General features: G+C 45.2%; 1 protein-coding gene and 2 long non-coding RNA genes across 4 annotated transcripts; 1 reads left to right on the forward strand and 2 right to left on the reverse strand.

Annotated features, from left to right (window-relative positions):
- The first annotated feature begins 295 nt into the window (after positions 1-295).
- On the forward strand, positions 296-30524 carry LOC144932627 (H(+)/Cl(-) exchange transporter 4-like). 2 transcript variants are annotated; one of them, XM_078856876.1, is made up of 15 exons: positions 296-471; positions 3650-3915; positions 7307-7473; positions 11472-11571; positions 12393-12580; positions 13662-13784; positions 14705-14911; positions 16539-16619; positions 17253-17525; positions 18551-18895; positions 19896-20082; positions 24169-24434; positions 25533-25665; positions 26189-26441; positions 28237-30524. In XM_078856876.1, the coding sequence occupies exons 2-15, from the start codon at positions 3657-3659 to the stop codon at positions 28325-28327; spliced, it is 2673 nt and encodes an 890-aa protein (XP_078713002.1). In that variant the 5' UTR covers positions 296-471; positions 3650-3656; the 3' UTR covers positions 28328-30524. The 2 variants fall into 2 exon arrangements, with proteins under 2 accessions (XP_078713002.1, XP_078713003.1); XM_078856877.1 differs by lacking the exons at positions 296-471; positions 3650-3915; positions 7307-7473 and adding an exon at positions 10587-10682.
- Positions 30525-34607: 4083 nt separating this feature from the next.
- LOC144932255 (uncharacterized) lies at positions 34608-36392 on the reverse strand. The gene is made up of 3 exons (XR_013636881.1): positions 36329-36392; positions 35386-35427; positions 34608-34804 (listed from the first exon to the last, which is right to left on the reverse strand). It is a non-coding gene; the product is annotated as an uncharacterized LOC144932255 (long non-coding RNA).
- Positions 36393-39308: 2916 nt separating this feature from the next.
- LOC144932256 (uncharacterized) lies at positions 39309-42148 on the reverse strand. The gene is made up of 3 exons (XR_013636882.1): positions 42103-42148; positions 40145-40168; positions 39309-39365 (listed from the first exon to the last, which is right to left on the reverse strand). It is a non-coding gene; the product is annotated as an uncharacterized LOC144932256 (long non-coding RNA).
- Positions 42149-68831: the final 26683 nt, after the last annotated feature.

Consider the following 68831-nt stretch of genomic DNA (forward strand, 5'->3'; position numbering starts at 1 on the left):
AGTGATTACGTAATTTTCACTTAGAAATCGTGGCCTCTCTGTGTGTGCCTTGTGAACAAAGCCCATTTTCATGTACTGTCTCCTCTTATCACGACTGTTACGGTTTTGTGTGTGTGTCGTCATTCATGGTCGTTGCACCACTAGCAAAGCAGCAGCAAATAGGCTCTCAAAAAAAATCATAATTAAAATAAGATCCCCCGAACACAATCTTACGTGATTCTTTGCGTGATGACGTAGCATTAATAGACGCCGTGCCACGCGGTGACGTCATGCGGTCGGCCGTGCTACGCGGTGACGTCACCGCCCTCATCCCTCCGCTCAGACGGTGGCGTGGTGCCGTCGGCTCTGCAGATTCCGTGCTGTTGCTGATGGTGATGGAGACGGAGGAGATGATCTAGGCGATTTTATATAGCACGGACGACGTCGCCCGATCCGTGCATTGATCTCACCCCATCGCTCACCCACGGACAGGTGAGAAACACCGGCGGAAATTGACCGACGTTTCATCAATACTGATATTTAAACCCGATAGGTGACCGCCCATATGGAGATTTCGTTGTGTCGGTTAAATGCCCTTTATCTGTTACCGCCAGGTGTCAACCTCGTTGACGCGCAGTTAAATGGGTGATGGGCAATTGAAATTCGTTAACTTGATTGAAACGACCTTAATTTAACCTCGGAGCGAGTTGTCCATTGATAATAGCTAAAATTCGTCCTTTGACCCTAATAAGATGGCATCGGTTGAGATTTTTGGTTCAATAAAACGTGGTACAGTATACCACAAGGTGGCAACCCATTGAGATTAGTGATCTGAATAAAATGTCCTTTACTTAACCACGCCACTAGCGGAACGTTGACTGGCAATGGGATTCCAGCCAAATAAAGGAACACGCCCAAGAGGTTGACCATTTTGATGATGGGAAATTGGGTTTAGTTCATGTTCAGGGGCGAGATGTCAGGAGGCTCTCATCCAGCAGTGGATAGATGAAGTCAGTTGATAGGTACAAATGAGAGTTTAAAACTTGTGGGCTTGGTGACCTGTTATTTAACCATGTTATCTACAGTGTCCTCCAGATGTCTTGGTGACCCCCATTGAATTATCTAAAGCTTCATATTTTTCAAGTAAGGTTTATTTAAAACAAAAATGAATATGCAAAGGAAAACATATATTAGGGTTAATTTAATTGAGGGTCAGGGGTTGTCCATAAATGACGTCACGCACTTAGGGGGGGGGGGTCAGATTTTTGTGACGATGTGTGACGAGGGGGGGGGGGGGGTGAGAAATGTGACGTCACATCAAAATGCGCAACTTTAAATAAATATAGAATTGTTATAACAACACTAATTGTTATAGCAACACTCCTAAAACATCAGAGTGCAGCGCCACATTAAATACGCACTACAATGACAATAGTTTAAAGCGATTTGAAGCATGTTTTATTTTCAAAATGAAAAAAAAAAATTTGGGGGGGGGGGCAGAGCTTTGTGACGTCATATTTGAAGGGGGGAGGATCCTGACTTTTTGTGACGCCGTGTGACGATGGGGGGGGGGGTCAAAAATCGTCCAAAATCGCGTGACGTCATTTATGGACGGCCCCTCACATCTGGACCACCTTGTATATCCATTTTGTAATTTCAAGGCTGGATGCAAGCCTCCCGATAATACGTTGGTCAATGCTGCTTGGTGGAGGTGGGGAAGCATAGAGGAGACAGTACATCAATAGATTTAGCTGCACTGATCCCCAAGGTGTGTTCTGCACACATAAATCCCATGTCCAACCTTGTAATGTACCTTTACAGAGACCTCCACCGTATCGCCTTAATAGAATTGGGGCAAGTGTTCTTTATTTAACCTCGTAGCGAGTTGGCCGAGGGTGTGGGGGTGGCCAGCACAACGCCTGGCCACCTTTGTCTCCTTACACATCGCACTCGGTACTTATTTGAGGCTGAGTCGATCTAGGGGAGACCCAGGACTGGTTCAGATAGCTCCACTACCGTTCCCCCCACTTTATCTTGGGTCTTTACCACACATACTTTGGAAGGCTACTCTTGAAACATACAATACTGGGCAGTGCTTGTCATGTGATAATCCGCTTTTACAAACTACAGTATAGTGCGGCCCTGTCTGACCTATTTTTCCACTTATCCACTCAATCAGCTGCACCCAGAGTCACGCTCAAAACAGTCCATTGTTCGATTTATATTGCACCCAGTAATGTTTGTAAGGTTTCACGATATTATTATAATCCATGCCAGAGTATACGGCTTTGTCTTGAAATTCCCAAGAGATGTCGGACATTGGGCATCAGTGGCGCAGTTGTGAGTGCAATGCGCTTCAATTCCCGGTCATGGTTAATTTTAGTGGCGAGTGATATCTGAACTGTGGCTTGCCCCTTTTCATAAGCCAGCGTGGTGAAGCATGGTCAAACAACGCCCATGACCGATACATTGTGGACATGCCGTTATCCAGTGGCGTATTAGCAAAGAGCTGTACATTATTATTGTATTGTAAAGTGAACTCTGAATGTTCTGTGTTTATATTTATACTGGTATGAACCTCCTGGTTCCACCAGCCCACAGGGGATTATTGTGTCGGTCCGTCGTGCATCAAAAAATGGGAGGGGTGGGGCTGGGTGGAGAGGGGAGGGTGGGGAGGGGCTGGGTGGGGATGGGAGGGGTGGGGCTGGGTGGGGAGGGGCTGGATGGGGGGTGGGAGGGGGGGGGTGCTGGGTGGGGGGTAGGAGGGGTGGGCCTGGGTGGGGAGGGGCTGGGTGGGGAGGGGCTGGGTGGGGCTGGGTGGGGGGTAGGAGGGGTGGGCCTGGGTGGGGTGGGGCTGGGTGGGGAGGGGCTGGTCACCCCGTGGTGCCCTTATAAAACTCAACGTTTAACCTACTCACGCCGGCTTGTGCCCGCCCTCACAGTCGGCCATATTTGCGGAATACACCACGCCGCCGTTGACCCTGGCCATTGACCGAGCAACCCAACGTTCCTACCAGCACCCTCCACAGGAATGTGTTATTATTCCGAATTGCAAATGACTGTGTGGATTGATCAAGAGCAATTTTAGTTGGTTCATAGTTTAGCTTTGTGAATTATACACAGCCATTTCCCCGGACTGCCAGCAAGTCCTGCACTTCACACCAACGCCCTTCATCTGTGGTGACATTTTGTCCAATATACTCTTGCGAGACCCTGCAAGTATGATTTACTTTCAGAGAAGTAGATATAAGCATTGGATGTTGCATTTATATGAATACATAATTTCATATCCATATTAACCATTCATGTCAAACTAGTGTATAATTCCGGTGGGATTTCATACCGGCCGTATTGGTTTCTTACCTTATCTCATCGGTGTTTCCTCAGAGAGCGATGTAGAGAGAGCGAGTAAGCCTACGAGCGAGTGGGCGAGTAAGTGACTATAAAAGCGTGAGTCTGTGGGCAAGTGAGTCTGTGAGTTCACCAATACTATATTTGGCTGGAAGCGCAGTCATATACGTCATCAGCAGGTTTATGGTCACACGAAATCTGTGTCCGAAATACACATTTGGATTTGTCGAGTCCTAAAAAAAAATGGCCAAAACTGCACTGAATCAGAATCCAGATTCGAATTTGTCCCATTCCTAATTCCTACCATACGTCCACCCAGGGCCAGCATGGAGTCAGATCTGCTGCGAGCACAAGGCCACAACTCGGGTTCTTACAACAGCTTCGGGAGCCCGAGCGACGAGGACCCGGACGAGGTGGCTTCCGACTTTGTTCCCTTGAGCTCCGACCACTCCTCAGGCCCTGACCTTCCCCAAGACCCCACAGCCGGCCTCAGGCAACTGACACGCGAGCGTCCATCTTGCATCAACACAGCGGCGGCGTCTTGGAGGACAGCAGAGCAGCCTGCGGCGACTGAGGGGGTCATTGGTGAGATGATGATGAGATGATGAGCTTGTGTTTGTTTTTGGGAGTGATGGTAGTTTTGCACTGTGCTATGACCAGGGTTTGCATTCCTAGCATTGATGAACATTGCCATCACTGAGGGGATCATTGGTGAGATGATGAGCTTGTGTTTGTTTTGGGGAGTGATGGTAGTTTTGCATTGTGCTATGACCAGGGTTTGAATTCCTAGCATTGATGAACATTGCCATCACCAGTGGATACTTGCATCTATACTATAACCTGTTAGAGAGCTTCCTCTGTTTCACCGAAACAGCCTGGGTCTGTCCATTGCTGTTGTTCTACCCCCACAGTGTCTGGGACTGTCCAATACCAATGACTTTCCCACGACTAAGCTTGTTCTCCGTGGGCCATTCTTGTAAATCAGCTTAGGGCTGAATGTTTCTTACCTGCCTAACAAAACACAATCTTTGCGTTTGTTCCACGAAGTTCTGAAAGTAATGTGATAATGAATTGATTCTTCAATTAAAATGAGTTAATACACTCACAATACATGTATTCATCACATGTACACGTATGGCCCTTTTGTAATTACACGCAGGTAGTGGAATTTATTTTGTAGTGTAGTAGAGTACACCAATATATTGATAAACTGCCCTCTGCTGACAATATATCCCCAGAATGTACCCTATGTTGTCAGATCTGGATGGGTGATCGCCATGCATTAAACTTTTGTTGTATAGTGCTGTGGGTCTGCGTATTCATCACAGTGGCAAAACAAATTATGCTTGAATTTAATTGTGACTGAATCGTGGGAATTCATCTGAATGCTGGATAGATGGGACAAAATAAGCATTAATTGAGCAAGAGAGGAGATGGGCCAATGACATGATGCAGGATTTTAACCTAATATGGTCTGTGACCTCCCAGCGAACCTTCGACACTTTACCTGCTCTCAATGTGCGCCTGACCTCGCACAAGCGCTGTGGTTGACATCAATAATATTTAACATTTGTAAGGTGCATTTCATCCATAGATCCCAATTCACCCATGTATGGAATGCAGGAAATAAACAACCAGGGTGACCCGCCAGAACTAGGGGTTAAAGGCCAATTTAAAGAGGTGAGTTTGCAAGACAGACTTAAATATATCTAATGAGTCTGATTGTCTTGTTAGCAAAGGCAAAGCATTCCAAAGCCTAGGAGCTGCACTGGAAAAAGCCTAATCACCCCAGGAATTTAGCCTTGACTTCGGAGTACTTAGAAGAAGGCGATCCGAAGATATCAGGGACCTCTTTGGAGTGTATTCATTTATCAGTTCTTGCAAATATTGTTAGGCTAACCTAGATACATGTGCCTCAAAGGACAGAGACTGGTCAAACTGAACACCAAGATTTTTAACGACCTGTGGTGGGCAGACATCAAGACCATCTATTGACAAACATGGCGAACCAATTTGAGATAACTGTAGAGGGGAGCCAATGAAGATGGCCTCAGTTTTGTCGGCATTTAGTCCAAAAAATGTTGCTGCAACTAAGATTTACCTAATGTTAATGATACAGGCATTGCAGAAACAGCCATCGCAGAGTCAGAGTCTAACTGGATGTGAATGTGCGTGCATCTCATCAGCATAACAGTGACAAGATAAACACAAATGTAGTAACAATGCCTAACGGTGCCATGTAGGCATGGAATAGTTGGGGACCAGGTACAAATCCTTGCAGGACACCGCAATGAACTGGTCTGATTGGAGATTTAAGGTCACCCATTGTGACTTAGTGCATGTGCTTCTCTAAATAAGAGCGAAATTCCCATTAAGTGTTCTGATCGTGAAAGAAGGACCCCATGCTCAATGTTGAAAACACGGTCCTGAGATCAAGCAGGATGAGGATACAAGCTTGACCCTTATCCGCGAACAGCAATAAATCCCTGATCACCCTCACGAGAGTTGTCTCAGTACTGTGCACGGCCCTGAAACCTGATTGAAAGGGGTCAGATATGTTATTGTAGGCCAGATGCTGGTGGTGGAAACGAGAGGTCATTGCACGTTCCAGGATATTGCATAAGTAAGGGAGGTTGGAGACAGGATGTGAGTTGTTTGGAAGTTTTGGATCAAGACCCAGCTGTTTGAAGAGTGAGTTTGACTGCAGCCATCTTAAAAATTGTGAGACTGTAGCAGTGTCAAGAATCTTGTTGAAGAGGCCAAGGACAAGGGGCCCCAATGCAGAAAGTCATCTCGTAAAATGCTACAGGGGAAGGGATCCAATAGAGAGCCTTACTACAGCTTCGATTAGAGGTTCGGAGAGCTGTGCAGCCCCGCAAGGATGAGTGGTGGTCGCGAGTTGCTGAGAAAATTTAATCTGACTTAGTAGCCCATCATCACAAATCACTCATTAATTCCATTAAAAAGTAGCTTGCAGTGCCACACCTATCACAATCCTTAGGATAAAGAAGGGTGATCTGATCTCGGACCCGAGGAACAGGTTTGTAAGTTTGCTGAGCATTTCTGTGAGGTCTTGGGGAAGAGGAAATCCCTCAGCCCAGATAACATCATGAGACAAGGTGGGGATGATCCTGCTGGAGCTGCGGTTCCTCAAATATTGGAAGAAGTGGTCACCCCCTGTGAGTGGCTGGCTGAAGTATCATTTATTCATTAAGTACGGAAGGTGAGCCAGAGTCTAAAATGATGAAATGTTCTGGGCAGAAATAATCTCCCTAGCAAGCTGCTGAGAAAGGGTGATATTTGTGTGCAGATTGCCCTATATGACATCATTATAACAGTCTGGACTACTGGACGGTTTCTGCAGGATTGGAAGGATCCCCTCATGGTCCTCCATAAGAAGCGGGACCGCCAGATTGTAAGAACTAATGGGTATTTCCCTCCTCAGTGTGCCGGGTAAGGTCCTGGAAAGGATTATTCAACATTGCCTTGCCAGGCATGCTGAGGAGAGGCTTGAGGAGCCCGAATGTGGTTTCAGGCCAGGGCAGTCCTGCACACACCATATTCTCTGTCAGTCTGCTACAAACCAGAGCTGGTCATAGGCACAATCCCCAGGTATGGAAACCTCTCCACTCTTTCCACCAACTCTTCATGAGTGATGGGGCATTTGTATAAGGAGAGTAGAGGTTTCCATACCTGGGCATTGTGCTAATAACCAGCTCTGTCTTGGAAGCAGAGCTCTCACTCCATAGCATTGAGGCGGCATTATTTTTTAATCTGTTGCGTAACGTGTGGAAGCTACCTGGCCTTTTTCTCCACAATAAGTTTTGGGTCTTTTCGGCCACATTCACACAAAAGCAGTTCCAAAAGAATGAGTTTTGATTTAGAGTGTTATGTTTATGGTGTCCGTGTATGTTGTTTGTGTGTTATGTGTGTGGTGCGTGTATGTACGGTATACGTTTTTGTGGTGGGCTTGCAGGCAGCACAGTGGTGGTGAGCGATGCTGGCGGAGGTGCTGGTGTATCGGGGTTGTCTCAGCTGCTGGAGATCTTGGAGGAGCCCATCCCGGGCGTGGGAACCTACGATGACTTCCACACCATTGACTGGCTCCGGGAGAAATCGCGTGACAGAGAGAGGCACCGCACAGTACGATGTGGCACCCACATGAAGGAATGTTTAATCATGCCAGCACCTCAGAGTATCAGAATTGTCTCAGTCTGGTCACTTAGCTGAACCAAAAATCATTACATTTTGGTTTTCAGTTGATTTGGCTAGATACCAGCTCTGAGTTGTAAAAATAAAAATTTTACTGTTAGATTACAAATATTTATTGTTGTAGTAGTACCTGTGAGAAATATGGCCCATAGGGAGCAAAATAAAAAGGATCACTTCAAGTGATGTCAGACGAAGTTCTGTGAATTCTGCATCCATAGGCTGGTGTCTAAATATATGGAATGCAAGCCTTTCTCATCTATTGCATCACTACCCCACAGGCTATTGACAGCCTATTGCATGCAACTGGTTCCCATACAGTCGCACTACATCGCAGCTAATAGAGTTTGGTTCTAATTTCTGTAATCGAGCACAATTGCAATCAAAAACGTATTCCAATCAACGAGCAGGTCACGTGACCAATGCATAGCATGTATTTGAGTGTGTACATGAAAAGATTCCTGGTTGAGGTTAAATATGTATGTATATATGAGTGTGTATATATATGCATGTGTGTGAGTGTGTCTGAGATTGTGTCAATGTATGTGTATATGTGCATGCATGTTTTGTGTATGTGTATGGCGGTTGCATAATTGTAACAACTACTGGCCCATTCCCTCAGTGTACCAAGAAAGGTCCTGGCAAGGATTATTCTACATCACCTTGCCAGGCATGCGAAGGAGAGGCCCAATGTGGTTTTTGGCTGGGGTGGTTCTTCACTTATGCCATTTTCTCTGTCCGTCTACTACAGCAGAGGTGTACGCAATTTCAACGGGACCTAAATATCTTCTTAATTGACCTGGTTAAGGTCTATGATACCATAAATAGGCGAGGGCTCTGAGTTGTTTTTCGTGCTTTCGGGGTCCCTTACTCTGTGCGAGATCATTAAGGACTTTCATGATGGTGGACAGGCCTGGGTAAAGCTGCGTGGCTGGGAGTCAGAGCTATTCCCTGTTTACCTTGGGGTTTGACAGCGATGTCCTCTGGCTTCAACATTATTTTACATATTTTTTGACGACGTAGTTATAGAAGTTTTCCATGGTTGTACCAAATACATTTCTATCTACTACAGATACAATGGAAGGCTGATCGATGCCTGGACATGGTCAAGGGATGGCTCCTTATTGGTCAACCATGTTATGCATGCTGATGATCTGGTAATTGCTGCTCACTCTGAGAAGGAGTTGGGGGTTCTGCTGCTAAACTTGGAGCATGCCTCTAAAAGGTGGGGCCTTACCATCAGCCCTACGAAAACTAAGCACCTACCTGGGTATTTTGTGTCATCAGACAATCCACCCTCGCAACTTCCCATGAGTGATTGGGCAGTTGTGGAGAGAGTGGAAAAGCTTCCATACCTGGATAGTGTGCTTATGACCAGCTCTGGTTTGGCAGCGGAGGTTTCACTCTGAATCAGTCGAGTGGCATCTTTTCATCAGCTGCTCAGCGCTGTTTGGAAGATACCTAGTCTTTCGCTGCACACAAAGCTTTATGTCTTCTCAGCCACTGTTATTCCCTCCCTTTATCTATGCTTGCGAAACATGGACCCCTCTGAAAGAAACATTCAGGCTGGCCTGCCTACGATCCATCCTAGGTTTAACCAGGGCTGGATTATGTGAGGAGTTCACAAATCCTTGAAAGATCTGGACAGTTTCCCATCAGTGAGTTCCACAGGCAGGAGAGGCTGCATTGTTTGGGTTATGTAGCCCGCATGCTCAACCAACGTATATCCAAACAGCTATTGTTTGGCCAGATAGAGGAGGCTAAATGGGTGCAGCACGGGCTAGAAAGGAGATGGACTGATCTACAGAAGGATGTAGAACTGATTTGACTTGTCGATGACTTGTATCAGCGGTGTCAAGATCGGCCTCTGTGGGGGAGGCTCGTGAAGAATGCTATTCGGCAGTTTGATGCAGTTGCCCTCCAACAACAGCAGAGGGCAGAGGAGTAACACTTACAACAATGAGCAAAGTGCCAGGCGGCTAAAATGAAGCAAGCTGGTACAGTGGCGAACACAGTTGGTACATCTACCGGTTATCTCAGTCACTCAACCCATGGCACCTGGATCTGTTCCGTGACCTCTTGTCTCTTGCCAGCCACTTCACGTGGCCTAAAAGTGCACCTACCCTGGCAACAAGCGTCGTGGTGACATCACCGCCACTTTGTCGCAAATGGCAGTCGTTGTTGGGGAGCGGTAGTGTAGTAGTTAGTGTGCTGCGCTAAGAACCTGGTGACCCGAGTTTTATTCTCACGTCCAACACCAGTGATGATTATCTGAACTGGTCCTGGGCCTCCCCTAGGCTGGCTTAGCCTCAAATGAGTACCTAGTGTGGTGTATAAACATTGCCACTATAGAGACAAAGGCACCCGGGCGTGGTGCTGGCCACCCACCCCCCTCATGTGCCATGCCAGCCTTCATAGGTCCTCTATAACAGCACTTGCCCCAAAAGTCTGTTCAGGCTATATGGGGGATCTTTTTTTTTAAGTTCAACACATCCACAGTGGTGTAATGATGAGTGCACTGTGCTACAAACCTAATGACCTAACTTGAGTGGAAAGTAAAATATGAACATGTCCTTCCCTAGGTCGACTCAGCCTTAGATGAGTGCTTAGTGCAATGTGTAAACAGCACTGGAGATACAAAATGCATTTGGGTGTGGTGCTTACCACGCCATTATTTGTAACTTAGTGTTTTGAAAACCGTAGTTTAAGCTGTGAGCAACTCTTGTCTGATGACTCTTGGAACCTATAACTTTTAATTTCTAGAATTAATAAATCCCACTCCTTCATATTTACCGTCAGCTCATGTATGGTGCTCTCAAATTTCCCTTCCCATCTTTTTATCTCACTGATGCCAACAATATCCCAGAATGATTCCTTTCAAGTATTCACACACTCACTGTGTGTGACGATGGTCACATAGAGTAGGCTTCCTGTTCTTACCCAGTGATTTATAACATTGGGTACACCTAAGTCTACCCTGCTGTCACCATGGATGATGAAATCAGAGCTGCAAAGTTGACTGAGGACTGACATTTTCTGGCTGCACTACCATTAGGGGAAGATTAGCCGCTGTACTTCATGCCGGTCAGTGCGGGTTGGCGAAGATACTCACCTGACGAGGGAACACCATCACTCACATTCAGGTGACCCCATCCACTTGATAGTTAACTAGAGCAGACTTATTTATTACAGGCAGACCTCGCTTATCACTCAAGATGTTCCTGGAGAAGTGAACTAAAATGTAATCAGTGCTAAAAGGGGTTATTATACCATTGTATATATGGGGATCTGTCTTGGAAGTATTATTTCTTACATATGAGCAATATATGAGGGCTTGATTGGGGTATCGGTAATCGCGCTAATAATAATACAGATGGAAATACAGGTTTAAAAAAAAGAATATTTTATTAGAATAACATCAGTATATTGTACCAGTGCGTCCACCGGACGCTCAAGACCCACACCCACCTGACGGACCTGGCGCTGCGTGTTTTCATCAGTAATTTTTGGTTTAAATGTTTTTTTAGTATACTTTTTCTCCATGACAAAGAGGGCTGTAACGAATCAGCGTTCTATGGGGTGGCACTCAGCGATGTCTTCCTGTAGTTTATATTCCATTGAAATCTAAATTCTATTGTTGATTTGCAAATATTTTTTATTTGACTATATTTGTTTAAATAGTGTATATGTTGGTGATTAGAATACTTTTTGTGAGGATTCTGTTTATGTTAATTATAATGTACATGCTGCTGATGATGAGGGTGCTCGTGATGCTATTGGTGAATGGAATCGTGACCTCGCAAATCACAACAAATCATTGAATTGCCGGCAGAGTTGAACCATATTAAGTGGAATTGTGAGTAAATAAATCAATTGATGATTTGTTACATAACTCGTGTACATAGTGTCAAAATTATTATTATGATTTGTAGATTTGGAGTCGTCGTAAGAGCTCCGTGTGGGAGTTTTTGACGAGCGTGCACGATGCCTGGTCCGGGTGGCTGGTGGTAACGCTCACAGGACTCGCAGCAGGTACCATCTGCACCATCATCAGAATCGTCAGCATCTTTCCCATAAACATCAGCATCATCATCACCACCATAAGCAACACCCGTACTGTGAACACCATTAGCATCATCACCATCAGCAACAACAGTACGGTGAACACCATCATCAATATCAACATCATCAGCATTCTTACCACCATCAGCACCATCACCATCAACAGCATCAATAACATCAGTACTCTGAACACCATCACCACAATTAATAAGGGCAATTGCCAGAAACGTCACCTTTATAACATTTCTTCTTAAGATAAATGGGCAGGGAATTGAAGAAGGGACTTGTAAAGACCTGAGCATGCAGTTTAATGTTATACATGGCAGAGAAAGGCCAACATTAGAAGACTGGGAAGTTGTAAGATGTGGGTGTGGCATAGAAATGTAGAAAATCGGTTAGATCAAAAGAAATAGTAATTGAGGAAGTGCTACTGTGGGTCTAGAGGAGATTGCCTAAACTATAAAAATCTAGATAAGGCACAATATCTGGATTGGGCATTTTATCAAGAGGGGAAGTATTGCTAAAATAGGCTCTGGAGGAAAGGATGTTTGTGAAGGTGCTGCTCAATAGCTAAAATATATTTAAGTTGTTTGCCGAAATTAAGAGGAAAGCACAATATCCGACTGGATGGAGGGAACTTGAATGAAGAAGCAGTGCTGAGGCAGAGAACCCCATAATATCTGGCTGTGCTTACGTATATGGTCCACTGCTTGCCCTGTGTACTTTTCCACAGGCATAGTTGTCTACCAGTATTTTCTCACGCGCCTGTGCATGCGTGCGTATGCGTGCAGGTGCGTTGGCAGGCTTGATCGATATTGCAGCCGACTGGATGTCACAGCTAAAGGAGGGCATTTGCCTGCCTGCATTCTGGTTCAACCGCGAACAGTGTTGCTGGACGTCCAACGAAACCACCTTCTTGCAACGTGACCGATGTCCTCAGTGGCACAGCTGGGGACAGCTTGTGATGCGTACTGATGAGGTAGGACAGCAACAAGGGAGATATGGGGCATTCAGGAGGCACAGGTGCATGGAGATAAAGGATCCATGGGACTGTTTGTGTAACAATGCATTATTAAAGCATCATTTAGTAACACATGTAAGAAGCCATTATGAATTCAGATTTTTTTAAATTTTCATTAGCAAATGGTATTCTAATTCTGTATCTGGGTTAATGCAGCGAATGAGGCAGAATATGCAAGTTTATCTCTTGAGCAAAATACCACAAAGTGAACAAATAACCATGTGCTGGAGGCTCCAAGATGACATGCATGTCTTATGTTCAATGGCTAAGCCCCCACAGGGCGGAGGGAAGAGACTGAACCGTAACTTGGTGAGCCTCCAGAAATAAAAGGCAAATGCTTGCTGGTGAGGAGAGGTTGCCACTTCCTCTGCTGAGAGCTGGACCGGTATGTGTAAATGAAGGGGGACAAGGAAGTACCGAAAAGATAATTAAGAAAAATGGATCATGTCTTGGTACATGATGTGGTCTTTTAGGCATAACCAGAAGACATGAAAGAAGGTTTTTGTGTGGTTTGGTTCAAACAGCTGGGGCAGCAGGGGATCTGCTGCGGGATGTATAACACTGGTCAACACACTTTTTCTGGCATAAGGTATTCCAACGGTTTTAATGTAATTTTGGGGTGCTGATTCCAAATCTGGCATCAGTTTTTGTCTATCACATCAGGTTTTTGAGATATCAAAGATTGGATTTTCAATAAAAACTGCAGAAGAAAAATATTAAATAAATGTGGATATCTACATAAAATGATATTATAAACAGACTATCCTAAAAATACTAAAGCAGTCACTGACTCGCAACAGCTTGCAATCATAAGTGACAGAGTTAATTTCGGGTAAAATAAATGAAAATGGGGTATGCCGATAGCATAAAATGAGATGTGATAGAGCAAATCTGAGATCAGATTTGGAATCAGCACCCTGAAATTAGTCTAAAACAGCTGCAAAAGTCCAGGCCAGAAAAAAATGTGTTTTTTTTGTTGACCAGTGTTATTTAGCTTGATGTGAACTTGTGTCACTGGTTTGTTGTTGTGGCTGTGCAGGGTGCCGGCTCCTATATATGTAACTACATACTGTACGTGCTCTGGGCTGTCTTCCTGGCACTCGTGGCTGTCCTGCTCGTCAAGATGTTTGCTCCCTATGCGTGTGGCTCCGGGATTCCTGAGGTGACTTTTCCTGCATTTGATCATCCGATTAGAGTGTCGTGTTATTTTTCTTCTTGGTTCTTTCGGTAAAGTCACGTAGAAGGGAAATAATAAAATAATAAAAATAAAACATAAAATTATTCTCACGACGTTTCGGCTACAACGCAAGCAGCCGTCCTCAGATGAAGAATTAAACACCACCAAGCTTGGAGCGTATATTTAAGCTGGGTTGGACATGAAAATTAGTTTTTCTCGTAAAATTTGGCAAAATTCCAGTTGACATTTACAATATTTATTATCCGACAAACACCAATCTATTAGCAGAGTATGTGGGAAAGTTTTGCCTTTGTGCAAAGATATAAAAGGTCACTTTAATTGTTTTTCAGAAGAACTTGTGTGAACATCTCTGGTTGCAGCCATGCTTGGATATGCCATGGGTTTGTGAGAGATTAAATAAACACAACCTAAGCAATGAAAGGCCTCTAAAGGAATGTACACTGCTTATTTTATAACACCCGTGATGGTCAAAGTGGCAAGTTATTAAAACTAAACAGCTCCTCCTGTGCCTGCTCTAGAACGTCTTTTTTATCTTTCTCTACATCTAAATAATTTTCCCCATTCAACGTCCCACAGCCCACAACTCAAGACCTTCCAGTCATCTTATGTCTTGCTTTGTAGAGTGCACGATGTGAATGTGAGGTTGACTTTGAAGGGAGGTTGACTCATTTTGTCTGTGTGTAAATTCAGATTAGAGGGAAAAAAATAATCCTTAAATAACAGGATTTTCCACAAATCAATTTGTAGCGTGGATAAAATTATTAAGTAGCGGTTATAAAAAAGTCTGCTGCAAATAAGAGGAGCTGCACTGTTATTATCCAACACCATCTCTGGTCTTTTCTGGTCGACTCGGGATGTGTGTGTTCCTGTGCTTCTGGATCCAGATCAAGACGATCCTGAGTGGCTTCATCATCCGGGGCTACCTGGGTAAGTGGACGCTGCTTATCAAGACGGTGACGCTGGTGCTCGCCGTGTCGTCTGGGCTCAGCCTGGGCAAGGAGGGACCCTTAGTTCACGTCGCCTGCTGCTGCGGAAACATCTTCAGCTACCTCTTCCCCAAGTACCGCACCAACGAGGCCAAGAAGAGGGAGGTGCGCGCCATGGACTTCATTCTTTTTTTTTTAGAACTCACCGCCGCTTTTAAAAGTTGAAAATAATATAATTTCAGCTGTTTCTGTTCCTTTGTTGCTGAATAACTTCAGATTGCTGCTCACGTGTGACCAGTCATTGCGCTGAGTACGATGGCATGCGCTTGTAATCCTGGCACTTTTGAGGCGAGGGTTGGTGGTCCGTTCAGGTTTTGTGTAACTTCTAAACCTGCCCAGCTACGTGGTGGCCAGAAGGTGGTGGCAGAGGACATTACTTGTTGAATGCCTGTGTCGAGCTTTATCATTCCTTCATATTTGCGGGTTTTCTCCCGTATGCCGGTTTCCTCCTGCATGCCATACACTCATAAATGGAATTGGCCAACGTGTCTCAATGCGTGACTCTCCCGATAAGGAGTCTTGTGGCTTGGCGAGGCTCTCCTGGATAAATAAACACCATTATGGTTATTTTAAAACTGCTTTCCTCCTCTTGCTTGTTTAAATCTACTTCCCCACTGAGTGGCAGTCCAAGAAGCTGCCCTTTAGGTTCTCGTACGGTGTACCCCCCACTCTGCCATTTCCTCTTTGGTGATGTTCAACAAACATTCTTCATTTGGAATATTCAACATCTCAAAATACCTACATTTTACAGTCCAACCTCGTAATTATTTTATTGTCGTACAATATTTAAAATGTTTATTATATTTTATGCTTTTTCACGAGAGGTTTATTTTTCACGTCTATGAAGGTGACCAGTTTTGTTTCCCTCTGTCAGAGGATTCATAACGCTTGTGTCACAGCCTGAAGTCCATACACATTCAAAACCTGAGGAATGTGTGTGTGGGTCTATCTACAGTATCTCTAATAGGCCTCAATGTCTATGTCAGAATGTTGAGCTGGTATGGCTGAGGAACTGCATTCAACCACCTGGAATGTATGCATCCGTGTACTGTATCGTAGAGTTTAAGTAAAAGTGTCTCCGTGTACAAACAATGGAGCGCTGTCTGCTTGTATCCCAGCCATTGTGTAAATTATACATTCCATTTCGGAGGCCAGGCACTCCTTAGATAATACTTTTAGACTCTCTGCAAAGTAGTACCTAGTTTATTGACTGTGATGGTGGTTGGCTGATTTGACCCCCAACTGGGATTTAGACTTGTCACCTCCTGATCATGTTAATTTGAGCCATCTAGTAACAATAGAGCCTGGTTTCATGCTCTTGGTCCATGCGTGCTTCTCTCAGGGGTTTATAGTGGAATTATGGATCAGCCCCCTTCGCTGTGTGTGTGTATATGTGCGTGTCACGTATGTGGGGATCGGTAATGTGGCGGTTAGCACGCTGCGCTATGAACTCGGCGATCTGAGTTCGATTCCCGATCACGGCCGATACGAATGACGATTATCTGAACCGGTCTTCGGCCTCCCCTAGGCCAACTCAGCCTCAAATGAGTACCTGGTGTGGTGTGTAAACATTGCCACGGACGAGACAAAGGTGGCCGGACATGGTGCTGGCCACCTTACCCCCCTCATGTGCCACGCCGGCCTTCATAGGTGCTCGCTTAAAGCACTTTCCCAAAAAGTCTGTTATGGCTATATGGGGGATCTTTGTCTTGTGTCATGTATTCCCATGCAGGTACTTTCAGCTGCCTCTGCAGCAGGGGTGTCAGTGGCATTTGGGGCTCCTATTGGAGGTGTTCTCTTCAGCTTGGAGGAGGTAACCTACGCAATCTACACCACCATCATTATTGTCATTATCCACATTATTTACAGCAGGTTCTCCAGTTATATTTGCTGGCGGGCAACACAATCAAATTAGTGTGTGCTGGTGGGCTACCTGATGTCATATGTCACGTAATGTCTTAACGTCGTTGTCCATGCGACATTACATTATGAGGTCATAATGCCTCTATATAATCATCGGTCATGATCTATCGATTGTTGGATGGAATGTTTCCCCAAACCATAACCAACTTTTACGGTCTTAACATGCACCAATATATTGAGCACTTGCACACAAGTTGATTTTGTCTCTCAGTGTCCACGGTAAACGTCCTCTGAGGCATGCTTCCTCCTTTGGCTGCCACTCCATCGTTAGTCTCAACCACTGGCCATAATCCTGTCTTAACAATGTGTCCTGCCCAAGCCTGCTCACTTTTCAATACCCTCAATACGATGTATCTAACTTCCGTGTATGTTCTCCAATGCATATCACACTGCGTACACCGTCATAATCTTCCACTTCACCTGCTGCACGAACCATTACTATATCTTCAATCCTCGTTGACCACACACCAAACTCTTCCGCCCCCACCGCCTCCTGCCCTCGTGGCGCTGACCTCTGGTGCAGGTGAGCTACTACTTCCCGATGAAGACGCTGTGGCGCTCGTTCTTCGCGGCGCTGGTGGCAGCGTTCGTGCTCCGTGCTCTTAACCCCTTCGGGAGCAGCCACCTGGTGCTCTTCTACGTGCAGTACCGACGGCCGTGGCACCTGCCCGAGCTGCTGCCCTTCGTCGCGCTTGGCGTGTTCGGAGGTCTCTGGGGCGCTGCCTTCATCAAATTCAACATTGCCTGGTGCCGCCGGCGCAAGTTTTCCCGCCTCGGACGCTTCCCTGTCACCGAGGTGATGGCCACGATGATGCCATCATCATCATCATTGACGTCATCATTATAATAATAATTGTTGATATGATTGGGAGGAGTAGTGGTCAGTGCACTGCGCTGTGAACATCGAAACTGAATTTGATTCATGGTCATAGCCACCATCAGGGGAGAGTGATATCTGAAACTGACCCTGACCCCTTTCCCTTCACCAAACCAGCATCGATTAACGTGGTGATAAATGGCTAAACCTATCCCTATCACCGATGTGGATAGAAGCCTTCATCCAACAGTGGAGTGAAAAACTGTTGTGAATAATTTATATGTATTACTGTAAGTATTATTTCCACTGTACACAGTTTTTCAGGTGACTTTAACAGCAACATCACAATTATCATTATTAACATCACAGTACAATGCTCCCAAATTGTATAGGCTAACGATTTAACATCACTCTGCTCAACATCCACCAAATGCTGTTCTGGTTATTATGACAATGAAGATGACATTAACACTCGAACTGGTTGTGTTGATCATGAAAACGTCTTGTCTCTTTGTCTTCAATGGCTCACGCGTCCTTTTGTCTTCTGTCGGCCCTGACCTTTCTGATCACCCACCACTTCTACCCCTGTCCCTTTGTCTTCCTGTGCCCCCTTGCTCTTATGGATCATTTTGATGACATCACTTGCTTCCTGTGTCTCTCCATATCCTCAATGGCTCTCCGTGTCCATGCTCCACTACCCTTCTCTGTCTTTGTGTCATCTCTGTCCTTTCATATCTCTCTGTCAACCATTCTCATGTGTTTCTGTGTTTCCTAGTTCCTCCTTGTCTCTCTGTTACGCCTTTTCTTCATTATTGCTGCATCACCTCTTTCCTTCTCTGTCTCTGTCCGTCATCCCATTCCTTTAACGTCTCTGTGAAATGCGCTGGCATTCCATGTCTCTGTTTCATTCCCCATCTTTCTGTATCAAATTTTCCCCCATTCCTTCCTTTCCTCCATATCACCCTGTCCTTCCATTCTTGGTTGTATCTCCACCGGGGATGCAGGTGCTGGTGGTGGCGCTGGTGACGGCTGTGCTCTCCTACCCGAACCCATACACGCGCAAGAGCAGCAGCTCTCTCATCGCCGAGCTGCTGCGCGACTGCAACCCCTTGCAGCAGGCATCCCCACTCTGCGGGCTCTCCCCTCCCTCCTCCCCGTACCCATCGCCATCCTCCTCTCCGTCCCCATCCCCATCGGGCCTCGCCGACAACGTCACAAGCTGGACCACCCCCGTCACCACGACCACAGCTGCGCCCCCTGATCTGGATTCCCAGAATGCATCACTGTGGCTGCTTGGCATGGCCCTCGTCTTCAAGGTGGTCATCACCGTGTTCACGTTCGGCATGAAGGTACGTAGCAGTCGACCGAGTTCATAAGGCACGGAGCAGGCACCCGGGTTCATAAGGTATAGAGCGGGCACCTGTGCTCATAAGGTGTGGTATTTGGCCAGTGAGTATTTGGTATGTGAGGGGAAATTGAAGTACTCAGAAATAAAACATCACACACATGCAGGATTAACACTCACAGACAGATTCAATCCACAGACAGACCAAATCCATAGAATCTATTTATCAACTAAGCTCATAGCTGTATTTCATCTGGCCACCTTGCAGCCCATACCTACAGGCAATCTTTCATCCAACGGGTATGCTCGGGCTATCATCCACGGTGGCAAGATGTTAGATACCTTTCCTAGTATGGAGGAGGTTGTGGGTTCGATCCCAACCCTGATGTCTGTATATTTGGAGTTTGTATGTTCTCCCCGTGGTTGTGTGGATTCACCTCCGGGTCCTCTGGTTTTTCCCTTCACATTTAGACACATTTGTGGCCAGGTTGCTTCTGAAAAAGAGCTTCATAGCTCAGTGGGCCTTACCTGGTAAACTTTAAAGATTTTAGTTTCGTTTTATGTATCCAAGAAATAACCAAGATCAATATGCCAGTATTAAAGCATGAACAACAAGAATAAGTTTTACCCTTTCTGGAAATAAAACAATCGTTAAGATGTTCAAACACCAATTAGAAACCTTTTGCAAGGGCATCTATATGATCAGAGTTTGTTTGCATGTTCACCACAAGTCGTGTGGTGAATGCAGACTTGCTTTCTTGCAAAATGTATCTACTTGGTGTTTGAACATCTTAACACCTGTTTTATTGCCAGAAAGATTAAAAGCTTTTCTTATTTTTCAAACCTGCTTGACTTCGGACATGTGACAAGATTGAGAGTATTCAATGTGATTAGGATGGAGAGAGACCCTCTGTGTGTTCCCACACACATGGACTTGGTCTCAGAGTTTCAAAAAGTGCTTGGTGAGTATAACGACACGGCTACTGTGCTTGTTGTGGCTGCAGGTGCCGTCGGGCCTGTTCATCCCGAGCATGGCGGTGGGTGCAGTAGCCGGGCGGCTGCTGGGCATTGGGGTGCAGCGGATGGCATGGAGCCACGGCGCTGCACTGGGCATCGATGGCTGGTGTAGCCCAGGCACAAGCTGCGTCACGCCTGGCCTCTACGCCATGGTGGGCGCCACTGCATGCCTGGGTGAGCATGAACTCTTAACTGTAACCCTCAACTTAACCCTGTCACTTATCATGACCACTTAACCATAAATTGCTTTGGAAACACAGTCACAGTTAATAAGAAAAATATTTTTTTCATTTTATATAGCGTCATTCATGTTAATTGCTTCCCATAACTTTGTACATTAATTATATATAAGGACCAAATCATATATCCAGCTACTACCAAGCAAATGAAAACCCGACTTCAAAGCAAAAAAAGAATAAATAGCTAAAGAAATTGCACCAGAAAAAAAGGCACAAACAACAAAAATGTTATCACAATTGAGAAGTTTATCCATTAGGTCACATCCCAGACCACAATCCCAACATCTCAACAAAGCCAGGAAACCTTCACAGGAGGGGTGGTGGAATGCTAAAAAGTTATGACTAATTTAGATCAATTAGGCAAATATCCAAAATGCGTTTACCTATTTTTCAGTGTATGCCTGGATGAATAAAAAAGGCCTTTAGTTCGGATTTAAATACAGTAGAACCCCTCTTAAAGACCACCCCTGTTACCGACTAATCGTTTAACGATGGGCCTCCATAGAGCCCAATGTTTTTGCTTACGGAGCATTCTCCTGTTAACGACGGGCTGTTGTAGGTACAGTAAATATGAATGAATGCATTTATTCTTTGGTTCTTTCGGTAAAGTCGCGTAGAAAATAAAATAAAATAAATAATAGAATACGACGTTTCGATTGCAACACAAGCAACCATCATCAGGTGTGAATGCAAGCTCAGAGAGAGACACATATACAGAGAGAGAGACAAACACAGACACGGAGAGAGACTCATATACAGAGAGAGAGACAAACACAGACACTGAGAGAGACACACACGCAGAGAGAGACACAGAAAAGGAGAGATTAGAGTCAAGAATGAAACCCAGATTTCATGCCTGTTGGCTAATATATAGATCAGAGTCAAGCAGACAGATTGCTGATGCTGTGAGCTAATAGGTTTTTCTTTTTCTCAACGAAGAGGACTTTAGTCTTTCCATTATTTGGGTGAACAAAATGTGTTGCGATACAGTCAGAAACTGCAGTGAGATAAGAAGATAGAGTGGAAAGTGTATTTAAATCAGATTGATTGAAATAATATAAATCTGTGCATCATCAGCCAATGAATGGTGTTTTATATAAAAGCTTGACATGAGTCTGCCAAGAGGACCAATATATACGGTAAATAGCAGAGAACCCACAATGGTACCCTTGGGAAACACCACGAAACAAAGGCTTGTGAGAGGATGTGACACCGTTTATAGAAACGTAATACACCCGATCAGAGAGATAAGAGAACTAAGTTACTAAGGCAACAGAGCAGCCGACATGGCTGTGAAGGCGATCGAGGAGAATAGAATGGGCAAGAGTGTCAATGCAGAGGATTAATCCAGGAGAAGCAAGTAAGAAAGAGGTAACAAGTCAGTGGATAAGATCATTTGAGACGAAATGTAAAGCAGTTGCAGTTGAGTGATTTTTTTTTTTCCAATACCAGATTGAATTTGGTCATCGAGGTTATTTTGAAGAAGATGCTTAATTATATGATTGTATATGACACGTTTGATGACCTTGGATAGGAATGGAAGATTTGAAATACGGTGGTAGTTTGCAGGCCTATCAGGATTAAGTGATGGATTCTTGATAACTGGAGTGACAGCAGCTACCGTAAGCGCAAATGGAAATACCAGGGCGTAATAAATGAAATTAAAGCAGCTGAACGTGACACAATGAATGAAGATGGCACAGGGTCAAGACTAACAGTGTTTTTTAAGTTTTGAATAATGTTAATGATGTCATTTTCGGAAACTAATGGGGGGTAGGTCCAAGCAATTGAGGAATCAGAAAAAAAACAATAAAACACAGATGGGATTATGATTGATGATCTAATATTTTGCACTTTTTGATGAAAGTAAGAAACGATTTCTCTCGTTGAGCCACATATGGAGTGAGAGTGAAGGATGTTTTTTTGTTCGATGGAGAAGTGAACTAATTGTTTCGTGTAATGTTTTTGAGTCTCCTGCAGCTTCATAGACCCGATTATAATAATAGTCAGTTTTAGCTTTGATAAGTAATTGGTGCTATGATTTAAGGTGATTGTTCCAAATCTGTAAATGAACTTCACCACTAACAGTGCTTGGGTGGAGGGCACCCTGTAATGTGCAAGATGAGGTATCAAACCCTAAACTTTAACCCGAGTTACCCCCCCCCCCACGCATCCCCAGCTCTCTCGGCCTCCCACTTCCAGCCCCGCCCACTCCCCCCCCGTCCAGCTTCACGTCCCTCTCCTAGCGTCCACGCAACGCTCCCCTACCCCACACCCCCCCTCTCTCCCCCCTTGCCCCTCCCCTCTCTCTTATATTGGTTTTCCCACCTGATGATGATTGCTTGTGTTGCAATCGAAACGTCGTGATTTTTTTTTTACCTACGTAACTTTACCGAAAGAACCAAAGAGTATGGATTCCTTGAGTCACAAAAGCTTAAAATCAAGATTAAACCCAAACTTAATACAAATCGTGATCTGGACTATTGCTAAGGCACCGTAATTTATTGTAAAATTCACGGCCAAGGTGCAGGGAAGAAACAGTGATTCCTTGAAAGGTCACGAAATATTGTGAGGGAAAGCCTCCTGAAAAGGCACTTAAGATTTTAAAAAGATTTTGTTACTATTAAACACGTTACAAAATAACCATTATAATGATTAAAATAAATTAAACCAAGTCGATCATTTCAAGTTAGTTTTTTGGTATTTCAATATGATTTGGATAAAATAAAAAACGAAACAATCTTAATATTAGGTGCCCGGTTTTGCAGAGAAACACCCCAATGTGCCTCTATTCACCCAGCAGAATACATGGGCACACCACAGTAAGTTGATTGGCAGGTACAATGTGGGTAGGCCCACCTCTTCCAAATACATCTAAACAGGTTTGTAAGAGTGGACCAAATACCTTCTGGGGATTGCTCTTGTGGAGGCCCTTCTGCCATCAATGATGTGAGCAAGCAATTGCAGGGCGGAACCTTTCACCTTTTTCAGTGCCTGTAACTTTATTTGACGCCCATTAGACCTACGTGTGCTCAGATTTGTTACCTTTTAGACCTGGCTGCCAAAAAAAAACAGAGCTCATAATATCTGTGATTTTCCACGATTTATTTGCTTTCTTTGCAGAGTATCACAACAGATGAGAAACTCCGTGAATAGCATTTCCCACATCAACGCGGATTTGTGGAGTTTGACGATATAATTCTTAATGTTGAGGTTAGTGATACTCGGTGAATGACAGAATCACAATCCTCTCATTGTTTGAGAGAATGCTTAAGTTTGCCTGTCTTGAGCGATCATTTTATTTTAGAAAAACCGACGAGATTCACAACAGAATGTGGCATCCTCATTTGCTGCTCCCAACACCCGCATACTTCACCACCGACTAACCCCTACCATCTCTTCTCTGTTCATGGAAGGGACAGGAGGGTTGATTCTGAAATGCGCCTAGGTTAGACTCCCACCCTCCCCTATTTCTTATCCCCCATTTTTTCTGCCCCGTCACACTTTGACAGTCCGTGTGTAATTTGTTTATTATGGATATTTTAATATGTTCTAACCCTTTGAAGGCATGTTGGCCTGTATCGCTCTGTTTAATTCGATCACATCATAATTTAAATAAAACAAAATACATAATCTTCTACCACTATAAATATATTAATTATCATCAGTTTTTTATCATATGCCTCATGATTATTACTCATTATCCGTATTTGTCATCATCGTCGTTTTCATTCATCTTCGATGTATCTGCCATGCACTGTCGTCATCAACAGCAGCAGCTGCAAGATTCACGACTCAAATCTAAACCCAGAATCGTGATGACTCATTGAATCATAGCAATGAATTGTCACATGAATCATCATATCCCTGTTGTGCCCTACATGTGCACATGCACCTTGCGTTATGCGCGCCGTATGCCATGATTGTAACACGTTAGCGTCTTGCTAAGTCAGGTTATCACATGTGACGTACGTGTGCTCGCCCGCGCTACTCATTCCCGCGTCACTCGCCCCCCTGCCAGCGGGTGTGACTCGCATGACGGTGTCGCTGGTGGTGATCGTGTTCGAGCTGACGGGCGGCCTGGAGTACATTGTGCCACTGATGGCGGCCATCATGACGAGCAAGTGGGTGGGCGATGCCTTTGGCCGCGAGGGAATATACGAGGCGCACATTCGCCTCAACGGGTACCCGTTCCTCGAGGCCAAGGAGGAGGTGACGCACACCACGCTAGCGGCCCACGCCATGCACCCGCGTCCCGGTGAGCCGCCGCTCACGCTCCTCACGCAGGTGAGTGTCGCACGCCCTCGGGGTAACCTTGGGCAACCGCTCGACACCGCTCGACACCGCCAGTGTAGGCGTAATGACACGCCAGTTCCGCAGCGAGCAAACATAACCGTATGATATAGCCACAAGAAATCACATGCCACCAGACGATACCCCCACGGGTAACCGCACACACACACACCTTCCAATCAAGCACGACAGCATGCAACTGGCAGCCTACTTCCACGGGCAACCACATGCTGCTGTCATAGGTAACCACATCCTTCTACAAAGAGCAACCACAAGCTACTTACTGCCCTGAGTAACCACATGCTACCACCATAGGAACACATTCTTCTGCTATGAGCAACCACATTCTACTGCCACAGGCAACTACATACTACTGTCACGGGCAGCCACATACTATTGTCATGAGCAACTACATGCTACTACCATGGGCAAACACACGCACCCACAAGCTACAGCCATGGATGGCTACACACATATGCATGCAACTACACATGCAACCACATAATACTGCCGTGGGCAACCACATGCTGCCACTATGGAATATAGAAGCATCATATGTTACTACCATGACCAATCACATGGAACAACATAATGACTGCAACAGACATCTACGTGCAATTGCATATCACCCCTAGCAACCATATTCACACAAGCCACCAAGATGAGAAAATGCATGCAACCACATGCTACTGTCATAAGCAACCACATGAAAACATCAGGCTGCCTCCTCTGGCAACTTTGTGCAACTGCACGAACTACAGCCACAAGTGGCCACAAACAACGAAATGCTGCTCCCCACAGGCAACTGCGCACCATCACTGATTTCTGTAATGGACATCTATATGCATTCACTGGTTGCTTCCACAGACAACCACATGCAGCCAGTGCTACTGTCAAGCACAACTGCTAAAGAAAATCATGTTAGGGAGGTCAAACGTGAAACTATTGCATCTGCATTTTTGCGTGTGTTCGACAAATCCAATTGGGATCTCCGTGTGTTTCTGTGTATCCGCGCATGTCTCCGTGTGTGACTTTGTGTGTGACTTTGTGTGTGACTTTGTGTGTTATCCCCGCGTGTCCCCATGTCTCCAGGAGGATATGACGGTGGGCGAGGTGCGACAGCTTGTCCGTGATTCCACGTGTAACGGCTTCCCGGTGGTGGCGTCGCGCGAGTCTCACCGCCTCATCGGCTTCGCGCTTCGCAGAGACCTCACCCTTGCTCTCGGTGACGCCGCCATCTGCTATCATCCTGCTCCGTCCTCCAAAAAAACACACAGACTCACTCCGAGGAGTGGGGTGGCTCCGTAGGCTCATAATGGCTGTGTTAAACAACTGGGCCAACGTTGCCAGGGGTTGATCGTGGATGATGATGCTGCTGAACATCTCCCACATAAATCAAGCTTCGAGAGGTTTTACTGTATAGGGAAATGTCAATTTAATTTTGTTTGTCCTTGCACTTATTATGATGAATATGACGGCGATGATGATGGTGATGATGGTGACAGTAATTATGTTCATGTCATTTACGATTATGATTTTATTGGTGGTGGTGGTGGTGATGATGATATTTGATGACACTGGTGATGAATGATGATTACAATAATGACGACGCTTACAATAATAATGACAAAGGCAAATATGGTGTATGATCATTATCTACCAGAAATCCCTTCCCTGTTGTGACGACTGAGCGTGTCACTGGTAGTCTCTCCGTAAGTGTCCGCGCATTCGTCTCTCCCCGGCCGCAGAGAACGCGAGCGAGCGGGCCGAGGGCCTCGATGATTCGTCACTCGTGCTCCTCGGGCCTCCGCGGGCGGGCACCGCCCGAGCCTCTGTGACCTCCGAGCCTCTGAGCTGCCCTCTACACGCAGCGCGACCTCTCAAGCTGCGCTCCATTGTGGATGACGCCCCCCTCGCTGTGTCCGACCGGACGCCTATGGACACCGTCGTGGACATGTTCCGCAAGCTCGGCCTGCGCCAGTGTCTCGTCACGCGCAACGGGTGCGCTGGGACGCAACACGCGCATATACACGTTAGCAACGCAGAGTGGGCGTAACGTCTGAAATTTGGCACAAATGTTATCTGGTCTGTGCTTTAAGCAGATGACCAATATTAATCAAAATTAATAGAAACCCATTTGTATGTATTAGTTTCAAATGGATTCAGCTGCAGTGTAAAATATTGTTTTATTCCTAGGTGTAAATTATTTAGTGTTTCAATATTGCCCGGACTGATAGTCTGTGTGTTACACGGCTAAAACCTGCAAAATTCCGTTCGTGACCAGTTGTCGAAGGTTTGTTCATTGCACTATGAATCCAAATTCTTGAATTTGATTCCTGGCCCTGGATTACATCAGTAGCAATATGGTATAATCACCTATCCTGGGCCTCATCGTTGTTGACTCGAATTTAATCGAGTAACTTTGGAGCTGTGCAAATAATAGCACCGGGGCAGACAAAGGTGGGGCCCGGGCATCGTGCTGGCCACACCACGGCTTTGTGTACTGTTCTTTTTTCGTTAGGTACTTGTGTAATAACCGACACAGACGAGGTCAATATAATACGGAAGAGCTTTATTTACACTGGTAACAAAATAAAGAATTAAACTAACAAGAATCAACAGTCTAAATACAGAGATTGAATGCACTGGACTCGCCAAGACTAAGCTACAACTGATATGCACAAAGCCACACAGACGATTTACACTGTTGAACGTATGAGTGAGTACTCAATATGTTTTTGCGGGATTCCTCCTGTGTGACTGCTGCCTCGGACGCTAAGTGACGATTCTTCGGACTGCAGGCCCGACCTTAATTCGCGATGGGCTTTTATCTTTCTCTCTTATCCACAGCTGATCCAAAGGCACCTTTTAATTCCCTCTGTCCGTTGCTTCCAGCAGGTCCCACTTTTTAATCATCACTGTCCGCTGTTCTCTTTAATCTCTGCAATTTATCATTATCCACGAGTCTGCTTCACCATTTCCTGCCTGTCTCTGGCTCCTTAGATCTCTCCCCTGTCACCGGCCATACATGTAATGCGGTGTTTCCTCTCAAACCGCTGAGCAAGGCCGTAGCCCTGTCTCCGGTCACGTGCTGACCCCTAGGTGCCCTCGAATCTGCCCTACACACAGTCCTTTGCTGGACACTCCATGGTTTAAACCTCTCCCCTGATCACTTCCTCTGAACTGCTGACCAAAGCGCCTGGTCTGCTCACATGCTCCCCCCTCCCATCTCATATCCTTTTACTGTCGTGGAGTTAGGGGGTCTTAACACTTGCATGGGTGTTCCAACATTCGATTTGGCTATATAGCAGATATTTTAAATTTGTCTATATGTGCGTGTGTGTTTGTAAATGGGGAGCAGTAGTGTAGTCGTTAGCACACTGCACTATGAACCTGGCGACTCGAGTTATATTCCCGCTCGCAACCAATGACAATGGCGAATGTTTGAACCAATCCTGGGCTTCCCCTAGGTCGGCTCAGCCTTAAATGAGTACTTGGTGTGGTGTGTAAACATCAGTACTGAGGAGACAAATGCCACCGGATGTCGTGCTGGCCCACCAACGTGTGTGCCATCTTGGCCTTCATAGGTACTTGTTAACAGCACTTGCCTCAACAGTCTATTAAAAGCTATACGGGAGATCTTTGGGTTTGTAGACCTATCAGTCTCAGCACAGGGTAGGTTCTGTATCATATTGCGTGTGAACATTAGTTTGTGTGGTAATGTTCTACCTCTGTTTCGTCCTTACCAATTTCTCCCCTTTACATTTCCCTTATTTCTCTGGTGTCTCCCCTCCAGACGGCTGCTCGGAATCATCACAAAGAAGGATGTCCTCAGACACATGGCTCAGTTGGCTAATGAAGACCCCAAATCTATAATGTTTAACTAGCCAAGAAACTGAATAACTCAAGGAGGCTCATGATGGCCACATCCCCAAGCCAGTAATCCAGTAGCATCACCGAGGTCATGGGGACTCGCCCACTCTAGATTAAATTTGGTTGTCAAGTGCAGCGAGTTGTTGGTTTCAACTCGGTCCCCAGTGACTGCACAATGTAAAAACTCATTTGACCTCGCCCAGCTCTGAGGAAATCAATTAATGAAGACAATTATTGGTCGACGTTCATAAAAATCCACATTTTGAAGAGAACGAAAGGACAGAGTCTCGTGTTGGGTAAAGTGGTCTGTTGGTATGACTTCGACTGAGGCAGTTTTGTGATGGTGTGCTGTGGTGACGAGATGCTAAATTCCTTTGCCTGGTATGCAGGAGGTCGTGCGTTTGATCCGGACCCTGATGCCTGCTGTATATTTGGAGTTTGAATGTTTCCGTGATCACGTGGATTTTTTTCCGGGTCCTCTAGTTTGTCCCTCTACGTTTCTAAACATGTGTTTAGAGTATTTGGCTGCTATAAATTTCCAAATGACAAGCCACTTTGTTGAGCCATCATTTTTCGCTAGGTCACTTATCTGGTAAAATAAAAAAAAGTTTAGTGATGTCACCTTCCCAGGTGGTTCCTGAATGAAATGGCGTGTTTTGCTGGAAAACGACAATGCAGACATATTTCCTCATGTCCAGTCCAAGGTGGAGGTAACTGGTGATAGCTCATCAGATTCCTCAAGTCTAAATAAATATTTTTATTCTGCAAAAACGTTTCCAGAAGTCAATAATCAACTGTTCCAAATAATCACCTATCCAGCATTTGACAAGTACTGACTAAACTAGCCCTAACTAATGCTTTCATGTCAAACTTAAACGAGCAATGAGAAATGCTCAACTCCACTGGCTCTGAGCCAGTGGTGGAAATTCCACATTCTCATGACGGGTGCCAGTTTGTCCACAGCATGACCACTGTGGAAGACGCTTTAATGATACCAGAGGGATGATGGATTGAGTCGAGAAGCCAATTATGAATTAAACTCTTCACTTTCCAATCATGAACCAAGTGTTGTAAGCACAGTGCCACATGGGCAGATAAGATGTGCTTCACTAGCATTTCACAACATAAACACAAGTCCTCTAACTGTACGTGCAAACTAATTATCATGCACGCTCACGTTTACACGCTTGCCACTTCGGGGCTCCTTGTCAATAAGATGCTTCACGGCCTTCAGGATCCTTAAGTTATCAGTGACCCACGGAGGCTTCTTGTCAATAAGTTGTACACAACTCGTTTGAGTTTCTTGCGTTAAAATTATTGGTAGGAATTATTAACTAACAGAGCCATTTTCCACAGATGTGAAGATTTGATACCCAATGCTGTCCGCCTGGTAATTTCTACGCTTGAGCGCTGTCACTTCTCGTGGTCAACCAAAGTGTGTCATCTGCTCGGGTGGATGTTAAACGCCCATTGATGTCATTTGCACAAGTTGGGCATTGTGTGTCACCTGTGTTTGATATCAGACTCCAAACATCTGAACATACCTTAATTTGTATGAGAACTCAAATTATAATTATTGCCCTTAATTTAATCTTCTTCACAGGTCTTAGTTTAAACAGAGCAAATGAAACACCTGGCTAGTGTATTCTCACCTGATTAAGTGAAATACACCGGACAGCATTGGACATCAGAAGATGATTTGCTGTATGATTTGCTGTTAAATGTTTTTGTAGACAATTGTGTCCACCGTTCATATAAAGGCAGAGTGATATGAGGCTATTAAGACTTGAACTCAAGCCTTGGGGGCTGCTGTTTCGCGAGGTTCAGAGTGGCCATAGAGCACCAAGAAGGAATCTCCGAGCCCCTCTGGGCTTGGTGTGTCTCTCCGAAGGTTCACAATGGCTATGTATACCACTGAGCCAGAACGTCCTAGACTGGGTTCAAGTATTTGGGGGCTTGGGTTTGTACCTCAAAAGGTTCATAATGGCCATAGAATGCTGAGCCAGTTCAGCCGAGACCGTAGGGTTGAGCGCTGGGATTATGGGTGTCGTTTTTTTTAGGGGCATGCGGGTGGAAGGCTCAAAATCACTGTCTCCTTTTTTCTGCCCTGCTGAAAACCGTAGTTCAACAGAAACTAGAAATATGCGAACTAAATACTGTGTTCGAAATTAACACGTTCATGTGCTATTAAGTTAAACAATAAAAACACAACCCAAATTGAAATGACTCATATGTGCATGTGTTGACTCAAAACTTTCGTGACTGCAGGAATTCATATGCACCTGGTTCTTTCGGTAAAGTCACGTAGATAGAAAAAATGATAACATTAAAATAATAAAAAGAAAGTGAATAAAAAATATCACGACGTTTCGATCGCAACACAAGCGGTCGTCCTGATGACGAAACGTCGTGATATTTTTACTATTTTTTATTCACTTCATTCGTATTTTATTGTTATTATTTTTCTTCTATCTACATGACTTTACCGAAAGAGCCATAGAATCTGTGCATGTGTGTACGAGTTTGTCATTGTTTGGGGAGTCACGATGTAGTTTTTTTAGCGCGTTGAACTGCAAACGCAGCGGCCAGAGTTAAATGCCCAGCCATTCGCTGACATCAGTGGCCTAGATAGCCTCAGCGTTAAATGAGTACATGGTGTGGTTTGTAAACGTTAGCACTGGGGATACAAAGGCGGCCGGGCATGGTGCCGGCCTTGATAGTTGCTGTTTACAGTCCTTGCCCCCAACAGTTTGTTAAAGTCTCGAAAGGGTATCTTTGTCTTTGAATAATTGGACGATAATCCACGTGTTCGGTGAGTGGCTGGCTGATGTGCCCTCTTGTTGAGGATCAGCGCAGAGCGACCCAGAGCTTGAACTGTGGAGGATGGTTGGCCGCACGTGAATTGCAAAATTCGGAGTGAGTCTAATTTTAATGCGAAACCGGCCGTCATTCCACCAAAAATGGCTAAATCTGACTGTAGCAGCCCTTGCGAGACGCTCCTCCCCCGTCTTCCTCCTGTGTTGTGTGAGGTGTAGTTTGGTCGTCGGAGGGTCGGGGAGATTGGCAGGAGATGTGAGGAGCCCCGAGAAAGAGAGAGGGAGAGAGAGAGAGACGGGCGCGTCTGGCAGCATGGCACGGCCATGTGGGCGACCCAGTTGTGGTCGCCCTCAAATTCACAGTGACACGAGGGTGGAACATGAGGCAGGTGCCTCATCGTCCACCCTCCTTGCGTGCTGCTGCTGGTGCCTCGGGGCGACGCGGTGCGCTTGGGAAGCTCGACGCTGAGCTGCGGGATGGCGAGAGAGAGAGAGGCGCGCACTTGAGCTGGCAGCCTGATGCCACGTGGAAGCTCGTGGGCTACCTGAGCCCGGAGGGAGATCATCATAAGCGAAGAAGTGTAGAGATGTTAAGTCATATTAAGGGGCAATGATGCTTTCATATATTTTTGGGAGACAGAAACACGGACACGGGAACAGGTTTACAAAAAAAATGTGCACACGAGCCATTAGTCGAGGCCATATCCACGAAATACGTTTGCAAATGTTAACTGCGAGTTTAGGGCAGATTTTACATTGGTGATAATTCAGGTAAATTGGTGAACTGGTGAGTAGGCCTCGGCAAGGTAAGGTAATTTACCCATTTTACCGGGTGAAAGGGTAAAGGTAAAGGTGTCGACATGCCAAGGGGTAAGGGTAAAAGGTAGGGTAAAGGTATGCTTTTTACCTTATACCTTACCTGCTAAGGGTAAAAGGTAGGGTAGAGTGATTGTATTGTGGTAAGGTAAAAGAAAGGGTAAAGGTAGGCTCGTTGTTTTTACACTTTTACCTTACCTTGCCGAGGCCTACTGGTGAGGGTGTTTGTCAAATTTCAACAGGTGCGCCTTGGTAAGGTCATTTCTGAGGATGTTAATTTTAAAGCGACATTCATGGCTCATTGTGTGTGATCATATTTTATATTTCAGGTTTGATGCAGAGACAGGCAAAGGAGAAACGTAATTCACAGGTTGTGTCGGAGTCCTTAAAGCAGAGAGAGAGAGAGTCCTGGAGTTCAGTTTGCAGATAGATTGGTTGACACAAGAAGCGTGTCAACAGGTTTACAGGGTGACAGGTGGTAGAGGTTTGATACGGGAAGTGTATCAACAGCTTTCAGTGGTTACAGGCGGAGTGGTATTTAGGCCACTCCCGATCATATGGGTTGGTGGTCGTTCCCTGCCTCCGCCGTATGGGACTGTCCATAAATGACGTCACGCACCTAGGGAGGGGGGGGTCAGACATTTGTGACGATGTGTGACGAGGGGGGGGGGTTGAGAAATGTGACGTCACATCAAAATGCGCAACTTTAAATAAATATAAACACGGTCTACTTGATTGAATAGACTTTTTAATACGTGTTTTCTCCTACAACATCAGAGTGCAGCGCCACATTAAATACGCACTACAATGACAATAGTTCAAAGCGATTTGAATCATGTTTTATTTTATTTGGGCGGGGGGGGGCAGAGCTTTGTGACGTTATATTTGAGGGGGGGTCTGACTTTTTGTGACGCCGTGTGATGAATGAGGGGGGGGGGGCAAAAATCGTCCCAAATCGCGTGACGTCATTTATGGACGGCCCCCATGCTTTCAAGGAGGGAGAGAGTTCGTTGTTGATTAACCTCCCAGGCTTCCACATTTCTGCAACCGGTGACTGTGGGTGTTTGACGTCCACAGTGCCGCCGAGTACAGGGACTGCGAGTCTCCCAGGCGTTCACCCTGCTGCAAGTTGTGACGGTCGTCTCTTCACTGCATCAGAGCCCAGGGGACTGAGGCTGCAAGTTGCTCCTGGATCACAGCTCATGGGTCTGAGGCTGCAGCTGCTCCTGGATCACAGCTCAGGGTTTGAGGCTACAGCTGCTCCTGCATCACAACTCAGGGTTTGAGGCTGCAGCTGCTCCTGCATCACAGCTCATGGGTCTGATGCTGCAAACTGCTTCTGAATCAGATATCAGGGATCTGAGGCTGCAAGCTTCGCTGGCACGAGGCCCGAAGAAGTTTCCAGAGTCAAGACTCCATTGCGCGGCTGGGTGACTTCCGGCGGGAGATGCGAGTTGGTTGATTGTTTTGTGATTGTGTAGTTGTGTTCAATATTAAAGTGGATTTCGTGCAAGTTGGTGATTCGCCTTCGGCCGAGCTGCGCTGAGGAGTGGCTGTGTGCTGGGAACTCGGGTGCGCTGGACTGCTTTAAGAGCTCCTGTAGGACCCTGACGGAACTGACCCAACCCTCACTGACCCTTTGTGTATGTGAGACATTGTGTGTATGAGAGACATTGTGTGTATGTGTGTGGTGGGGAGGTTAGCGCGCTGCGCTATGAACCTGGCGACCCAGGTTCGATTCCCGCTCACGGCCAACACCAGTGACGATGATCTGAACCGGTCCTGGGCCTCCCCTATGTCGACTCAGCCTGAAATGAGTACCTGGTGCGGTGTGTAAACATCGCCACTGGGGAGACAAAGGCGGTCGGGCGTGGTGCTGGCCACCCACCTCGTGTACCGTTCCGGTCTTCATAGGTGCTCGTTGACAGCACTTGCCCCTTCAGTCTGTTAAGACTATACGGGGGATCTTTGTATGTATATGGGGAGCGGAAGTGTTGCAGTTTGCGCACTGAAATCATCTCCAACTCGCATTCAACACCAGTGACAATAATCTGAACCGGTCGTGAGCTTCCTTGACATCGACTCAGCCTCAAATGAGTACCTGGTGTTGTGTGTTAACATCGCTACGAGGGAGACAAAAGCGGCCGGGCATGTTGCTGTCCACCTACTCCCATTTGTGCCGTACCAGCCTTGATGTGGTGCTACTTGCTAAAAGCACTTGCCCCAACAGTCTGTTAAGGCTACACGGGGAATCTTTGTCTTTTGTGTGACCTCTGAGTCACTCGGCCAACCCTACACATAGCCCTGACCCTAGCCCAGGCCAAGCGCTCTGGGCTGCACCGTGAAGGCATTGAGAGTGAATTCCCACAGTGAATAACTCAGCGCAAGTCAGGCCGTGGATTCGGCACCTTTATTGTAATGTTGCGTCATCCCGAGAGCACTGCGGACAGCGAGCGCAGGTTCAACACTTTATACATCATGCGAGTTTGAGTTAAAGTCAAGGGTGGGGTAACGGTTAATGCAAGGGCCATTATTGGCTCACGCATTGGGCTTAGGTGTTTCATTTAGAGTCCATTCTTAGGTGAATGTTCGGAGTCGAGTAGAAGCAAGGGGCTACATTCAGGGTTCTTGCTATAAGTTCACATTAATATAAGAGATAATATTCGTGTTATTGTTTCAGTTAAGCTTCTGTTTAGAATTAAGTACAGTATTATGGTTAGACTTAGGTATTAGCATTAGGGACAGGGTTAAGTATCCGGGTTAGAGTTATTGGTAATGGTTGCAAAATAAGGGTAGGATCACAGTTAGGAATTAGGATTATGGGTCAGAACTTTGTGATGATGAAGGTCTTGTAGCAGCCTGAAACAGAAAAATAGATGATAATAGACAATATAAACAGCATCCATATAATAATTACCACCACCCATCCATCTGCCAGACCTTTGCCTAATGTTAGACATCCCACAGTTTTCCAGCATTGGTTCGGGTGGGCCTGACGCTCTATGTCAGTAAGGCTTGTATTGAACCAATGATGCTGAAATTATGCACTTCCAGAAGGCCTTGCAGTTGATGGAAAGTGTGAAAAATACTGTAATTTTTTAAGTGAAGGGAGAGATATATGAAAATGCATTTCCTGTGTATTTATGTTAACATTCTCCACATCGATGCTAAGGATGTTTGTGCATTGTATAGAAATTATATTTGTGGTTGCTGTTCAGAGACTCTGTGTACTGGATACTTGCTCTGGCACACAAATACAAGTGTCATGTTTCTGCCCTGATCTCTGCATCGGCTTTAAACAGGCCTTTGACAACATCTGGCTTTATTGCGAGTATTGAGAATTTTGGGCATTCCTGATAAATTAAGCTGATAGAAAACAACCATCACAAATGATTTATAGACAAATCAATAATTAATCATTACGTGCACTTTATTTTTACCTGTCAGGGGTATTCTGTAGAAACGAGTCGGCCATTATGTGCCTGAAAAAAATCACCGTGCATATTAGTACTGTTTTATAACCATTGCATTTATGTTTACGATCACGAGTGCATTGTCAATCCACTTCTTGATGTAGGTCTCCCAATGCTGTCCCACACAGTCCTATCCACCCCATAATCCATATCGTGAGCTGATTTCATCGCTTGAGCTCCCCAGGTGGTCGTCCTCTCACGTATTTTTCTCTCCGTTTCTATTTCCATTGCCAGTCTCGTGCCTCCTCTGTCATCCTCTCTCGCCACAAAGTGTCCCTTCTAGCCACGAAATGTCCCTTTTCAAGTCATTAAGTGTCCTGCCGAATCACTATTTCGTTTCCTTGACAGCTAATGTACCATTTCTGACATTTCATTGTTGCCTGATCCACTTGCTCCTCTTTTTGTCTCGGTGTAATTCCCAAGCATGCACCTCTATCTGTGCTTCTCTTTACACTTTTTCTAATTTGTTCCTTTTTTGTCGGCAGTGTCGCAGTGATGCGCATGTCATGGGTGGCGACATGGACTGATTACAAACACTGTGATAATGCACACTGGTGTGTCACTTTTCATGATCAAATTAACATTTCCAAAAGCACTCCATTCTGCTCTTGTTTTCACATTATTGAATAATCTGATGCAGAAATGCCTTCTATAATTGCCCTGGGCATATGTATCTTTGTTTTCAAGTTGTGTCCTTCCAACAATTACTCTATTTTGATGAGCAAGCTTGCGAATTAAAAGCACTTATAAATGTAGAAAGTATTACACGTATTAATCTAGTACATACATTTCAAAATGAGCAATTAAAATGAAAACATTATGAAGTAAATAAATAAATACACTGGTAAATTCAGCTCAAGTTACAAATAGTCGAATGCACACAATGGCAGCCAGGTGCGGGAGCCCACACCTTGTGATGCGGCGCTTTGAAGCCAAGAGTTTGAGGATTACATCGGGTTTCGTGACATTCCCACACCCACTGCGCTGTAAGATGAACAGGAGATAGCAGTAGAACAAATAGGTTTGTGGGCCCATATGTGCGTACATTTCAGTGATAACCCCCCCCCCCCCGTATCTGTGGATATTCCTTAGGCGCTGCTGTTTCCTCGAAAATGCAAAAAACTAATTAAATAGAAATGGTTAAACATCCAAAAGCCACTTCCTTTTGGATTAAAGAGCCCTCAGCTCAATTATTTTCCTGAATAGGAGGACTACTGCTGTTGAATGCCCATAAAGTGGTACTTATTTGTTGACCCTTGCAGGGTTGTGGGTTGTGTCGACCCCCAACAATCTTCCAATTGTGTGGCGCTGAGGGCGCGATGGGTTTCTTTTTAATTCATGTTGCTGTGTGTCCCTGTGCTGTTTCAGTTTCGGTTTAAGGTGCACTGATGCCGACTTTATTGAGGGCGATGATGGCACGTAAAATAAAGATTGATTGATTGAAGTGCTCAAAACACGACGCCACCTGATCTGATTACATATTGTACACGTATGCACTTCGCTGTCACCGTCTGGAATGCTCTTCCTTCTCATATTAGGAAGCCAATGGAGCTCTTTTTGTGTTTAGTTTGTCGTCCTTCCCCCAACCTCCAATTAGAACAGTTGCGGCTACGTACAGCGTGAAAGGAGTTCAACATACAAGCAGTTCTCAACTTACGATCACCTGACTTATGAACAACCCGCACTTCGGAACCCGCTTCCATGAAATATTTATATTTAAATTTGACTTAAAACGCGCACTAGCACTTGCAAATTGAACCGCGGAATTATTTAGTTCAGCAGAGCGATTATCCACGAGATGTAATGAATGAGCCTCGTGCAGAGAGAGTGAGTGTGTGCGTGTGGGGAGCGGTAGCACAGCGGCGAGCGTGCTGCGCGACGAACCCGATTCCCGCTCATGGCCCAACACCAATTAAGATAATCTGAACCGGTAATGAGCCTCCCCTAGGTAGACTCAGCCTCAAATAAGTACCTCGTGCGGTGCTGGCCACACACCCACTCGTCATAGGTTCTCGCTAACCGCACTTGCCCCAACTGTCTTTTAAGGCTATACGGGGGATATTTGTCTTTGTGTATGGTGCGCGTGTGTGTGCGCACATGCCTTTCGTTTTTGACAAGTAATATTTTGCCGCATCTACGCCCGTTTGATCTTGTACACTAATTTTTGTGTCGGGTGAAGAGAGACATCCAATTAAGTGCACACTGTACCTGTATTCTCCGCAAGTGCTGCTGGTACAGTTTGGGAACCAGATTCAGCAGCGGATGAATGACCCCTGACTGAGCAGAATGTAACAAATAACAAGCAAAACATTGTTATTATTTTAACGACAATTATTTTATTCAAGAAATCCTCAAAAGCCATGAGACTCTTTCAGGAGAGTCCTGCGTTGGGCATTTTGGCCAAATCCATTGAAGAGTGATTATATGGTGCATGTGGGAGGAAACCAGAGCAGCATACAAGGGAATTACTCTCAAACGCTCTGCACAGATGGATTCAATAATCTATTGTCCTGCGATCTGTTGGCTACTGACATTAGGATCAACATTTTTAAAAATCGAAAATTACCCGTAAATTACTCATTTGGAATTACACATATCAATCATCCCACTACTAGCAGACTAATGCCCCAAATTAGACTGTCCTGGTCTATTGCACATAAATACAACTTGTCAATTTGGTTTAATGCAAATATCGCCAAAAAACAACGACAGTTCTTACCTTGTGGTTACACGTGTGTCCTGGGCTAACGCACGTTTGCAGCATCATTAATGAGGACAATTTTTACTTAAAAAATCAAGTCTAGGCACTCGGTCATAACGCTATAGGGAGGCTCATGCCTTGACATTGCATTTATACGAGTGAGAATGGAATCATAATTATGTTAATTTAATGCTATGAGGGCACATTTTACCGTAACTTTAAAGTATTTTGTTTTTATTTATGAAGCTTCAAACAGCCAGGAAACACATCCTGGGTGCGGAGCTCCAAGAGCTGATGAGTTTTTTTTTTACATTTAACCAAACCTCTTTCATCTAACACCTAAATTAGGGGTCGAACCACGCACAATTCCTCCAGGATTGAATGACAAAGTATGAGAATCTAGGATTGATGTCATATTTTAACTAAGCTACAGTCACTAAGATTTTATGGCGCTAAGGAGACAAAGTAGATTGTACTTATGGAATTTGGGCTACACTTACACGCTGACCAGACACACAAGTTAACCCTCTACATGCGAGCCAGCCGTAAACTGGGGTGTTGTACCCATTCATATTTCTGGATGGACAGAAGCAAGGTGGATGTCAGAAACTTGCTCATTGTTTCAACTGTCTCGCAGGGAGGTTGAACTATCGACCTCTGAATTTCAAGTCAAGTGTGGCGACCCTTACACCACGGCAGCATCCCTGTCATTAAAATGGAAGTGTAATGTTATTGAAAATTACGGTATGGTTAGTGATTATAATGGTAATATTATCACGTAGATAGGTTATTTTCGGTAAAGTCACGTAGATAGGTTCTTTGGAAGAGGTGTGAGAACTCACAAGTTACCCCTCAACATGCGAGGTGCTTTGAACCTATCTACGTGACTTTACCGAAAGACCCAAAGAATATGAATTCCTGTAGTCACAAAAGCTTTAAGTCAAGATTTATAATGGTAATGTTATAACACGATACTGATAATGCTGACGATGATAACGCTGAGAGGAATATAATGATTATCGTGGTAATGTCATGTTATTGATAATGGTGCTAAACGGCAATGTACCTATGATGGTGAGGATTGACGGTGTTTAAACGTGCATGCAATGGTGCTAACGTCATGTCACTAATAATGTAACGCGTGGATGATGATGTATGTGATAATGTTAGGTTGAATGTATTCTCTTACCGGTCCCATGTTGGGCGTATGCGCTGTGTTGTGAATTTGAGAATAATGAAAGAGGAACTGTTTGGATACACACATGCATACACGTGTAAATAAAGATGCCGACATGCATGACCACATTGAAGTACGATTCCAGTAAAATCTTTCAAAGCCGAACGTCAAGCTTTGCCAGAGAGGCTTCCCGAAATGTTTGCGGAAATATGAAATATGGTAAACCTCTCGAACTGGAACACGTTTTGCCTATTAATTCCGTACAATTAAACCCCAACCACGAGAGAGGGAGCAGGGTTACTACGAGCAGAGCCACGTGGTAACCTGAGGCCACACGGGTTTACCACGTCAACCATCCGGTTATCCAGAATATTCACTGATAGGCCAGTGGGGGGGACAAGATTACCTTTTATAAACCACGAAAAATAATGCAAATGAGACAGTAAAACTTGTAAAAAAATGGCTTTGCATCGAATCCCTTGTCTGACGATAACTTGTTACAAGCCTCCCAGAAAACACGCCTCCCAGAAAACACGCAACTGTGGGGTAACGTTGGCATGTGATTGAAATCGTTGTGCCAACGTTCCACGTTTACTGGGCTGGCGCTGTGGGTTGGTTCCTAATAGATTAAGTGAAGAACGCTCGTGCAGTGCTGCGTTTGTGTTGCGTTAAGTCTTGGGTTAACTCCTGCTACGAGTACTCTGTTTACTTAACTAGGAGTTGGGTCAGGTCGTAAGTGGTGTATCAAGTCTAGGAAGGGTGCGTGGCGTGGGTAGAAGCGTGGGGTGTGGGTTCCTGTCAGCACTCGTGTGGCGTGCGTGTGTAACGCCGCGTACGGACGGACTCACTCGTTTATCTTCAACTTTCGGTTTCTGGTTTCAGACACAAACATTGAATGAAAAGTGAGAAGCGCAGCCTGATATTATACGAACAGCTGCATCTGTAAATGTATGGGCTCGTCTCCTGAACAGATCCCCATGCAACGCTGGGGCAACGTTGAACCAACCATTGTTGCATATTAACTGGGGAATATGCGCTCGCAACAGAAGCTCGAATGCCCGCACGCTCTGTCACATACGTGTCCCCGTCCCCACACTGGGTTTCAAGCAGATGTGGCAGAAGAGCATTACTCCGCTTGCACGAATTCGAAATGCAATCAATCGTGTGATCAATTCCACGGGAACGGATTTTCCGAATGGGGCACGCAATCTGATCACCAACAGATCTAACACAATCGCCACGTGGGCTTCCCGTGGTCCCTGATAACTTCTCTTCCACGGCGCCCAGCGCAACTCAGAAGGCGCGGGTTGTTTTGCTTTTCCACTGCGGAAGCTGAGACGTGCCGCTCTGACAGTTACATGCAGTGTGTGGCTTTGATATTTCAAAAACAAATCGACGAGACGTGTAACGCGGAGTTTCGAGTTGTAAGATCACAGATATACAAGACAAAGATTCCCCATATAGCCTAAACAGACTTTAGGGGCAAGTGCTGTTCGCGAGGAGCTATGAAAACCGGCACGGTACACGAGGGGGTGGGTGGCCAGCACCACGCCCGGGTGCCTTTGTCTCTATAGTGGCGACGTTAACGCACCGCAACATGTAATAATTTGAAGCCGTGATCGGAAATTGAACTCGGGCCGCCGGATTCGAAGCTCAGCGCGATAACCACTGCGCCACCGCTCCCCAACAACAAAGATCCCCCGTACAGCCTTGACATACTGTTGGGGCAGTTGCTGTTAGCGAGCACTCGCACACTCACAAGCACTTCTTCAGCGTCCCAAGCCTGCTTTCTCTCCTTGGACCCGCTCCGATTTACTGATCGCCAGTGTTGATATTTTTCACTTTGGCTTTACTCGGCCTCAAGCCGGATGTAGATGTCTTTATTTAATGTAAGGCAAGTGCCTAACGTGTTGGTTTCAGCTAGGCACGGCAAATTACCAGTGTACAACCATCCATACACGTGGCCAGAGGAGATATAATATCCCGCAAAGCAGGACGCATGGTGCCAAAGAGATCATTGCCATAGATGCGTCCAATGCGCCTGCCTGCTATAGGCAGTGCAACCATTCCATTCTCTTTCTTTTTTATCGCAGTTTGTTTCAACAATGTTGGATTGCTTCGCTATTGTGCAAACAACGGTCACTAGCAGCTGCAGAGGTCACGTAAACTTAAAACATGCTAGAAATCAGTAAACATCGATTCTTACACACGCAATGCGATGCATGCTATAATGAGCTAATTAATCGATGCATCGTTATGCTCCCTACGACTGCAAGCATTGTCTTGTAATTCTGTTACCCAGGAATATTCCTACACGGTCCACACAAAAAAAAACAATCACACTTTTACACATGCACACACACAAAGATCCCCCCCCCCACAGACTTTTGGGATAAGAGCTGTTCGCAAGCACTTATTCAGGCAGGGACGTCACACGAAGGAGTGTGGATTGCCAGCAGCACGCTCGACCGCCTTTGTCTCCCCTAGTGACGATGTTTGCACACTGCACCAGCGACTCATTCAATGCCGAGCCGACCTAGTGGAGGCCCCATGGTCGTTTACGATATTCGTCACCGGTGTGAGCCATGAGCGGCAATGTAACGCGAGTCGCCAAGTCTGTAGCGCATCACCACGCGTGTTTCCTTAACACACACACAAAGACAAAGATCCCCCGTATAGCCTTTGCCAGATTGTTTGGCAAGTATGAATAATTCACACGTACAAAAAAAACCCCTTTCACAAATGCACACGCGCAGTACACACAGATGCATATACACGCACACACAAAGACCGCATGCTTACTCACCATAATGTTGTTGCCGAATTCTGTACAGGGCCGATGTATGTAGCCTCCTGTTAACGCCAAGAGAAATACATCAATGACTTGTCCCACACAGACACGCAAAACAGATAAATGTCACGTCAATCACGAATAGGGTAATGCACACGCTGCAACACACACACACAAACATGTCGAGCGCTCACACAAAGAATCCTCCCCCCCGTACAGATTATAACAAACTGTTAACGATAACCGATGAGGGTCGGTATGGCACACGAGGGGGTGGGTCGCCAACAACACCTCTCCCCAGTTCTAATGTTCACACAAGCACCAGATACTAATTTAAAACGAAGTCGACCTAGGGGAGGTCCAGGTATTTGCCACCAATGATGGCCGTTAGCGGGAATGTAACTCTCGTCGCCGGGTTTGTAGCGCCAAACGCTAACCACTGCACCACCGCTCCCCACACATAAGACATAGGCACACGCACACGTGTTCATACGTACGGACAAAAATTCGCACACTACCAACCACTGTCAACCACTGCCCACTGGCTTTGTCGGGATTGGAAGCGCATTGAGGGAACGACCACTGCCACGCGCGTATTTCGTAAAAAAACATCATCCTGGTTATTTCACTTGTCAACTCTGTAAATGACGAGAAAGCGCACATTCATTACCGACACACACAGAATTCCCACAGTTCACACGGCGCGTATAATGATTTAACAGTCAATCAATGGACGTTACCTTTGCAGAAGCTTATGAACAGCATAATCACCACTATGCTACAGACTGCAGCCTTCATAGCTAAAGGCAACTTCTACAATAGGCTACCGTAAGCACAAAAACACCCCAAAAAAGTCAAATATTTTTGTCAGCTTCTCAAAAAGCTACAACAATTAACAAAAAAAATTCCCAAAGGGGAAAACGCCCAACAGATGTTGTGCTGGTGCTGGTTAAATCAGAGACAGCCTGAGACAGCTGCTTCAGCAAATGCCGCGTTATCTCTGCAGCCGAGTTCTCATAGAAGTTGAGAACGAGACGAGGCTCGCCACCTCTGCTTGGTCAGTCTGCGATGTCAGAGCCTGGAGTCGAACTCGCCCGTCTCACGTCGGCTTTGCGTCTTTATAGCGAACGGCGCCGACGTCACGACGCCGACGAGCCAAACAGGCGTCGTCGCGATCTGGTAAACGCGCGTGCGTGCGTGCGTGCGCGCGCGTGAAATGAATCAGTGTTTATATGTGCGTGTAAACAATTTCATTGGCCGGGACATAGGTGAATATGCGTGAGTATCCACTGTTAACACCGCCGTTGTTATTACCATCATCATCAATCACGTTCTCTTTACTGCTGGAAGAACGCACGTGCGCGTGTGTGAAATTAATAATTGTTCGTGTGTGTGTGTAACAATTTCATTGGCCGGGATATAGGTGAATATGTGAGTATCACTGGCAACGCCGCCGTTGTTATTATCATCATCATCAGCCACGTTCTCTCCACTGTTGGAAGAAGACTCGTCCACACCCTCTCACCCTCTCTCACGGTTTCGACTATTTCATGCCATGAACTGCCCTCATTCACATCGCTCCATCTCACACACGAGACAAACACCCCCCCCCCCCACTTTAGGCTCAACAGACGTTTGGCGCATGTAGTGTTTGCGAGCACCTATGAAGGCCGGTAGGGCTCGCGAGGGGGTGGGTGGCCAACGCCACCCTCGCCCGCCTTTGTCTCCCCAGTGGCGATGTTTACGCACCGCACCAGGTACGCATTTGAGACTGAGTCAATCTAGTGGAAGCCCAGGACCCGTTCAGATAATCGTCATTAGTGTTAGCCGTGAGCGGAAATCGAACTCGGGTCGTCGGCTTTGAATCGCAGTGCGCTAACCACCACACTACCGCTCCCCACACTCATATGTTGTATACACACACACACGGGTTAAACACATCCGTAGCTATTTCACTAAAAGTGAGTTGGGAGAAAGGAGAGGGGGCCCATAGTCGCATTTTGCATAGCACCCCCGTTGAAAGAGGTAATTGCGCCCCTGTCCGTACTTTTGTATTTTTCGTCGCTACGGATTATGCGAGTCTCACATTACAGCGATAACCGCACGCGACCTGGGCTCACTCTCCTGACAGACTCGTGTTGCTGTCAGTCACGGGTCGCTAATGAGACGGTTCATTGCGTGTCTATGTTTGGAGACCTATGGCGAAATTATGCTTCAGAAGCTTAGCAGCGTTGAGCCTGGTTCGTGCTTTGGATGGGAGACCAACATGCAAAAAAGCAGGTGTTATAGGCTGCTGCGGAGCGATGTTGTTGGAAGCCAAAGAGTACGAGTGCAGTACTTCGTGACTCCCATGTCAACCCACGATGACCACCAGTGCGGTGAAATTAGGTGAAAATAACCGTAAGATAATAGCAATATTACAACATTACTTAACATTAACCGTATTCTAGAAAGTACATTGACGAGGAACGTATATGGCCCTGTAAATAATGAAACAGGTACAGGTCATTGTTAGTGTTAAGCCAATGGTGTTTGAGTGATGTGTCTAGTTACCATGCGGCTTAAAGGGCCAGCGTCTAAAACAGAGAACAGAGCAGAGCAACTCAAATCCTCTGACTCTGTGAGCGCAGGGAGATGGGGATGCAATGAACTCCTACTGATACTCCTGCTGTTATGGAGTGACTCATGCAGCCAGCTATGGCTGCAAAGTTTGGTAGTACATGTTATGTATATTGTTTATTGTAAAATTTAAATCACAGTTCCTATGATCACTGTTACATTGCTTTTATAGCTTTATTTTGGTGATTTCTAAAACGTTTAAGGTTTAGCCATATTTGTTTGTTGTAGTACAAAGTTAGACTGATAACTTTAATCTAATTGTCTTATGGTTGTTATTGTTTGACTTGAATCCCACTGGGATTTTTGCACACAGCGTTGAAATACGGTGCTTTTTCTGGAAGACTTTGCTGTTTTTTCCTGGATTTTTCTCTTTGCGCGTAGTCACTTTAAGATGTTTCTTGTTCATGTTTTTGTTTATTGCGGTTGCACCCGATTCAAGAGCTGAATGGCTCACAGGGCTATACCAAATAAATGAAACTGAAACTGTATCATTCTCATCTTGATCAATAGCAATATTTTCCAGATTCTTTGAATGAACATTGCCCGCTTTTATCTAAATTTGACCATTTTCGTCGAATGTCATCACCCAATGTACATGTTAAACGAAAATGCATGCAGACTCCTTTCAAATGGTCACAAATACTATAATGCCCGAACATTCAGACAAGTAGCCATTGACTTTGGAGAAGCCTGCCTTAATTCGTGAGTTGTCCATCGACTGTCTAAAATAAATAAAAATACATTCTGTGATATATACAAGTTTGTGTTATTTGTATGCATTTGCCACTGCTGTGGCAAATCTGATACCCGATCTTCTCCGTGGTTGCCGATCTGAGGGCGTCACCGCAATGCCGATGTCGGTGACCTGCCTCCTCCTACTTACAGCTGCAACACTTTCCTGTCGTTCATCATCTGAACTTCCAAGTTACTGTTGGATCGAGAACTGCTGGGGACCACGATGTGCGTGTGGTGCTCCACCACGCTGGCCAGTGTGGGTTGCAAGGAGTACACTTTTGTCTCACCACTCGCTGAATACAGGAAGAACCTTGCCCAGTGCGCGTTTATTGAACGCGTAGTTCAGCTACACACGATTTACCTAACGGGGTCTGTTTTTTAGGAACACGGGGTGATGTTTCTGCTGCATGTGGTTTGACGCTGCTAAGATTCTCATCTCCGCATCGAATAATTGTGCCGTGAGAGTGCTTCATTCGTTTAAATGTGTCAATTAATCGACTGTGAGGACGATTTACAGTATTCACCATGGGTGTTTTTTGGTGCATGTTCTTGTGTGATAATGTAACGCTTTTAATACGAACAACGGCACAACAGAAATGTTCACAAACCAATTTGCCGCGTGATATAGCCGTCCAGTCGTTGAGGACGTTAGTCAAATGGATGCCTGCATGGTGAATCATTCACGTTCAAGTGGCAATGTTAGGGGCGAGAATCGGGCTGGGAATTCAGTGTCAGAAATGCGCATTGGGCGTGAGAAGAACAACAGAAACAGGGTTTTGTGCTGAGGTGAAGTGGAACAATATAGAGTGTCCACACACATACAATAAACGGAGAGCGACTCTGCATCTTTTAATATAATAATAAGGGCGGACATCATCTATAATTAGTTAAAGAGGGAGGGGCGGATCATTTTGGACCCAGGAACGCAGTTTTGCCCAACACGGAATTTTCCAGGAACGTAACCCCTGCATTCGGTAAAGTCTGCCTGTATATGACAGGCCCCTAAGAACTAGAGCTACTTAAGTCCTAATTATGCATGTTATTACTCAACTGTATAGTTCTTACTTCCGACTGGCACCTTGCGATAAATATACAGAGATTCCTTTATAATCAACTACATTTTAGGCAAGCTCGCCTTGAAACTTCCTCTGTCCAAGCGTCACTGCAAAAAAAAACTTCCTCAAGCTATAATAACCCCAGCCAAGGTCCCAGTGAACAAACCTGCGTCATCTTACCACCAAAGGGGCCGTATTCATAGCTTGAAGAAAGAGCCGAAGCATGCCAGCCATATTGTTTTGTGGGAGTGGCTCACTTTTTTAATAAAAAAATTCATACGAAAAAGGCACATTTTGCCAACGACATGAATAATCTGGCCCAAAATCTCTCACCACGATACCATACAATGAATGGAACATTTAATGCAACAATAATAAAACAAAACAGCAACATATGAATATCAATCTAACAATACAACACTGACATTTGTTGTGGTATTTCTGCTGTTATACAACAGCAACAGAAATAACGGCATAAGAATAACAACAGCGATCTCGGTGTGATATGAGAGCATTCATATCGAGTGTAAGAATGTACGATACAAAAGGTTGACCCACTCCCACCCTCCCATTCTTCCCCACCGTCCCCCCACACTAATGAGATTACCATCACGAGTTGTACATTGCTCTCGCTGAAATATGGACTTAATTAGACAGAGACATTATTGTTGCTATAAATCAATAGATGGAGATGACGGGGTCCGGACTCGAGCCGGAGTTTAATTCCCTGGAGGGGCAGAGGTGATCATTACATATGAAGTTAAAGGGAACGTTATGCACGCATAACATTAGAAAACATATTAAAAAGAAGTAAATAATTCGTCATCAGAACATCCTTTATTGCTCAATTAATAAATGGGTTTTGAAACATTGTGGATGTGGGAATAATGGTCAATAATTGCTTTTGATACTTTTTCTTATGTTGCCAGGCATGTGATTATATTGTGAAAACGAACGTCCTGGGCTGTGGTTATTGTTAGAATGTGTTAAGAGCATGGCAAGGTTTTATACTGAAAACTGTTTGTTACAACAACAAATGCAATCTACGGTACTTTTTTCTTCTTGGTTCTTTCGGTAAAGTCACGTAGAAGGGAAGTAATAAAATAATAAAAATAAAACATAATAAAACAATTCTCACGACGTTTCGGCCACAACGCAAGCAGCCATCCTCAGGCGAAGAATGAAACACCCCAAGCTTGGAGCGTATATTTAAGCTGGGTTAGAGGGGGGGGAGGTGGGAAGAAGAGCGCCTAAACAAAATAATTTGCATATCAAGAGGAATTCAGCATATGGAAAATGCGTAGGAGGTGGGCGGGGGGGGTTCCAAATCAATACTATGCCCGTGCATTATGCAGGATTAGCAGCATCAAAGGGGGGGGGGGAAGGGGGGGAGCATTAACAAAGGAAAGGAATGTTAATAGTATGTAGCTGTAGTTACTAAACAACCACGTAAAAGACTACAGTATAAACTGCATGACAAACTAAAGTATAAACTACATAGCATCATCATGCAGTTTATACTGTAGTCTTTTACGTGGTTGTTTAGTAACTACAGCTACATACTATTAACATTCCTTTCCTTTGTTAATGCTCCCCCCCTTCCCCCCCCCCCCTTTGATGCTGCTAATCCTGCATAATGCACGGGCATAGTATTGATTTGGAACCCCCCCCGCCCACCTCCTACGCATTTTCCATATGCTGAATTCCTCTTGATATGCAAATTATTTTGTTTAGGCGCTCTTCTTCCCACCTCCCCCCCCTCTAACCCAGCTTAAATATACGCTCCAAGCTTGGGGTGTTTCATTCTTCGCCTGAGGATGGCTGCTTGCGTTGTGGCCGAAACGTCGTGAGAATTGTTTTATTATGTTTTATTTTTATTATTTTATTACTTCCCTTCTACGTGACTTTACCGAAAGAACCAAGAAGATGAATCCCTGCAGTCACGAAAGCTTTAAATCGAAATACGGTACTTTTGTCTATGGTTAAATTGATATATGAATGCCCCTAGGTGAGAGCACATTGAGATTCGTTACCAGACTTTTGTTGATTTTCATCTTTTTATATTTGTACTGGATGCCCCTGCAACACAATAGTCTGCACTTTTTTTGTGATGATGATTTCACTGAGAATGCAACTCTTTGATCATCACCGAAGTGGAGACTGTTGTCAACTTACCGCCCTCGGTTCCTCCTTCCATAGAGCACACGTGGCCATTTCAGACTCCAGTGTCCAACCTTGGTACTAAACGTGGAAGGCCCCAGCCAGGATTCAAGATAATAAGTGGCAGTGGTGACACGTGTTCCTCACAGCAAAAAAGGCTTGTTCTCCCCTTGTTCTGCGTGGGGTTCCTCTGGGTTATCTGGTTCCTCCCGTAGCTAGACACATACAATGCAACTGAAATTGGCCAAAATATACCAATGCTGAATAATGATTTACAATTTACTCACTTGGGATTACACAGAGCAATATTGCCCCCCCCCCCCCCCGACTCAATGAGGCTTTCCTGGGTAAATAAGCGCATTAATAACAATGAAGCAGAATAATAATCACACTCCAAGTCTCACCACTACACAACACAATCAAATAACTCACCACCACACAATGGCATGAAAATTAACTCATACTGCAACTGCAGTGATCTCAGTAGTCCATCCATGTTCTGCAGGTAATCCGTATGTATCAACTTATCATGTGGTCAGGGTCGATGCTATTTATGTGTAGAAAAAACGAGATGCTCTTGTCATCACCAGCAAGTGTATGCCGCTATGCCCAACCACTGTAATAAATACAATTTATTGTCGTTATCAGCATTTGTAATGCTAAAGCGATGTACTTATTTGTTGTGTGGAGTTTGGTTGACCCGTGCACTTGGACGCCTTTGTCATGCATGTGCTCACTTAAGTGTCCTCTGTCTCTTGTTTCTGCACATTTATATATTTCAGAAGATAGCTTAATCCCTAAGCGTTATTAAGTAGTAAAATATTTATTTCGAATTGTGTGCTACATGATATATGTGAATTCCATATAAATCAAGGAACTAAAGCAGTTTTGTGTAAGATTTGTAATCCACGAACGTTATATCTATGCACCATATCGCAAGGTGATTTACATACACGTAAGTCAATTTTATATTCCCAGAGCTGGAATTTCTTTTGTACAGTCATTCGAGACCCGGCTAAGAGGTTCCACTCGCTACGTTTGAAAATCTGTATTAAACACATTCCTGCGGAGGGAGCTGGTAGGAACGTTAGGTTGCTCGGTCAATGGCCATGTCAACGGCGGCGTGGTGTATTCCGCAAATATGGCCGACTGTGAGGGCGGGCACAAGCCGGCGTGAGTAGGTTAAACGTTGAGTTTTATAAGGGCACCACGGGATGACCAACCCCTCCCCACCCAGCCCCACCCCTCCCACCCCCCACCCAGCCCCACCCTCCCCACCTAGCCCCTCTCCACCACCCAGCTCGTCCCTGCACGACGGACGGACACAATACTCCCCTGTGGGCTGGTGGAACCAGGTGGTTCCTACCAGTATAATAGGATTTACAACCCAGGTCCTCAGCGGGAGCTGGCTCCACGTCCTGACCCCTGAGTCTCCGGTCGGCACTTGAAACACCACAACTTAAACTCTTGCCTTGCCTTCGTGCCCCTTGCCAGAGCAATCGGTACCACCTCAGGTGAAAAACATTTAGTGGTACCAACTTCTTTGTATTGTTGTGACAATCTATTCACTTGAAAGAGCTTTCACATAATTCACTTTTATTATCCATATTAAGCAATGTGTGGGATTAGTCGGCATTCGTGCCAGGAGCTGGGCAATTAGTGAGATTGGCTGCTTCTCTCGCTTGTTTGGCGCGGTTCTGAGAGGCGGAGAGACAATTAAGAAGTGCAGGTTTTGACCCTCGGGCTCGTGGAGTAAAACAGCATCCCCCTGCGCGCTGTTATCGTTGCCAGTCAGCCCCACCCACTCGTGCACAAAACGTTTACATAAAACATTCACTTAACTAATGCGGCTATGTATTTAAAGCGGCTGTGTGTCATGTGCGTGGGTTTGATCCCGACCCTGACGCCTGCATATTTAGAGTTTGCATGTTCTTGCTGTGGTCGCGTGGATTTTTCTCAAGTTCCTGCGTGGTTTCCCTCCAGATTTAGACACATGCGTTTAGATTGTTTGACTGCTATACAATTTCACACGATAAGCCACTTCGTTGAGCTGTTATTTGTGGCCAGGTCGCTTCTGAAACAGCGCTGTATAGCTCAGCGGCCCTTACCTGCAAAAAAATGTGTGTAATATGTCTGTGTATTTGTATGTATTTAAGTCTGTAAGTGCAATACGTGTGTGTGTGCAAATATGAATGTGGGCGGATGTGGTTGGTGCTGGTCACCCACCCTCTCGTGTGCCTTGCTGGCCTTCGTAACTTCTCGCTCACAGCATTTTTCCCAATATTTTGTTTAGGGCTATATAGGGGATATTTTCTTTGTGTACATATATTTAGTGATTATGTTACTTTTGTAGTGTCACCATGCTGTGGGTGCAGTACCAACCCTAGAGGGGCACGGTGTGCGCTGAATGATAGCGCTGGATGGCACCACGCTGTAAGTGCAGTCCCGGCCCTACAGGACAGGGTGTGTGGGTGCCGACCGAAGGATAAGCTTGTGTGAGGCCATGGCACTCTGGTTGACCCGGGAGGACACGTGACCGGTTAAGTTGACAGAGGGGCCCCAAGAGGGGGCTAGGGGGTGGTCACGTGATTGGGATCCAGGTCCTTCCCGAGGATTATGGAAGATGGACGTGGCCAAGGGCAGATCCGGCCACACCACAGAGAATATGAGCCGGGTCCCGAGAGGAACCAGGGTTGTTGTTCATCCTGGAAGAAACCCTTTGTCTATGATTTCCGTTCAACGAGTCTCCAACACGTGGACCCGGGCCGAAGTCGTTGGTCCCAGTCCGTAGTAACTAGTGTAGTTAGCCTGGTGGTCACCACCTTAGGTTGTTATTCTGTTAAGGGAAAGTTACCCCGTGTATTGAAACTGAATAAATGTGTAGCTTCCAAGTCTACGTCTGCGACTCTGTTGAACCCATTACACTGTTAGGGGCCGTCTATAAATGACATCACGCACGTGGGGGGGGGGCGGTCAGACATTATTGACGATGTGTGATGTGTGACGAGGAGGGTTTGAGATATGTGACGTCACATCAAAATTCGCAACTTTAAATAATTATAGACAACATGTTCTACTTAATTAAATAGACTTTTTAATAAATGTTTTCTCCTACAACATCAGAGTGCAGCGCCACATTAAATACGCACTACAATGACAATAGTTTAAAGCGATTTGAAGCATGTTTTATTTTCAGAGCTTTGTGACGTCATATTTGAGGGGGGGGGGGGGTCTGACTTTTTTGTGCCGAGGGGGGGTAAAAAATCGTCTAAAATCGCGTGACGTCATTTATGGACGGCCCCTTACCTGACAACCCGAGTTCGATGTCCAGCAATGGCTACCATCAGCAGCAACAATCAGCACTTGTCCTGGGCCTTCCTTAGGTTCACTCAGCCTTAAATTCATGGCGCAGTGTGCAAACATTAGTACTTGGGAGACAAAGGCTGCCAGGGCATGGTGTTCAGTTGTCTATTAGGTCTTCTTTTGATAAAAAAAAGGCCTCGGTGAGTTTGTAACCACAATTAACTGTAGTCTGGTTAAATAAATAAATATAGATACCATCCAGGTATGTCTGAAGCTGCAGCAGAGGAATGCGCCGTCACCTGGCTTAATAAAGGGTTTAATGACATAGTGATGACTCACGGACCCCTGGTTTGCGCTAATCTCCAATTTTCTGGGATGTAGCCTAACGGCCGTGGGCTTAAATCAACGCTTGCGCAGTCGATGGGGAGGCTGGTAATGGCTCCAATAAATCTCGTCGCTTATGGATGTATAGGGTACTAATTCATATACACTAGGAGGTATTCTCTCTTTTATTCCGGCCTTCGCAGCCTTTAGAAGATAACCACCCACCGGGTTGGGACAGCCAACAAAATGCTGCCAGACCCACAGCTTGAAGCGGGTGACGATCACAACGATGACGGCACGACAAGTTCCACTCCAGATCGCAGCAGCACCGACTGTGGAGTCAGAGCTCGGCTTTTATCCTGAACAGCGTGGCCAGGCTCCGCCCTCGACCCCGCACCCCTCTGGATCTCCCAGAGGGCTCCGCGCCTTGCCCACAGGTCCAACTGGTAGAACGCGCTGTTACCCCTAATTCTATTGTCTACCAATGTCCCAGCGGCACGCGCTCCAGTGACTCATTCCACGTCACTACAGATGTATGACACGTTTACAGGAATGTGTACGTATGTACACATTCCTATTCACATACATACACACCCACTGAACAACACACTGCCACTTACCACTCAATGGCAGAAACATAGCTTTAATAATGCTTGTGCCAGGCTAGGTGCACTTTGAGGCCACGTGAACCTTTGAAGCATCGCTGAAAGGTAATGGGACAGACCCATGTGTTATAGGTTAACTGGCTAAGACGACTTGCAGATGTTATAACCTGTTAGCAGCCCGGTGTTATGCTTGTCGTGGTGTAGCTCCTCTGTCGGTGCAATAATCCATTTAGATTCCAGCACCAGTCTCAAACTCGTTTCCTTGGGAAGTATCTAAGAAGGGTTATTGTCTCCTATGTCTCGAAAAAACACTCCTCTTTGGTCTCCAGGGTCCAAAATAATCATAATCAGAATATGAATTTATACCAGAGAAATCTGATGAGCTATAAAGCTCTTTTCACAGATGTCCAGTCGACCGCTACAACAAACAATACAAAAATACAATAGGAGTGCAAAGTATTGGAAGGGTAAGCAAATCGCTATAAAAATATACAAATAAAACTAAACGTTTTTAAAATCTTACCAGGTAAAGCCCACTGAGCTATTTGCTTCTTGTTCAGAAGCGACCAGGCCACAAATGACAGCTCAACGAAGTGCCTTATCACTTGGAAATTGATAGCAGAAACCTATCTAAATCATCTCAATGCACGTTTCTAAATGTGGAGGTAAAAACCGGAGGACCTAGAGAAAAAATCCACGCGACCACGGGGAGAACATGCAAACTCTAAATATATAGGAGTCAGGGTCGGGATCGAACCCTCGACCCCTGCATACCGTGGCACCCCCTTAAATATAAATAAATACATATAATCTGGTACGATGGTTAGCATACTGGACTTGCAATCCAGAGGTCCTTGGTTCAATTCCATCTCCCGGCGCAGCAGTTGAAATAATGGGGTAGATTTCTTAACTCCCTCCCCCGGCTGAACCCCGCCTCTGTGCACCCAAAAGTATTCCACCACAGTCTATCGGCAGGTCACGTGTGGTGAGGTAAAGTGTGGGTATGCCCACCTCTTCAAAGACGTCTGGGCCAAATACCACATAATTTCTTATTCTGATGTAGGACCCTTCTGCCAGCAGTGGCGTGAACAAGCACTTGCAGGGTTGCACATTTACATTAAACCGATATACGAGGTACCACGCGGTGACTTAGGTGTGGTCTATAGTTTCGCGCTTGCCACTCAGTGCATTCATTTCTGATACATGCCATAGCATTCGTTAAAAGCGATTAAAAGTTCTTGACTTTCTGAACCGGTAACCGAATTCTGAAAAAGGTTTCCGGCTCGCCGGTTGTGGTTTAACAACCATAATAATTGTAATTGTTGTTTGCTCTGCATCTACCCCAGCCATACGAAAGAGGACGATTATACGTATGACACACAATACGAGCAAGTCCACACAGTGTTACAGTAGATTTAACCATTAAATTAAGCAATTTGTTTCAGACCTATCAATAAGGCCTCTTGAAATTAAACAGCCAGACAAGCCCGAAATCCCTGCGATAACTCTGGCCGCCCCCCGGGGAGTTGGGATTGGGCATTACAACGACCCGGTCACGCACGCGAAGCGACACATCTCACTGGATTGAGGAGACTAATGCTGTCTTATTATTCCTAGTGTGGGAAGAGGTTTGAAAGTGGGGGGTGGGGGGGCATCCATGCAGAGCCGGATTTAGGGTGGGTTGCAAACAGGATATTTGTCTACGGCCCAAAACATCAGAGATGGCCACGAAAAAAAACATAACTGTACATAGTTTCATTTATAAATGTCATCATCAGCAGCCATAATCAATCTACTTTTGGATGAAAGTCTCCAAAAGTTATTGGCCATTCCCACACTGTCCTACATAGGCATTATTAATCCACCCAGCACCGTCACATGAGTTGGTGATGTCATCGCTCGATCTCTGCGCCGCCTCTCTTGGTGGATGCTTTCCTTCCTTTGGCTGCCACTGGTCAAAAAGTAAGCCCACTTTTATTTCCAGTTTGAATGGTATCTTTAACCGGTGTGTTCTCTAATTCACGTGTATCGCTCCATGCCTCTCATTGCTTTTGGAATGGTGTGTTTAAGGATCAAATTCAGCTTTACTCAAATCCACTGTCATCCAGTGTGTTGCAGTTGTGTCTTTCCGACGGATAATATTTCTAATTGTGATTGTTGTTGGGTGATTCTTATTTTGCTCGTGTCTTTCTTGAGTCCCATTTTCTGCCTTATCTATTGCATTTACTTTAGTTAATTCCTACTGGATGTTATAATGACTATGTCATCAACAAATCTGAGATGGTTAATGTTTTGACAATCTACATACTCATACCTTTTTTGTCTCCCAATAAGATGTTGGTAAAAAATAATTTCCAATGACGCTGTGAATAACCTTGGGGGGAGAGCATGCCATCTTGTCTGACCCCCCTTTGGATTTGTTTTTTGTAATTGTTATTTTATTCAAGAAATCTCAATATGGCTGTTCCATTTATTTTTAGATCTATGTTTGTGAGCGCTTGTTTGATAACACACATTTTCACCGATTTGAATGCTTTTTCATCGTCATCAAATGCTAGGCACACGAGTGCTTTGAATACATTCATTTTCACTTCATTAATCGTTTCCAGAATCTGATTGCTAGCATGTGGCCGATGGTTGAGAGACCCTTTCCTTAACCCGACTTGCTCCCTTTGTTGGTTGTCTTCTAATTTGGTAGCAATTCTGTTTCCACTGAATAATCTATATATGTGTGTGCTATCGTCGGCTAATGGGCTTGGAATTTTTGAAGAAGGCTTGCAGGTTCGTGCATACCAATCGGTACGATCGTCACCAATATTGCACCACGTTCGATTATCAATTCTATGACTTTTGGATCGATAGTCAAGTCTGAAACTAATTTATCAATTTATTCTCATTCCATTCAATAACTCTAGTTTAGATGCAGCATATACGTGCGTGTGTGCCGTGAGTGTAGGTGCATGTGTATGTCTGCTCCTGGGATGTGTTGAAATGACCTTGCCATTGATTGCTGTTATAACGAACACGCCCCAGTGGAATTGTTGTTGTTCGCACATTCTCTCGCTCAAAAACATAAAAGTGTCCACGTTTACTGACACGAGGGGAGGAGCATATACATACTGATACATGCATCGATTGATTCGCACCAACAACTATACGTACAGGCACACCACGCACGCAATCACAAATAGATATATCACTCTATAGCCTTTAACCAATTGTTGGGCAAAGTGCTGTTAGCGAGCACTGATTAAAGCCAAGACGGCACACCCAGGATTGTGTTTGGTCAGCACAACACCCGGCCGCCTTTGTCTCCCCAGTGCTGATGCATACACACCGCACCAAGCACTCTTTTTATGCTGAACCAACATCGGGGGAGGCTCAGTGACCGGTTCAAATATTCGTCACTGGTATTGGTCGTGACCATGCATACAAAGACAAAAATCCCCCGTATAGCCTCAACAGGCTGTAGGGGCAAGTGCTGTTAGCGAGCACCTGTGAAGGCCGGCACAACACACGAGGGGGGTGGCTGGCCAACATCACGCCCGGCCGCCTTTGTCTCCCCAGTGGCGACGTTTACACATCGCGCCAGGTACTCATTTGAGGCTGAGTCGACCTAGGGGAGTCCCAGGACCGGTTCAGATAATCGTCACCGGTGGCGGCCGTGAGCGGGAATGGAACTCGGGTCGCTGGGTTATTTGCGCAGCGCGCTAATCGCTACACGATCGCTTTACACTACTGCACACATATATACACGGTGACATCCTCATATTAACGTCCCAACACATTAACTTCACTTTTCCTAAGGAAGGAAAATTGTGCTGCAGAGTACGAGAATGAGCAATGCTGAAGGGTTGCGCTGGGCGCGGCACAGGAATCGGGTCCATCGGCCACGGTGAGCCAACGACCGGCGGATTGGAGAGCCGCTCTGGCCGGTAGAAGCGACTCTGCCTCGGCCAGCAGGGCTGGTGTTAGTGAAGAGGTGACTCATGATTATTTGGTTCCTTCGGTAAAGTCACGTCGTCACGTGGATATAAAAACAATTATAATAAATGAAGTGAATAAAAACCAGGCTACATTCTATATTATAGACTGCCAGTACACTTACTCCGATTAATAACCATGCTAGTTTACATGAGTGGTTTTTAAAAATACAATGTATTACGTTTATTACTCATAGCGTGAACCGACCGCCACTGCATCTGGCTATACACATGCACTCTACTGGTACACACATACAAAGACACACATTCCTCCGGTTGCTGTTAGCGAGCACCGATTAAGGTCAGCACGGGACACGAGGGGTGGGTTACCAGCACCACGCCTTTGTCCTCTAGTGGCGGTGTTTACACTTCGCACCAGGTACTAATTTTAGACTGAGTCGGCATACACACAAACATACAAAGATCCCCCGTATAGCCTAATATACCGTTGGGGCAAGTGCTGTGTGAGAGGACCTATGAAGGCCGGCACGGCATTCACGTGCGCACGAAAAGTCGCATCTATTTGTGTTCGGTTTCCGTGACAACATTTTAAATATAGACAATTTCCTTTCCTTCTTCTATATATAACACAAACACCATCCGTGTTTATATATAAGCTCGTGCTTTTTTATGTAGCAGACGCTGCCAATTATATACACGTGGAACAAGCTATAACAGCCAAGCCCAAGGTTTTGGGCAACACGTCTTTCATTGCTACCACTTAAAACTGGTCCAAATTTAGTTTCTATTGCAATTATAGTTTAAAAAAATAATCAAATTTTGCAACCAGTGTAATGTAACGAGACAAAAAAATCAACTATTCGGAACTCTCACATCAAGTCAATGTATTCAGAGAATGGTCGCAAAATCTGCCACCAAGAAACTGAGTGAAGTCACTTCAATAGGCCATACAGAGAGTCGTGATAGGGCCCTACAGAGAGTGTGATTGGTGCCCCTTTGCTTTATTTATTTTTATTTTACATGGCCATTGATGCTATATGTGCTTTGTTGTTCCACACCTTCCCTTTCCAAAATACATATTTTTTTACACATCTCCAATTACCACGGTTGGCTATGTACAAAAGAAGCTCAACACACATAACATTTCATTTACACAAACACGGTTCATAATTATCGTTTGTACGTGGCCCAGTATGGCTGGCATGCGAACGGGGTTCAGGCGAGAACAGAGTGGTTGGAGGATTCTTGTGTTCTCTCCACAGTCCCCTGCCCGATCCCATCACCCCAGCCCCTTGGTGATCAGCGAAACAGTGGTCGCCCCGACAAATTCTTACACTGCCTTGCTACGAAATCACCAGGTGTAACTTTAGATCTGCACCCAGTTGAAGCTTGTATAACTAACATGCTCTATATATATTTGGCTCAGCTATTGTTGTTGTCTTTATAATGACATTGTGCATTACTGTAATAGGAGTAGACTAAACATCCCAATATAGGATGACAGAGCTTGGGCAATTATTTACAGCGCTAATTTTGGCTGCTGTGGCGCTTCCCTGTGGTTTCCTGAATCTCTGAATACGTTTCTCTCTCTCATGGGGTAAACAAAATCCGTACACGTTACACATTCTACAAAATTATTGTTACATAAGTATAGTGGGCTCAAACGGAGACTCAGACGTACTCTTGGAGGCAACACATTTATTAACACCAACACACTAACACAAAGGGGTAACTGCTCCTTTACCAGATAACAACCTATGGTGGTGGTCCACCAGGCTAACTACACTAAATACACCGGGAGTAGCTACAATCGACAGGACCCCAGCTTGGGTCCAGGTCCACATGTTGGTGACTGTTCTCCGATGTCGAAAGTAGAACGTAGACTCTTCAGGTTAACAACAGTACCCGGTCCCACTGGGGGCCCGGCTTATATCCTGTGTGGCGGGGCTCGCTCCGCCCCGAGCCACGACCACCTTCTCGAATCCTCGAGGAGGATCTCCAACTCGACACGTGACCACCCCAGCCCCCCTTTGGGGTCCCCTGTTAGACACCTCCGGTCACGTGTCCTCCGGGGTCAACCAGAGTGCCATGGCCCCTTGCAACCCCTTTCCGTGGCCGGCATCCTCGCACCTATCCTGTAGGGGCTGACACTGCACGCAGCGCGTGGTGCCATCCATTGCTCTCCGTCAGTGCTCCCTGAGCCCCGCTCGGGCCGGTGCTGCATCCACCATCAGTGGTGTCTGCGGTGTCACTACTCTTAGGTTTTTTCGGTAAATGTCACGTAGGTAAAAATAAATAAATAATAAACATTAATAATAAACCTAATAGAAATAATAGAAATAAAATAATAAATCACGACGTTTCGGAGGCAACACAAGTCTCCATCATCAGGTGGGACCGTCACAGCTGAATGTACTGTATTAAGTGAGGAAATAAATCCAAGAGACAAGCCCTTAAATACAAGTTAAGGGGGGAGGAGGAGAGGCTTGTCTGAATGTGGTAGCCAGGGGTATGGCCTTGATGGTCCTCGGGAGCGGGGCTAAAATAAAACAATGGTGCACATCGGCTCATGGTTGTGGCCGGTGTTAGCTGATAATAAGCATAAAAGCAGTACTGTTAAACGCTGGGGATGTCAACACTCGGTAAAGTAGAATAGTACCTGTCAGATAAGATGGTACAAATATGTGTAGTTAAATCGTTTTTACATGGTCGCTACTTCGCGCGCCGTGCCTCTCCCAGGCCGGCTTCACACAGTGACATCCAACGATATCACTACATAAGTAATAATAGTAATTAATTGTTACTGTTTGAAAAAACCTACTGGATCTGACGATAACAAAGAAGCGGGACAGATTGTTGGCTCAAAATGAACAAACTACTGTAGATCACTAAATGTTTACACACAATGATGAACACAACCATCATGGTTCTGTTCTAAAATGGCGACTAGAAGAACTGCAAACTCATTAAGTCTCTTAGCGCACATATCCAAATTGTTTACGAAGTTATGGGGAATAGGATAACGAACAGATCAGAAGCGAAAGCAACCACGGAAACAAATAAGGGTTTAGGAAACGGTTCTTCACCATCTAACCACATACAGTGAGTGACTACTGTTAATTCTGGAAGAAAATTATGAATTTCAATTCTCATTGTGCCTAGTCTTTGTAGACTATAACAAAGCATTATAATCAGTCGTGTTTTGTAAACGCATGTTCTGTTGACAAAAACATAATCGCCACACAAAGATTACATGATGAAAGTACCAAGATGGAGTAATGCCACGATGTACGTCTCCCCCTCTCATGCCGTTTCGCAAATACGTCGTCACTTTATTAACACCACTACCTGATTTACGTCGCTTTAACCCACACTTACGTCGATGACAGCATCCGTTCTTTCTCGTTTCTGTCGCATCCGCCTTCACCTCCACTTACCCTGTACATTGGTTTGATTTACTTTGATTTGAAGCGTTCGTGACTACAGGAATCCATACTCTTTGGTTCTTTCGGTAAAGTCACGTGGGTATTTTATTTTATACCTACGTGACTTTACCGAAAGAACCAAAGAGTATTGATTTACTTTGTTTCGATTTTAGTCGCACATTTCCGGAATGCATCCCCAACGTAAACCGGGGCATTACTGCATGTAGTAAAAGGGGAGTGGGGCAATGTGAGACGCTTTGTCCAGTCTTATTCACAGCGACATTAAACAACAATTTGTGAAAATATATAATTTGGAAACTAAGGTATAATACGATTGGAGATAAATAATAACCATCTCAGATTGTCTGATGGCGGTCATTTGGGGCACCATGATGGCAAGATGTTAACTACCTCGCCTGGTATACAGGAGGTCATGGGTTCGATCCCGACCCTGACGCCTGCTGCTGTATATTTGGAGTTTGCATGTCTCTCCCCCGTGGTCCTGTGGATTTTGCTCTGGGTCCTCAGGTTTTTCCCTCCACATTTAGAAACACGCTTTTAGAGTATTTGGCTGCTATACATTTCCACGTGATAAGCCACTTCGTTAAACTATCATTTGTTGCCAGGCCGCTTCTAAAAAAGAGCTGCATAGCTCAGTGGGCCTTACCTGGTCAAATACAAATAGTTATAACATCCATTGCAAATGTACTGCAGGACAAGTTTAGAAATACAGTGTTTCCAAATCTATAAGTTTCAGCAACAGGTGTCCAAATACATCGATAAAGCTGGAATAACAACGACCTGCGGCTGGTTATTGCTAGTAGGTATTGTATATGGATACTTTGACTATAATGTGCTGGTTCATATATGACATACAGGACCCCTACTGCTGTTTTCTATAAATACAAACACGGCAACAAAAACACGCGCCTGTCTTCACACAGCTTTGTTTTGAGAAGAGCGATGTGAACGGATGTGAAATGCAACTCCCAAAAGAAGGGGGCTAGATATAGGCTGTGCGTGTGTCAATGCGTGCGTGTGTCAATGCGTGCGTGTGTCAATGTGTGCGTGTGTCAATGTGTGCGTGTGTCAATGTGTGCGCGTGTCAATGCGTGCGTGTGTCAATGCGTGCGTGTGTCAATGCGTGCGCGTGTTAATGTGTGCGCGTGTCAATGCGTGCGTGTGTCAATGCGTGCGCGTGTTAATGTGTGGGCAGCGGTGAGACGCTCCGCTACGAACCCGGCGATTCGGGTTCGATTCCCGCTCACAACCAACACCAGTGACGATGATCTGAACCGGTCCTGCGCCTCCCCTAGGTCGACTCAGTCTCAAACGAGTAACTGGTGTGGTGTATAAACATCGCCACTGGGGGGACAAAGGCGGTCGGGCGTGGGGCTGGCCACCCACTCCTTCGTGTGCCGTGCTGGCCTTCGCTAACAGCACTTGCCCCAACAGTCAATGAAGGCTATAAGGGGGATCTTTGTCTTTGTTGTGTCAATGTGTGTGGGCAGTGATTGTGCAACGTTTAGCGCGCTGCTCTGCGAATCAGGCCACACCGTCCACCCAAGTTTGATTCCCGCTCACGGCCAACATCAGTGACGAATATCTGAACCTCTTCTGGGACTTTCCTAGGTCAACGGAGCCTCAAATGTCTACCTGGTGTGGTGTGTAAACATCGCCACTATGTACTCCAAGTACACACATTGGAGAAAGGCAGTGAGGAGAGACGCTCCAATGCTTTCTCCAGTTGGGGCCAGTGAAATAAATGGGCATATTTTGCCAATAAGATAATCAATGGTCACGAATGAGAGCTATGTTGCTGGTAGCGTGTATGCATATACATTCGAGTACAGTAAAACCTTGGATTGCGAGTAGCTTAGTCTGCGAGTGTTTTGCAAGACGAGCAATTTTTTTTAAAATAAATATTAATTTGATAAACGAGCGAGGTCTTGCAATACGAGTAGTACGTATACGCTTTGTCTGCCGAGCGTCACGTGATCACCACTGATATACGAGTGCTTTGATATACGAGTGCTTTGGATTACAAGCACGTTTCCGGAACGAATTATGCTCGCAATCCAAGGTTCTACTGTATAGCTTTGAAAAGACTGTTGGGGCAAGTGCTGTTAAACAACACCGAATAAGACCTGCGCTGAGTACGAGGGGGTGGGTCGCCAACACCACGCCCGGCAGCTTATGTTTACGCACCGCACAAAGGTTATCGTTTAAGGCTGAGTCGACCTAGGAGAGGCCAATGACTGGTTCATATATTCCCCACTGTTATTGGTCGTGAGAAATTAAGTAAATTTGCTGGGTTCGCAGCTAACCACTGCGCCACCGCTCCGCCAAACATGCCTTTTGAGTGTGTGTGTGTATGTATAAGGTAGTATGCGGTAGCACACAAAATAAGGAAACGGCTGATCGTAAACAATAGTTGCTAATTTGAATGCAATCACAAGGTTATACACAATGAAACATGTGCGTTTATTTCACACAATACCACCATTCCAGCACGCGCTCTATCATTCGTAGCCCAATTGTACAGCACGCATGCAACTCGATGGGTTCCCACAGTTATGCCACCCTTCAGTGAACCTCAATAATCCTGAAGGTGCTATTATAGTGCGTCAGGATTGAGAAATAACACTGCACCATAATAATCTCCTTATCAGTGCCCTACCGTATTACAGACCAATTCAGACCTCATTGGTCACCCCCGTGCCCTTATAAACCTCAACGTTCATCCTACAAAGTCCCATCACAAAGGAAAAACACAAATAGACAAAAAAAACACTTTTTTTTGCCCGCATTGAAACGGCTGTACGCCGTGTGGACCTGAAAACTCAATTTCCCTGTACAAGAATACGGAGTAAACCGTATGGGGTGACAGGTATGGAACCATGAGATTGTTAACGGCCCCTTTCAATAATTAATTAACTTAAAAAAGTGCAATGTCACAATTAAATAAGTAAAACTTGGTTCATTATCCCCATGGGTCATTGTTGTGTCTGGCAGCACCTGTAAAAGCAGATCATCTCTATAAGTGTGGCCTGTTGTTAAACGCACACACTACTACGGTTACAGGCAGGAGCCGTCCACAAACACAATCATTAATTGTTGTGTTTATAATTTGCATTTGCAGTCGAATCGTACAAAAGCGCATGCGCCGTCACGCAGGATTATGGGCAATAAAATCATATCGAGTAGGAACCCGCGGATATGTACGCTTTATCAATTGGTATTCATGTTTTATACATCGGAATATTTTAGCATCTTAATGAATGTAACATTTTAGCAGTAAATGTATTGTTTAATATTGTATTTATTTTAGACATTTCTTTTTGCAATTCGAGTTTTCCACTCCCACGTCTCCTGACTCCCCGCTCACATGAACCCCGACGTTGCGTGACGTAATCACTCCACCTCGCCGGTGTAGCATTACGTCATTTACCCGCCTCCCCAGCGTCTTTCGACGTCATCACACCGCTCCCTCACCTCCCCGTGTGTCGCGTGACGTCATCGCCCTCTCCTCTACCTCGCGTCTACAAAACCCCATTCGCTCCCCTCCGCGTCTCGAGTCATGTCATCTCCCGACCCTCCTCACAGCCTCACCCCCAAACGAGCGTCACGTCGATCTCCCCAACAGCCCAATTTCTATCTGAGGTTAAATCCGCCACTCCCCGTTACATCAGCCCAATCATCCCCTCTCCTCCACTTCCACGTAACCCAGCCTCCCCCCCCCCCCCGAACATTTCCCACTTGGCCAATTTTATTTTTCCCGGTGCGGTTACAGAAATACAAACGAGAGTATTTACGAGAATAGTTTTTTTACCCTTTTATCTGGCAACAAAACTGACACCCTTTTTTACAAGGAGTCATGTTTGCATAGACCACAATACCTGCAGTCATAATGCAAACAAAAAACACAACTCTGATAATGTATGCACTGTCCTTGAAGTTGATTGGTCCACACCCGAGGCAGCTTTCCTTAGAGCCTAGTCTCACATGGTGTTGGACCAGATGACGCCATTATGACTGCAGGTATTGTGGTCAATGCAAACATGACTCCTTGTAAAAAAAAGGTGTCAGTTTTGTTGCCAGATAAAAGGGTAAAAAACCAATTATCATATTTTTTACTGGCAAATGAGGTTCCAATGGTGAGAGTATTTACTATATGGAGATAACTGAGACCGATTGAAGAGCATGAAACGTGGTTGTCCACCAGACATAGATTCAGAGTCTTCCCGACGTGCACCGATCCACGTGACGGGACCTTTCTCCACCCGGGCCTTTGTCAGCGTGCGAAATTGTCCCACATACTCAGCATCTGCTCCACACTACGCCGCTGGATTTATGTACCGCCATTCACCCAGGGGACACACACGACACCAGGATTTCCGTCTCCCAGAAGATATTTTTAAAATGAGAATTAATGGCCAATGCGATCCACAGCACAACTCCCGCTGCTCAACAGGGCGTCTTATGCAATGCGACCCTCAATGCTGCACACAGCCCACACTCGGCGCATTACATAATGCGACTACACATAGGGCAAGCTGCAACTCAAGACCAAGCACATTTTACCCTTCTACTACTCGATGCACAACCTGCGAAACAATTGCCATTGTGTGACGCACCACTATACACCAAAGTAAATGCATTTGCCATTATTCCACTGGTGGTGGTGGCTGTCCATCTCGATCCCCAGTGAAACACACGACAACTTGGTCTCTATTGGCTTGTGAAAGACCCAACGCCGAAGATCCCTGGTTTTGATCTTCCACGAAGCTCATGGGCGCACCCTAAACGGCATCTGCACAAACCATGGCAGATACACATAGCCGATGCACAAATGTATAAAATAAAACTCTCCAGTGTGTAACTGTGGTCATTCAGAACAGGCCATACAACACTTAACGATGCAATGCCAGATCCACAAATGCGAAGGAAACATCACAGAGATATACTTCGCTGCTCCTGACGTGGTTGTCTGGCTTTACCACCTGGAGTTGTTGCTCTGTATGTACATCAGCCAAACGAAAGAAGAAGATTGACTGTTGAAAACTACCAGGAAGAATTCGCTAATTGGTTGCAGCTGGGTGTTGGTAGCGTTGTTCCCTTCTGACACCAAGGGGACATAGTTGAAGTTCATGGTTGTGGCTCAGGCAGCTGCTGTGGTTAAACGAGGTACACAGTCCAGACCTTCCCAGAAACCTAGCCTGACGGAGGAGACTTTGCCAGCTATCTGATAGAATATCCGGTATCCTATTCTCACTGACGACAATATCCCATGGCCAAGAATGAGGAGATTATCACCACAGCGTCGACTTGGAGGTTTTCAGACCAGTTCAATCCCGCAAGGGTGAGTGGTGGGTGGAGGTTGCTGACTAAATGGAAACTTTTCACTATACTTAATTGTACTTCAAATCCATAAACACACAAAAAAGTTGACTGTGACAATCGTCTGATAGTGTGTTAATCTTGATTTGAAGCTTTCACGACTGCAGGAATCCATACTCTTTGGTTCTTTCGGTAAAGTCACGTAGGTAGAAATAAAATAAATCACGACGTTTCGGGCGCAACACAAGCGTCCGTCATCAGGTGGGAAAGGATGGTCTGCTGCTGAGGCAGACTGTTTAAAAAAAGTGTGTTAATCACAATGACTGTCATATCGTGAAACGTAATATCATATCGTGTCGTGAATAATATCACTGCAACCCTAACCAGTAAACGAATTATTGGGTGTTATCAGTGATACTTGCGTTGGCACTGCTGCTCAAGCACAAATAAAACAAAATGAAACACGTCGGTGAATAACGCTGCCTTAAGAGGAAAACATAATTAGTTGACTTCGTTTTGGGCAATGACCCTTCTTCACAAATGTGCTATGAAGAAGGACCATTGACCGAAACGTCACCTATAATATATTTTCAATAACTGTATTATGGTGGCACGTTTCCATTATGCAAATAATAAAAATTGTCATGCAGTTAGGATACAAAACACCAGGACATCTCTTTGTTAACCTGCTCTGCCCATCTTCGGAGGTTGACCTGAAATTAGCACCTTGTGTGACCTGGTCAACATCATCACCAGAAAGACAAAGGTGGCTATGAATGCATGGGGTAACTACCTCCTAATGTGCTGAACAGGGGCTGGAAAACAGCAGTGTTTTAAACAATGCACTTGTTTACATAACACACGCGTGCACACACCAATTCTTGCTGAAACACAAATGAAGGAAACCAGCATTTCTAACACAATAGACGTTTTAAAGCCTTCGTCTATATAACAATAACAGCAACCACAGCTAATAGAGCAACCTCAGTAACGCTTAACCTGGGAATCCGCTTTACCATTACAATAAAAACACACAAAGGCACTGAGTCTCTCACTCTCGTGGGGCTCTTAACGTTCGAATCAAAGCACCAATAGCCTCAGAGGCGCTGGGTTCAAGCCCCGTGTCTGCGTATTTCTCTTAAAGTGATGATCATAATAGTGGGAACACCAAGACTGAGCGAGCTCCTCTGAGATCAAGTTCTCGTTTCGGTCCTTGGGATTTTGGGTGTTTCTCTCCGTGTATATCTATCAGGATGATCATAATAAATGGATATAATCGGGCACTGAATCAGCATATGTTAATCAAGAAACAAAAAAAATGTAAATTTAACAGGCCCCATGGTGTAAAGTGCAGTCTTCAGCTTTTATCCATTCCATAATGCCTCTCTATTTGTGTGCTATGAAGAAGGGCAATTTCCCAAAACACTGCGTATGTTTTCATTTTTAAAAATGTCTTTTCTTGTGCACAATTGACAACGCACAATCATCAAATAATTTGTTTCATAATGGCTTTATTGGGACACTGAGCCAGCACATACAAATATTTTTTTTCAAGCCTTGAAGTCGGGTGAAATCCTCTGTCATGCAACTCATGTGACCAAATCGCCTTGAATACACCAGACCTTGTTGGGTATCAGAAGTCTGGGTGAGCCCAATTCATACTTCGGAGGCTGCCTGGGAAAACCAGGCGATGGTCCTTTGAATTGTATCTACTTGTATGCATGGAGTTTCTCCAAATAGTCCAGTTTCCTGTCAGATGATACACACTTACGAATGAAATTTACTTAATATCTCAATGCAGGTCTCTCCTGAAAAAGTATTGGGCTTTCTTGGATAAAGGGCATTACGTTATGTATTATCAAAATGGCTGTAAAGTAGCACAAATAAAATGCCTTCCGCAGCGTCAGCCAACATAACTGTAAGACTCTGAGTGCGAAATAAAAGATACATTTTCTTTTTGGGGTGGGAAAAAACCGTGAAGTTGGCCACAGGTTGTGTGGCAGGAGGGGTCCTCATTCCTGGGTAGCGGCGCCGTTTTCCGCCCATTTTTGTGAGGGGGCCCTGCTGATTGTGTTGGAATTCTCCCGAGATGGACCCAGTCTTACCGGCAATTGTGTGCCCCTTGATTGTGTGCCGGCAACACGTGTATACACACACACGTACATATTCTCTCACGTACAGTAGTAAGTAGGTGTAGGCCTGTAGGATTGGTGCAGAACATCATGAAGCACATGCCCTATCACATATACAAACACATATATCGTATGTAACATTTGATTTCCGTCACCACATGCTCAGTAAACGTGGAACTTTTGGCCAACGTTGTTCAACGGTTCCAACTACCTTCCAACGTTAACCCAACGTTTATTTGTTTACTGGGTGCACACTCGGCTTGTCTAATAGCATACACACTGTATTTAAAGTACGGTACTGTATACACAAATCGTATCTGATGCAAATACGAATGGTGTTCTAGAAGGGCTAGAAAGCTCAAATATCATGCAAATATAATTTAGTATATGTTTTATCATTATCGTCATCGTCAACAGCCATGGTTTATCTACTGCTGAATGAAGGCTTCTCCACATTGTCTTCATCATAGACTTGCAAGGCCACAGTCCATCTTGCACCATGGCACCGGAGGGGCCGCTGTGGTTCCCTCTTAGCACGGGACCAACAATTATCATAATAACAACAATAATTAGTACCATTGCTATGAGTAAAATAATGACATAGCTATAATAGTCATAAATAATATCCGTTACACGATTACCCATGACTCCTATACATTGAGGGAACCTTCAGGTCCGTAAAAAACTCCTATTATATATCAGTGGCCCCATTATTTATATTACAGTATTCTCAATTATTCACTATTTCCCCCATAGTGGAGGGCTTCCAATTATGTGCAAACGTTTTGCGGTTAAGAGAAGGTGTGTGACTTATTTGTGATTTGCATGGTGCATAAAAAATAACCCCATCCATCTGTGTACAGAGACACTGATACACTGACACTTGATGCTCAAAGCATGCAAAGCAGCTCTACTCGTGCACACTTGTGACACACAGCCAACACACACACGGAGACACACAGAGACACACACACGGATACTTCCCCCCCCCCCCTCTGATCACTTTTTCTTATTGCTCACCATATCTCTTCCCTCCCCCATCTCCCACCCCTATCCCTGGGAACATAATGAACACACGTAACATTGATGTCATAATGCTCCA

Source organism: Lampetra fluviatilis, chromosome 5, assembly GCF_964198595.1.
Source record: "Lampetra fluviatilis chromosome 5, kcLamFluv1.1, whole genome shotgun sequence".
In the NCBI taxonomy this organism is placed as follows: Eukaryota; Metazoa; Chordata; class Hyperoartia; order Petromyzontiformes; family Petromyzontidae; genus Lampetra; species Lampetra fluviatilis.

What these genes read in the sequence shown, in the direction of transcription:
- LOC144932627 (XM_078856876.1), top strand. Translation starts at nt 3,657, where the DNA reads ATGGAGTCAGATCTGCTGCGAGCACAAGGCCACAACTCGGGTTCTTAC. An exon ending in GTGGCTCCGGGATTCCTGAG is followed by an intron (nt 13,785 to 14,704) that starts GTGACTTTTCCT and finishes TTCTGGATCCAG; the next exon opens with ATCAAGACGATCCTGAGTGG. An exon ending in CGCTCACGCTCCTCACGCAG is followed by an intron (nt 24,435 to 25,532) that starts GTGAGTGTCGCA and finishes CCATGTCTCCAG; the next exon opens with GAGGATATGACGGTGGGCGA.